Consider the following 61,510-nt stretch of genomic DNA (forward strand, 5'->3'; position numbering starts at 1 on the left):
TCGCCTGCCCAGGCGGGTCTCGAACCCGTGGGCTCAGGCAATCCGCTCACCTCAGCCTCCCAAAGGTGCGGGATTACAGGATTACTAGTGGAATTTCAAAAGCTGTTTTCAGCTCTTGGTGTATGTGGTTGTCTTTTCCAAAAATGTCAAACAATTGGGGACTTCATCATTACCATAGTAATAGTTAAGCATATGTGACTTTAGGGGAGAACTGGACAGTCAAGAGGAAAAGATGAAAAGATCAAGAACGTAGTAAAGAATTTTATAGCTTCTTTCTTCCACAAGAATTAATTATGAAGTGATTGGCCTTGATTTTTTTGCTAGTTCCTCATTGTAGTGCTCAACATATCATTTGGCTTTATCTTTAGAAGGCACAATTAAATTTTATTTTTTAACAATAAGTAAAACAATTGAAGGTGCTTCATTGGTTCTTCAAAACCTTAAGGTTGTATTCCTGGTTCTTGGCAGATACTCTCCATGTACTTCATGTTCCTCTGGGTGTACACCATATTTAATGAACTAAATGTATAAGAAACACTAAAAGCTGATTTTCTTTAATGTTAGACTACATTTAGCGTGATGGATTTTTCTTTGAATTGTTTCTCACTACCAATCTCTAAATTTACCATCAAAGGACCAAAAAATCCAAATTACAAAATTAGTTAAGTTTATCATTCATGAGAACATGTATTAAATGTGTCTTTTGTGAAGTAGTGGCTGCTTCTAATTAGAAACCAGTCCTACAGATAAGCTTCATGTAGTCAAAAACTCTTTAAATGTACTTTTTTCTTTACTGTTATTTTCATTTTTAAGATAGGATGATTCAGTCTCTAAACTAGTCCTATCTGTTTACTGGAGGAGCTGTGATGAATTTTAAGGTGGGCTTTTAGACTGTTGAACATAGAGCATATCTGTGACTTTAGTGATATAAGACATTTAAAAAAAATTCATCACTGACATTTATTCAACAAAAAGAAAATAACATTTTGCTAAAGCTTCTTGGTTGTGTCTCTTTTAGAAATGGCATGTCAGTTTATTTACATTTAGTTCAGTTCTTAAAGACCAGTCTTTTAAGCGTTAACCAAAATTTGTCTCCTAAAGCTGACTTTAAAATGGCTTCCAAAAAGGATTTGCTAAGTTTCAGAACTGAGTAGGCTGTTAATGATTCAGTAGGCCCCCTCATTTTCCTCCTACCCCTTAAATTGAAAGCTCCTTCATACCATCTAGGTGCCCTGAGTCATCATGGCTAAACTCTAAAGAAGAATTGTCATATGGAAAAACTCACCATGAAGTAAAAATGTCAGAAAACAATCTGAGTCAGAGATCATTCATTGATCACAATGATACAACCCAGAAGTTATGGGCTTCATTTAAATATTTGAATGCACTTACGTGTATGTCCTTATTATTGGATTTCAAATCCTCTAGTGTCTAATAAAACATTTTGTGGTGTTTATTCCTAGTTAATTTTTAAATTAGTTTGATTTTTATTATGTTACATGGAAAAGATTTTATTTTTCATTGAATATATATATCAGAGAAGAGAGGCAATATGATACAGGATAAAAACCACTATGCCAGAAGTTAGGGGATCTCGAGTTCTGGTTCATCTATTCAGTATGTGACCTCATATATTTCATTGAACTTCCCTAGGCTTTAGTTTCCTTATCTTCACAAGGTCAGCAGCTCTATAGCACTTATGTCCCTTTTGGAATCAATCCATGGCAAATAGAGCCCCCTTTTGATACAACACTATCTATCAGAAATTATGTATATAATTGGCAGTCTAGATGAAATCTATTTGTCATCTCAGTTATAACAAGTCTCTTTCAGCTCCAGGATTCCATGACTTTAAATAATTTGCCTATAGAAAGTCTCTCTCTTCATACTTTCTATACTATCCCTTCACATTGAATGGTCAGGGTTGAAACTGAATTTAAGAAGTCTTTATATCAGAGATAGCATGTTGATGTTTCATATAGTGATTAAAAACAAATGATTAAAGAAGATCGGAGCACTTTAAATTCCAGGTGGAATGGAAACAAATCAAAATGGTTAGGGCTAGTTTGATTTAAATTCCTTTCAAGTTCTAAATGTTCTATGGCACAGATCTCAGGTAAGGGAAGTTCAAAGTGGTATAGTTGTCTGGAGGGTACATAATGAAGCAGAATGAATGCTAGACTGAGAGAAGAGGACTGAGTTCTAGTTCTGCTGTTTTTTAACCTGATTAGTGTCTTCATCTATGTAATGGTATCAGACTAGTGCTTATCAAACATTAATGTATTATACAGATTACCTGAGAAGCATATTAAAATGCATATGCTAATTCAGTAAGTCTTGGTGGGGCTTGAGATTCTTCACTTTTAGCAAGCTTCTAGATGTGTTGCTGCTGTGGGCCACATTTATAAATGTAATTTCCAAGACTCCTTATGGCTTAGAGGATCTTTAAATCATAACTTCACTTTTTTCTCTTCAACTCTTTCACATCACCATAAAACGGGGCAGGTGCCTCAGTTTACTTACCCTCTCAAGGTTGTGAGTAAAAAACCCCACCAAGACTTAACTTAATCCCTTATCCAAAATGCTCGGAACCAGAAGTTTTCTGGATTTTTTTTTTTCCCGGATTTTGGGATATTTGTATTATACTCCAGTGAGCATTTCTTTCGAGTGTCAAGTTGGTGCTCAAAAACTTTCAAATATTGCAGCATTTAGATTTTGGATTTTGGGGTTGGGATGCTCAGCCTGTGCTTTCATAGTAAGGTTGTTGAAAAGAATAAAGATAATATGTAAAACCCTCAGTGCAATGTCAAGTATAAAGTAGGTACTCAAATATTGGAAGCTATTTTAATTATTATTACTGGCATCTTGACTTGGTTTGAAAGAAAGAGAAAAAGAAGAGGGAAAGATCTGTCCCCCAGCTCAGGACTTCCCTCCTGTTTGCACACTTAAATTTTCAACTGCAGGCCAGGCGTGGTGACTCACGCCTATAATCCCAGCACTTGGGGAGTCTGAGGTGAGAGGATTGCCAGAGCTCACGGTTTCGAAGCCAGCCCGGGTAGCTTGGCAATACCCCATCTCTACAATCATTCAAAAAATTAGACAGGTGTGATGGCTTGTACCTGTAGTTCCAGCTACTTGGAAAGCTGAGGCAGAGGGATCACCTGAGCCCAGCAGGTGGAGGCTGCAGTTGCCGTGAGCATGCCACTGCACTCCAACCTGAGCAACAGAGTAAGACTCCAGCTTAAAAAAAAATTTTTTTTCTACTGCTTATTAGACTTAACTCAAATTCTTCAAACTTACCATAGCCAAAAAGACCTCCATTTTTCTTTCTATATATGTTCTGCCTCCTTTAATCCTGATGGAGGTTAATATTTTACTCTCTATGTGCTGGTTAGGAACCTGTCATTTCTGCTTTAGTTTTTCAAGTATAGTTGGCCCTCCATATTCACAGGTTCCACCTCTGAGGATTCACCCAACAATGGGTCCAAAATATATATATTGTAAGCCCGCACAATAAAAAATAACAATTCAACAATAGAAATAATGCAAATTTTAAAATTCAGTATAACAGCTATTTACATCACATTTATATTATATAGGTATCATAAGTAATCTGGAGATAATTGAAAGCATATGGAGGATGTAAGTAGGTTATATGCAACTACTATGCCATTTTATCTAAGGGATTTGAGCATTTGCAGATTTTGGTATTATGGGGAGTCCTGGAGCCAATCGCCTGCAGGTATCAAGGAACAACTGTATATGTTTCTAACTCTCCCCATGGATGTCTCAAAAGTACCTCAAACTTCCATGCCTGGGATCAAACTCATAATAATCCCTTGAGGTAGGTAATATCATATTATTGAAAGGTAATAGGGTATATGAATTTGCAAGTAGAAGCTCTTAATCAAGACTTCTCAGGTTCCAATCCCAGATATTAGTCCTACCACTTATTAGTTTGTGACCTCAGGCAATTTACTGAACTGATTTGGGCCTCAGTTTTTTTCCTACATGAAATAGAGATGATAATATTACTTATCTCCTAAAAAAATATTATAAGTTAAATAATTAATATGTAAAACTCTTTGAAAACATGCCTGGCACTTACTATAAACACTGCATGTGTGTTGGTTATTATTGTTATTTATCATCTTAGATTTACAGGTTAGGAAATTGAGACTCAGTGAAGTCGGTCCAAGCCTCACAGCTATTAAATGATGGTGCCAGGAATCAGACATAGACAATGTGACTCCAAAAGTCCCTTAGCCACTTTATTTTATTTCATCTCAAGTAACAATAATTTATCTCATCCTCTTGCATACAGACTTCGTATTAATGATCTCACTGTGGTTATAAGAGTATAATTCATTCTAGCACTCACACCTGGTGCTTCAAATGTAGAAGATCTAAAAAATGCAGTTAAGAACTCATTTTAATATGATCCGAGAAGCACAAGAATATATATCTTAGTTCTGTTTTATACCATATGCATTATTTGTTTTTCTCCCTTGTTAGTAAAGTCACCAAAATTCCTAGAATGTAGAAGTACTAGTTTTTTATTACTCTTGTAGAGACTTTAGTTGTGTGATTTACTTACTCTGTTAAATCTTATTTTGCTAAACATTTTCAGAATGACTTGGGGGCTCAATAGCATGTCCTAATTATATCATGTGATTAAAATGGAGGTTTTATGAATATGATTATTCCTCTTTTGAAATTATGTGATGATTCACCTGTTAAAAGTCCAAGACATTGCCATTTCCAAAGGAGTCTTTCTGTGACTTTTAGTTTTTGTCAGCTGCTTTTTTAATAGAAACTTTGATTTTAGTATTTTGGTGTAATTGTATTAGATTCTGTATATAGATTAATCTGCTTAATTTTATAAGCTTTAGTCTCTGGCACTCAGGTCTTTAGTAAAAATTAAAAAGTACATTTTGTTACTGTTTAAAGCTTCTGTAGATGATTTGTGTCTCCCCTCCTTATCTCCCATTACTTGTTATTTTCTTTTGTTTCTGTTGTTAGTTTTGTATTCCTTTGTGGCAAAAAATTTCCTTTGTATTAGGATATTATAAAGGCAGAAGGTATAAAGTCTTGTATGTAGTCTTTGAAAGGAGGGCAGATTTGAAAAGCCAGAATCGTCTGTGAAGAAGAGTCTGTTAATAACCTTTGTTTTGGAAATGAATTCTGTAACCTAGTATATTTACCCTTAGGGGGAAAACACACCACTTGAAGTAGTTGTTATGTAAGTTAAGTCTCTTTCGACTATGACAGAAACTCAGTACAAATAGGCCTAAGACTAAAAAAGGAAATATATTGGTTTGTATACAGTTGTCCAGGATAGGTATGGCTTCAAGAATGGCTTCACCCAAGGCTCAAATAATGTCATCAAGACTCAGTTTCTGTACATTTCTTAGCACTTCTTTCTCAGTGTTGGCTTTATAATCCATCCTTGCATGAGCAAAAGATAGCTTCAATCTCCTCTTCCCCTAGATCCTCACAGTGTCATGTATAGCTGGAAAGTGACCGTCTTTCCTAGAAGTCCCAGCAGAAGTCTCACTGCATCTCATTGGCTCTGACTGGCCCACTTTCTTGAGGCCAGGGGAATGTGAAGTTCTGATTTTTGCGACTGAGCTGCTGTATGTTCAGCTATTAAGTTTGAGGGTATAGAGATGACTCCACCAGAGATACATAAACTGAGGGTAAAAGAGAGTTTTCCTCCAAAAAGAAAATGAAGATACCATTATACCAGAGAAAAGGTGAGTGTTGGGCACCAGAAAATAGATGGTCATAATGCTTGATAGTACCTTTTCCATTTTAAAAGTTAGCACGCAATTGAGGAAAACCAGTTAGAGTATTTTTTTTGTTTTTTTCTTATTTCGTGCTAATTTGAGATTTGTGGGAATTCATTTCTACATTACTGTTTTAAAGTGATATATAAATGGGAATTTCTAGGACTTTTCAACCTCTGAGAGATTTGAGAATGTATCGAAATTTAAAATTGGGTGCTTAACAAATACCATACTGCTAATTTCCTTTTTGCTTTATTAATCAAATTTGTTGATAGCTAATTCCTTAATGTCTTCAACAGACTTGGCTTTTGGACCAAGAAATTAATAAAGAACCATGAAAACTAAGGTTCTCTCCTAGACACTCAGAACCTTGGGGAGAGATCGAGTAGAAGTATAGGGTCAGGAAGGGCACTAACAGAGGCTTTACATGTTGATTTCTGTTAACTGACTTTAATCTAAAAATGAAAATTTGGTTTTTACTGAAAAGAAAAATAAGATACCCATCGTGTAGTTACTCTTCCTTTTTAACACAAAAATTATGAAGCGCAATGGAAAATAAAATACTACAGTCTCTAATATAATCATGTAGATAGCTCCTCCTGTTTCTTATGTAGTATTAATGTGCATATGAATATGTCTACTCCCAAAAGGCTTTAAACATTCTGTAGTCTTTAGGAAGTTTTATTTTTTTCTTTTACATTTCTTGATACCTTTGAAATATTTATACCTTTTAATTCATCAAATTAAAGTGAAGATTCCATAAGATCTAATTTAATAAACTTTTTGATGTCTTCTTTTCCTTTATTCCTTCAGTGTTAAGTGCTACAAGATAAGCAAGACAGTTTCTTCTTTGGAGGAGTGTTCCCCTGTAATAGGATATAGCATAAGGTCATATGTACCTGTAATGCAAAATGGGACACAAGGTCCATAAAAGAATTGCAGATTATCTATGGGAGCTCAAAGATTATACCCAGTTTAGGGGATAGGGAATGACTTTCTGATTTGAAGAGTAATATCAAATAGGTCTTGAAATAATTATTAGAATTTTTTACAGGTGAATAGTGATAATATTAACATTTGTTATTTGCTGAGCATTTATTACATACTTGGTTTCGTTTTTGTCAAAAATGTTTGATATATGAGGTGGTTGTTGTGCCTCATGCCTGTAATCCTAGCTACTCAGGTGACTAAGGCAGAAAGATCCCTTGAGCCCAGAAGTTTGAGGCTAGTGCGGGCAACATAGCCAGACCCCATCTCAAAAAAAACTCTGATATATGTGATATAAAAATGGACAGCCATGTCACTTGAAATTGGGGGGACACTTTAGGAAGCCAAAGCAGGAGGATTGCTTGAGGTCAGGAGTTCGAGACCAGCCAGTGTAACATAGCCAAACTCCATCTCTACAAAAATAAGTAAATTTTAAAAAATTAAATAAATCGGGAGGAAAGCTGGGAAGAATTTGAATTAAGGTGGGTCCAAAAAATACATGGCTTGAGCCGAGCTTAGTGGCTCAGCATGTAATCCCAGCGCTTTGGGAAGCCGAGGCAAGCGGATTGCCTGAACCCACGGGTTCGAGACCAGCCCGGGCAACTTGGCGAGACCTTGTCTCTACAATTAAAAAAAAAAAAAAAATTAACCGGGCGTGGTAGCGCGCGCCTCGAGTTCATGCTACTTGGAAGGCTGAGGCAGAAGGATCGCCAGAGCCCAGCAGGTCGACGCTAGGGTGGCCATGAGTGTGTGCCACTGCACTCCAGCCTGGGCAACAGAGTAAGATTCCAACTCAAAAAGTAATGAAATGTAGCAAATAAGGAGCTTTCTAGTTCAGCCCCCACAATAACTCTTTGTATATTAGAGTTGAGAATTATTTCTAACAAAAATTGCATTGTATCTCTGGGAGGTAATCAATGATATGCATGAAAACCTAATCATATATACATTGTCTTAAAAAGTGCTAGTTTATTTTTCTATTTAAGGAATTCTTGTGACTGGATTAGCAATACTAGCAATTGTGGACTGTGTTCTACATACTCTGGAGTCAGTGTATTTATTTGTTTGTTGTCCATATAAGTCTTAGTGTGTTTTACAAATATAGGATTGTTTGTTTAAAGTGAGCTTTTCAAGATACAGTGTGACTTTAAATAAATGGTCTTAGAAAATTTATAAATAGTCTAAATATTTACTGAAGAGCATTTTCATAATCACAGAAATATATTTTAGAAGCTATTCAGAATTTAAATCTTTAAATAAAGTCTTCTTTTTTTAAAGGTATTAAGAAAAGCAGTTAGACAAAGTGTATTTGCATATGGTTTTAGTTCCAGTTCATTGAGTTGTATGAAAAAGAGCTCAATTAATTTAAACAAATAAGATATCTGAGTTTATGGTATTCTGAGCCTAGTATTTTTTTATTGAATGCCGGGGTATAATAAAATGCCTCCATTTATGTTTCTCTACAAAAGATTGTTCTGACAGTAAGTTTAAGTGATTTTTCACAATTTATTGCTGTCTAAAAATTTCTCTTGCCTTCACATTTTGTTCTGAATATCTTGGTTTCTTTCCTCCACCCACACAAAAGCTGAAGGCAAAGGGAGCAAGAGTTGCAAAGTAATATAGTGAATTTGAGAACCCTGGTTTCTTTTTTTCAAAACAAAATGAACTGTATTATAAGATTGCTTTTTATTGACACAAAAAAGGAGGGAGGGCTGTTCAATAAATGTGTGACTAATCTAACTTATTTAGCGAGTGAATAGGAAGCTTTGCTAATTGTCCTTGTAGATAGTTGACTCAGTAAGCACAGTGGTGGTGATAGACCAAACACTCTGTGGTATAAGATTGAAAACAACAACAAAACAAATAAAATAACCCACACCAACTGTAGAGAGCCAGATATCAGCAATTTAATATCTATGTTGAGATCTTCAAAGAGAAAGCGATATATTAATTAGGATGTTGTTTGTATTTCTATTATGAAAAATGATAATGTTAACTTGCATAAAACCCAGTAGTTTCACAAATGTCAATATGTGAAAATATTAATAAAGAGGATCCTTGCAGAGAATTTTAAGCTGTATGAAATTCAAAGATATATGTGGAAATTTAAACAGGATATCATATAGTCTGTAGTAAAACTCCAATAAAGGGAGGAGCCATAAGTAGGACAAAATAATTAAAGATAACAATACAAGCAAAATAAGAAGTTTTTAAAAAAATTCATTATAGGTGTCACATTAGTCCAACTCAGTCTGTAACTCTGGTTAGAAATGTAAAACTTTAGGAAATTTTTGAGATCCTATAAGAAACAAAAATTTTCTTTGGGGGTGGGATGTGGAGAAAAAGAAGTGTTGGTGGCAGTGAAAATGTATCCAGTACATTTTAAAAGTATATTTGCAAATCTGCTCACAGAGAAATGTGTGTAACTTTGTTTACTTTTAATTATTATATGATTAAAAATAGGAAATCTCAAAAAATCCTACAGGGGGATGTTTTTTTGTCGTTGTTTTTGTTTTGTTTGTTTTTTTGTATTGGAGTCTTACTCTGTTGTATTGGAGTCTTACTCTGTTGCCCAGGCTGGAGTGTAGTGGCACGCTCACGGCCACACCGGCGTCAACCTGCTGGGCTCCAGTGATCCTTCAGCCTTCCAAGTATCCAGAACTACAGGTGCGCACTACCGCGCCCAGCTAATTTTTTTTTTTTTTTTAATTATAGACCTGAGGGCTCGCCAAGTTGCCTGGGCTGGTCTCGAACCCATTGACTCAGGCAATCCATTTACCTCAGCCTCCCAAAATGCTGGGCTTACAGGCTGAGCCACGGAACCCGGCCTTTTTTTTTTTCCTTTTAAATTGGAGTCTCTGTCACCCAGGCTGGAGTGCAGTGGCACTCTCACGGCTACCGCAGCCTCAACCTGCTGGGCTCAGGCGATCCTTCCGCCTCAGCCTTCCAAGTAGCTGGAACTACAGGTGCGCGCTACCTTTCCTGGTTTGTTTTTTGATTTCTCACTAAGTTGTCCACGCTATTCTCGAACCCCTGAGCTCTGGCAGTCCTCTCACCTCGGCCTCCCAAACTGCTGGAATTACAGGCTACCATCCAGCCTTTTTTTAAAAAAATTATTTATTATCCTCTTTAAGATGGGAACATTTCTCACTAGTCTCCTAGCACAGTACCTGACCCCATATAGGCACTCTATAAATGTTTACTGAACTAACCTGAATTTTAGAATATCAGGGTAAGGCAGGCTTATTTTTCTGGGCTTTAAAATTATACTACTCCCTTTGCCCCCTCCTTTACTCCCCCTCCCCCCATTCGTGCCTTGTATCTCAATTTTGATACAGATAGGTTCTCAGTTTGAGTGTGAAAAAAACTGGTTGATATTTTTTATCTACCAAATGTTGGCCTGGGCTAAAATTACTTGAAAGGGGACTTGGTTTAACAGAGTTCCTTCTTTTCATCTATCTAGAGTCTAGAATGTAGATTCTAAGTTATATTAATGGAAGGTGTCTGTTTTTATCTGAGATGATTGGGAATAAGGTAGATAAACTAAACTAAGGTGGAGAGTTGGTTTGAAAAAAGGTATAGGTATTCCTGTCTAGTGGTGAATCCTAACAATGTAGTGAAAGGGAAGCTAAATTTCAACTTTCAAGTGTTAGTTGAGGGAACAACCTAGTTTTTCAAGTTAATTCCAATTACAAGTACAGCAATCTTTGACAACAAGAAAAGAACTATAGTTAGCAAAATTGTAGTTGTCACAGTCAAGGTGTTGGAAATAGAGGGTTGGGGGAAAAGTTAAAACAACATTAAATTAATACATTTTTAACAATTTTCAGAAGACATTCACTTCCAATTCAAGCCATATTTATCAGTGTTTAAAACCTCACTTAACATTCATTAGAAAACATTATTGTGATGTTATGATGTACTAAAGCATAATTTCTCAACAGGTTTGATACTGAATAATAAAAACCTCTTTGAAATTTTCAAATAAACTCTTAATCACTTGGAACTTGATAAGTCTTACGCTTTCATTCTCCTCTGTTTTGTTATTGTTATTTAATAAATATCAGCAAAAATGTAGTTTAGCAACCTGGGCTTTCACAAATTAACATGTTTTAAGAGTTTCTTCTCATCTTGGTAGTCTATCCATTGTTGTAAGAGTATAAAGACATTTTCTCTATAGAAGGCAATCAATAATTAGTATGCTTTTTGTTTGCACTGAACTGAGTTGTCATACTTTTTGTTTGTACTGAACTGAAAACTTTCAGGTAAAGCTTTATATTTTGGTGTATAAATGTTAAAAATCATAATTGATGAGTAATTAATTTTGTTCCAGTCTACCCTGCCCCACTTACCATCCCTTGATCTCATACTTAATCTAATTTGTTCTTGTTTTCAACACCTAAAAAGAGGAAGGCCATAACTGACATCTACAGAGATTCCTTCTGATCAATCTTAAGCATCCTCCAGCATATTTACATTCCAGAACTGTCTGTGCAGCCCATCTTACCCAAGCAAAGAGCTACATTACTGATGTGTTCTTGATCCATGTGCCTGAGAAAAAAGAAGGGTGCAAACCCATCCCTTTCTGGTTACCACAAAGTTATCCTGCCTTTCTTAGGGAAAGAGCCTTCCTTCTGTCAGAAATTGAGCAATAACATATACAAATGCTAAAGGAGCTCGCACAAGCCTTCTGTGTTCATCAATATAGCTTTTCATAAATAAAAAATTACCAAGACATGTGAGAAGAATCAGTAACTAAGAGGGCCAGGCTATGTGTATCTTTTGGGGTTTCAATTTACGGCTTAACATCATCCATCTCATCCTGATGTATATAGCATGTCTTCTCCTCTTCATCTTTAGACTAACCTCTCATATATTAGCTTAATCTGTTCTGTCGGGTAACTGTTTGAAATCACATCACTAGAGTCCCAAAGGTGAATTTTATGTATGCTGCATAGTCTATATTTTAGGTCAGACTCTTTCAGTATTCCAACCAAATTTGGCACACACAAAAAAAGAAAAACACCCCAAAAAACAAAAAAACCCAAACCAAGTTACCGTAATGTAGATAAATTAAAAATTTAAATTTGATATAATACATTATTGTTAGCCAGACATTGCTGCCAGACATCTTCTAGCCCTGGTTTGTTGGTTGGCTTATTTATTTATTCATGAAGTATAGAATGGTAGAAAGCTTAAATTCAGAGCTCTCAACGTTTGTTTCTTAAGTGACTTGGAACAAATTATTTAGTCTGATTTCCTCATCTGCCGGAAGACAGTTGTAAAAATTTAGTTTAACATATGAAAGTTCTTAGTACCTGCTATGTACATGTTTGTTTTCTCCCCCTTTCTGGAACCTCAGTTTAAAGTGTTCTAATTAACTCTAGGGTGAAGTTCAGTCTCTTTACTCTGATTCTTAACCCCCACTATAACAGGTGCTTCTTTACCTTTTTAGCTGCATCTCATACAGCTGTGAAACATTGACTCAGCACTTGCTGATAGTCGCTGAGCTTATAAAGACATGGTCCATGATTTCCACAGACTTTCTCTTTATTGATCTCCTAACCAAACCCTTCACTCTAGGGAACCTACTGCACATAATATGGTTTTTCCCCCTTTGCCTTTTTTTTTTAATCTTTATGCAGTTGTTTCTTTTTCCTGAAATGTGTTTATCTACTTATTAAAATCTGGTCTGTCTCCCAAAGTCCAACTCAAATTCTTTATATGTGGAGCTTTCCCTGGATCTTCTTCCTTGTAAGTTGGTAACACTTTCCTTTAAAGTTTTAGAGTACTTATGGTCTTCAGCATTAATATGGTACCTGTCCTATACTAATTTGATTTACACCTTTTGTCATAAATATATGTAAGCAAATGTTGTTATAGGGAATCATACTAATTAAAAAGCATTAGTTTGAATAGTGAATGCTCAGTATTTGTTGAGTGATTAATTACATTATTCGTGATTCTAGATGCACAAAGTTAAAAGTAAGGAGACCACAGCCCTCTGTTTGAAAACTACTCCAATAGCTAAATTAAACTGAAAGAGAAATACACAATTGTTGTTAATATAAAAAATCATTAATAAGCACTTTATGGAAAGTATAGGTTGAATATTCCAAATGTTTGGGACCAGAAGTTTCAGAGTTTGGATTTGTTTGGATTTTGGAATATTTGCATATATATAATGAACTTTCTTGGGGATGGGACCCAAGTGTAAACATGAAATTTATTTATGTTTCATTTTATACCATATACAAATAACCTGAAGATAATTTTGTACAATATTTTCAATAATTTTGGCATGAAACAGAGTTTGTGTTAAGTTACTTATGTGTGGAATTTTTCACTTGTGGTGTCATGTCTGTGTTAAAAAAGTTTCCTATTTTGGAGCCTTTTGGATTTTCGGATTAGGGATGCTCAGCCTGTACTAATCTAGGTGGCTCTTTATACTCCTCTGATGGAGGTTATCTTTATCTAGACATCTGTAAATAATTATTAGAGGATTTTGATTTTTAGCTATTTAGCCAAATAGAACTATTAGCTAGGTAGATCGGCAGTCTAGGTAATTAGTTAAGAGATTAGGTATTTGGATTAAATACCAAATCTGCTGGTTTGGTAATATAGTTCTCCTCAAAGGAATCAAATGAAATTATATTGGCCATGAGTTTATTTTGAGCTATTTACTTGAATATTTAACTTGATTTGATACTGTTGCTGTGGCATAATACAAAAATCTCTTTGGTCTTTGTTTTGTGCCAGGTTCCTGGCGCAGAGCTCCTAGAAACCCTTGGAATTTTTTGAGTGATAGGAATGTCTTTTTTCATTTGTAATGAGCTTCTTTCCAATCATAACTGGTAAAGTAATGAGGCGACTTAGAGTAAGACCTCTACTCTAGATGGCCTCAGGATGGGACTGGCTGGTCACCAGAAGAACCAAGAAATGTGAGAGTTGGGACTTTTAACCTCACTCACTGACCTTTGGGAAAGGGGAAGAGTTCTGGAGATTGAGTTTTGGATTGGTGAACACATCAAGATGCTGAGAGGGTAGCATGCCAGTAAAAAGGGCTTGGACGCTCTATGGCCTTACCCACAAAATACCTAGTCCTATGCTTCTCTTCCATTTGGCAGTTTCTGAGTTGCATTCTTTGTAATAAACCAGTATATATTAATGAAGTGTTTTCTTGCATTCTTCTGTGGCTATGCTAGTAAATTGTGGAACCTGTGTTAGAATGATTTATACCTAGTTGATCAGAAGTACAAACTCAGGAATTTTAATTGACAGCATCTGAACTGGGGGCTAGAATCCTGTGGAACTGAGAGCCCTTTAAACTTGTTGAATCTGACACTATTAAGTTCAGATAGATAGATAGTGTTGGAATTGAATTGAATTACTGGACACTTATTTGGTTGATATCATAAAGAATTGAAGATGATGAAGAAGATTTCAGCAAAAACGTAAGCAAAAAACCCTTGTCTACAATTAAAACTAGTCTGATTATGAGATTTAAAATTCCAAGCCTAACTGTGAATTTAATAATTTCTGACAGAAAAAGCTGTTGGTTTGGGAAAGTCTTCAGCTGTGTTTGTGAAAATGCACCTATCTTGTAGAATATTCAAATGATTAGTTTCCTTCAGTTTCTCTAGCTCAAGAAGTAGGAGTTACAGTATCTAGAATTTTTAAAGTTTATGTAAATTCTAAAGTTGCATAAGATCAGTACTGTATTTGAATTCTACATGTATGCCAGCATCCAGTGATCCTTGAGTCTATAGGGTTTTTTTTTAATGTGCTAGTATTTTATTTATTTGCTTGCTTACTTATTGTAACAGCTTTATTGAGGTATAATTTACATACATACCATTTACTCACTTAGAGTACACATAAATGGTTTTTAGTAATTTCAGAGTTGGGCAACACAATCAAATTTAGAACATTTTCATCACCCAAAAAAAGAGACCCCATGCCCTTTAGCCATCATTCCACAATTCCCTATTCTCCCCCAACCTCACCCCACCAGGCAACCAGTAATCTACTTTCTGTCTCTAGATTTACCTGTTCCCAACATTTCATGTAAGTGGAATCATCCAATATGTGATCCTGTGTGACTGGCTTCTTTCACTTAGCAAAATGTTTTCAAGTTTCATCCATGTTGTAGTATGTGTCAGTAATTCCCTTTCATTGCAAAATAATATTCCATTGTATGGATAGGCCACATTTTATTTATCCATTCATCAGTTGATGGACATTGGGTTGTTTCCACTTTTTGGCTATTAAGAATAATGTTGCTGTGAGCATATGCACAGTGTTTGTGTAGACATAGGTTTTCATTTCTCTTGGGAATAGACCTAAGAATTGAATTCCAGGATCATATGATAACTTAATGTTTTATTTTGAGGAACTGCTAGACTGTTTTCTAAAGTGACTGCACCATTTTACTTTCCCACTAGCAGGATTCCAACTTTTCTACATCCTTACTAATATTTGTCATTTTTTGACTTTTTAGTTATCACCACCCTAGTGGTTTGAAGTGGTTTGGATTTGTTGGTTTGATTTGTATTTCCCTGGTGGCTAATGAGCACCTATTAATGTACTTAATGTACTTAATGTACTGGCTATTTGTATTTTTTCTTTAAAGAAATAAATGTTTGGGTTCTTGACCAATTTTTAATTTGGTTATTTATACTTTAGTGAGTTGTGAGAGTTCCTTGTATATTCTAGATACAAGTCCCTTATCAGGTACATGATTTGCAAATAACTTTTCCCACTCTATGGATTATCTATGGGAGTACTTAAGCCTAATGTATGTTTTCTCGAAAGGATTGGAGTTAGATGAATTTGACAAGTAAAAAACTGGCCACAGGTAGATATTCAGTAAAGACTTACTAATAGCATAGCAAATGCTATCTGTGTGAATTTGCATTATAGGATAGAGGACCATGACCTAAGAGTCCACAGTGAGGTGGAACTAAAGGAAGAAATAATTTACGCACCTGCTGAGGGTGTGGCTGGAGGTAAAGGGACTATGAGGCATGAATGAGTCCTTGATTGCCTCCTTGGAAGCATTCAGAGATCATTAAAGGAGAAGCCAGCTCTCAGAGGTCAGTGTATCCAAAGGTGAAACCAAAACCTAAACTACAAGACCAAAACTAAACTACTAATAAGAAGATAAATAGGACCTCAGAAAAGGAACATCTGAAAAGGCCTAGAAATTGTGAGGTAAGTACACTTTAGTTTAGTTTTTCCTGGCATATTTAACAGTTTCAGGGTACTGAAAGTTTATCATTGGCCCCTGAGCTCAATTGAGATAATTACCAGAGTTTTCAGATATCATAGGAGCAGATAAGGACGTTTAAAGCATCTGTAAGCTGAGCAGGATATAGAAGAGGAGGGGGAAATCGTTGAGATTGAGGTTCAAAATTAGCCGGGTGTGGTAGCGCGCACCTGTAGTTCCAGCTACTTGGAAGGCTGAGGCAGAAGGATCGCTGGAGCCCAGCAGATCGAGGCTGCGGTGGCCGGGAGCAGCCACTGCACTCCAGTCTGGGTGACAGAGTGAGACTCCAACTCAAAAAAAAAAAAAAAAAAGAGATTGAGGTTCATTTGCCAAAGTTTGGTAACTTTGATTCCTACCAACAAAGCTATTTAAAGTTTTTGGTTATATTTTGGTTTTGTATTTGACTGGCATGCATGGTATTATTAATCAAACATCCTGGTAAATAAAGCAATTGTGAGGAGGAAAAAGAAAGTTCTCTTTAAAAAGATAAATAAATAACTAGTCAAAATTCAGATTGGGAAATAAAAACTAAGAAACTTAATTTTAATCCTTTTCTCCCTTATTTACATGGGTTTTTGTCCCATTATAAAAAAAATAGCTTATCATGATCACTTAGAAAATGTGGAAATTTTGTCTTTAACGTCTTCTTAGAGTTGTAAGAAAAAAGATATATATTTCCTCAGGAGATTATTTGCTATAAGCACAGGGCTTGAAATACATAAGGAATTTGTATATTCTTAATATTCTTTATGTTTAATCATTAAGGTAGTATGGATATATATGAACTGTTGATGTCTCAGTATCCCTAGGGTGGAACAAGAAATACACTTCCAAAGTTTAGAGAGTTGATATGTCGGTCTAAAGAATGGCAGGTCCTCAGGTTTTGTTTTAGAATCAAGTTTAAGGCATTCAGAGGCAACCACAGCTACATTCTCTTTGGTATGAGTATTGAGCCTGTCATGTCCGGCTTCTTGGGCAATTTCATCACCCTAGAATCACATGACGAGGCAGGATTAACAAATAGTAAATCTTAGACTATGCCCAGATCGTCACTGCAGGTATGAATGTATATCTACATTGGACACAAGCAGAATATCTGAGCAGATGTATTTCACTGCAACCTAAATGGGCCTGCTGCCAGTACAAGGAGCAAAACAAACGTTATGCAGATTTACTGAAGAACAGCTTCAGGGGATGTGACACAGTTATGGGATGCTGGGAAGCAACAGAAGTAAACTTGCTGCTATAAGATAGAGGGTGTTTCATTTTGTGCCAAAGCATTAAGTGACAAGGTACTATTATAGTGATACTCTCTTAGAAATTATAGCCCTATTGTGAATCAGAGCTGTTGTCCTGTGGACACATTGTGAGAAGGCTTTGCAGATAAACTTAAGACAACCAACAATGTATTTATATGTGGGACTTTGAATGATTCCAGTTAAGGTCACCAAGGGCACTTACTGATTTTCCAGTCTGGTATTACTAGGAATGTACTGTTCAGTATAGTATAATTGAATTAAGTCTCAAATTCTAAGTAGCAATTTCTGTGGGTATTAGGGCCCTGGCATAGTGTTTATTAATTTTTACAACAGGGTCAAACATTTAAGGGCAACTAAAGAACTGCTTTTTTTTTTTTTGAGTCAGTGTCTCCCTCTGTTACCCAGGCTACAGTGCAGTGGCACGCTCATAGCCACCGCTGCCTCAATCTGCTAGGCTCAGGTGATCCTTCTGCCTCAGCCTTCTAAGTAGCTGGAACCACAGGGTTGCACTACTGCCAAGCTAATTTTTTTTTTTTTTGAGTTGGAGTCTCACCTTGTCGCCCAGGCTTGAGTGCAGTGGCACTCTGACAGCTACCCCAGCATCGATCTACTGAGCTCCTGCAATCCTTCTGCCTCAGCCTTCCAAGTAGCCAGAACTACAGGGCTGCGCTACCATGCCTGGCAAATTTTTTTAAATTTTATTTTGTTGTAGAGATGAGGTCTCACCATGTTGCCCAGGCTGGTCTCGAACCTGCAGGCTCAGGCAGTCCTCTTGCCTTGGCGTGCCAAAGTGCTGAGATTACAGACTTGAGCCATCACACCCAGCCTAATATTTTGATTTATTTTAGAGATGAGGTCTTGCCAAGTTGCCCAGGCTGGTCTCGAACCCCTGGACTCAGGCAATCCTCTCACCTCTCCTAAAGTGCTGGGATTACAAGCATGAGCCACTGTGCCCGGCCCTAAAGAACTTCAGTAGAAGAATATTAGGCATCTAGACTCAGGTTGAATTGAATAGGTGGAGAGTATAGATTTGCTTGTGCAGCTTATTGAACAAATATGAATAACATTTACGCTTATAATTTAATTTTAGCATTAAAAAATCTTAAATGTAATTAGGCACAAAGCAGGTTTTGCCTTTGGCTGTGTAGAGGAATAGACTAACTCCATACACAGTCACCATAAGAAAATATTTCTTTTCCTGAGAAAGCATATGGGAAATTTGGAGTAGCAGGTGGTACCTTCTGAATAGGAATTTGTAATTGGGATATCTGAGAGCAGTGAAAGTCAACAAGTAGGTGCCTTTAGTAGCTATTGGTGAAGGTTGTCTTACCCCAGTTTACCTCTGGGTACTGCTGTTGTTTCTCCATGTTCATGAGTATCAAGTGAATCTAATTTATTTTAAAGTGTAAAGTATAAAGCTGGAAATGAACGAGTGTGATCAATTTAAAATGTGATTTGAATATTCACCTGTTTTTATGCCTGGGATAATATAGTATTTTATAACCAGACCAAAAAAGTCCAATTCATTTAATAATGCTAAAAGGGCACTCGTCTTTACACATGAATTGTATTGATTCTTCTGGGGTTTCTTGGTTTGTTTGTTTTTTAAATAGAGTGTTATTTAACAGATTAGGATTTATCCTAAATCTGTTAAAATAAATTATTTTACTATCATGAAAAGGTAGTTCAGCATCTTAGTTGTACTTCTGACATTCATAGAGCATTTATATAGTTAATTCAGGCTGCCTTTTAAGAAATAAAATACTCTTTTGAAGTACCTTATCCCATAACTTGATATTATTAAACCTATGTTAAAAATGGCTCTGTGCTTCTTTTTACTTCCGTTTCTTCCCTTTTGGACCACAGACTTCTTAGGGAGGAAATGATGAAGAAGTGAATTCTTTCTTCAACCAATAGAATCTAGAATTATGTAGTGTTTACCCATTTTGTGTAACATAGGCCCGCCCACACACATGAAGTGCTTAAGTGAAAGAACAGTGAGCAGACAACTAGCTATTCAGTGTGTGATTCCAAGTGTAACTGGCAGATGCTTTAATACTATCTGCATTTTATCCTCCGGTGCGAACGTTGTCTATATAGCTTGCGGTGATAGCGATGGAGTAGAGAGGTAGGTGTTCTGTGGCTTCATTTTGTGTCACATTGTCAATGCTTCAAGTTAAAGTAAGTTCGCGAAAGGAATGATTTGAAGTATAATTCATCAGATCATTTATATTTAATGTTTTTTCATATTAAGCTTTAGGAAGTATGAAGTATGAATTAAATTTCATTCCATGTTAAGGAAGAAGTTGAATAAATCTCAAGCTCCAAGGCTTTTGTGTTCTTGGGGATTATTTATACTATTAATCTCATCTCCCATCAGTCTTAAAGAAAGCCTATAGGTGTTATTGCCTGTTGATTATTGGTCAACAGAAAACTGAAAGCTGTTCATTTTTCATATTTTTACAATCCAAGCTATAGGAATTAGGGTTTTTTTTAACATGTTTTAGGACTAAATGTTGTTCATTGTTTTCAATTATATATTTGAGAATTATGTTGCTCTCTGAAGGAAATTGTTTGGTGGTAGCCAGAATGATGGTGCTGTCATTGTGCTTTAGTTAACTGCTGACAGATTATTCACAATCTTAATTTTTTAGCCATAAATTTTTCCCCAAGATCCTCTCATGAAAGAGATTTGAACTTTTGAGATAACTACAATTTATTATTTAAACATTATCATAAGGTGGGGAAAAACTGTAAAGAATTTTTTAAAAAATTGACTGTCATGCTCTGTAGGTTTTGTTTTGTTTTGTTTTTTTGAGTCGGAGTCTCACTCTGTTGCCCAGGCTGGAGTGCAGTGCCACACTCATGGCTACCGCAGCCTCGACTTGGTGGGCTCAGGTGATCCTTCTGCCTCAGCCTTCCAGATAGCTGGAACTACAGTTGTGTGCCATTACACCTGCCTAATTCTTCTTGATTTATTGTAGAGATGCAGTCTCATGAAGTTGCTAAGGCTGGTCTCAAACCCCTAGACTCAGGCAGTCCTCTCACCTCCATCTCCCAAAGTGCTGGGATTATGGTCGTGAGCCACCATGCCCGAGCTGAAGAGGTTTTAAGTAATGTTTATACCTGAATATTTTGTTTGTTCTTCTGATATGGTTGGAAGACATTTAATAATTTTAGATATGATAATTGATTAGGAGGCCTCTTTCTGCTAAAAAATGAACAGTTGTAAGTTTCACAGCAGTGTTCTTCTAATGCATTTTATTTTCACCAAAAGAAAAAAGTATAATTGAAATTTTTTTCTTTCTAAAGGAAATTCATTAAAAGCTTAATCTGATTTCTAGAATGCTGACATGCTGCTCAGAAATGTATGGTTGTTTTTTATCCAATTTTCTAATCTATATGTGAGGAGGAAGTAGTCTTTCTTATGTATATACATAAAATGGTTAAGTTAGTGACAAAGGTTGCAAATTAGGGAGAAAGTTAATCATAATAATTTACTTCATTGGGCTATTTGTAATGTGATAATTTAACAATAATCAGAGTAGAGAAAGAAGAAATTCATAGAAGTATCCCATCTGTGTGTATTTATTGTTTCTAATTGAGAAGAGTTAAATAGGAATATAATACTGAGCGAGCGATTTAAAATATTCACTCTGCTTAAAAAAAATAGATGTTCTTAGCCTCCCACACACAATATCTCTAAATTACTGCTGTAAAAATTTATGGGGAAAACATTATGATTTGGTCAAAGAAAGATCATCTGCTACTTTTGAGAACTTTTCATGAACGAAAGAGAAAATTAAAAGTCTCATGAGATGAAATTTTTGTTCATTAGTGAAAGTAGTAATAATAATTGTCATCTTTTAATAATTTCTGGCTGGGCACGGTGGCTCAGCCTGTAATCCTAGCACTTTGGGAGACTGAGGCAAGAGGATTGTCTGATCCCAAGGGTTCAAGACTAGCCTAGGCAACTTGGTGAGACCTCATCTATACAATAAATCACAGAAAACTATCCTGGCTTGGTGGCATGCGTCTGTAGTTCCAACTACTTTGAAGGCTGAGGCGGAAGGATCGCCTAAACTCAGCAAGTACCATTTTCAATGTTGAGAATCAAGCATTTATACAGCATTTAACCTTGAAACTAATTGCATTGGTTTTTGAGGTCTTTGATTATATTTCAAGATCTGTTATGTATTAAGAGCAACAGAAAACTAGTACTTTCTACATAGTATCACAGTTATCTACAGAGAACAGATCATAAACATTTATTTCATTACTGAGAAATAAAGGTAAATCTCTGAGAAAATAATTAAATCTTAAATGATGGGGCAGCATCACCATAAATCAATCACGTATTTATTAAGACATACTTTGTATGCCTAATTAGATTCATAGTAGGTATTTAGCAAATGCTTGACTTTTTTTTTTTTAACATTACATTAGATCCTTAGAAATTACTGGTTTAACTCTCACAGTTTGAATAATAGTAAGTGACCCAAAGTCTATGACTTGTAGTCACTTTTAACTTTTCAGAGGTATACATTTGAGTCCTGTGCTATGAGGTTGGCTTATAAAAGAGTGTACTTGGTAAGTGAACCAAGCAGATGGCTCAACGTCTAAATGTCAGTGCTGCTTTGTTCTCATTCAGTCCTCACAACAAATCCTGTGAAGTATAGGAAGCATTGTCATCATTTTATAGAATGAGAAAATCATGTGAGATAGAGCTGGTTTGTAAATTTGAGAATTCATGAAGGACCCTCATGATTTATTAAGGGCCCAAGTTTTTCCCAAGTGTCTTTTCTAGTTTGAAGAAAACATTCTCATAATTAAATAATTAGTGATAATTCAAGAAATTATTGACTGTATCGCTTTTAATTTTTAAATTTTTGAATTTTTTTATTTTAAAGATGTGGGGCACAATTCAGGGTTAGGTATATAAATGTTCATTATGTAGGCACTCTTGTTGATGAAGTATGCCCCTCCCTCCCCTGGCAGTTTCCTGCTACTGCCAATCCCTTTCTTATAATATTGTGATAATTGTTCAAGGTCCACTTATGAGTGAGGACATATGGAACTCTGTTCTGTTTCTGTGATAGATCACTGAGTATGATAGATTCTAAATCCATCCAAGCTGCTGTGAAGTCCATGTGTTTGTCCTTCTTTATGGCTGCATAATATTTCATTGTATACATGTACCTTTTTTGTTTTTGTTTTTTTTTGAGTTGGAGTCTCACTCTGTCACCCAGACTGGAGTGCAGTGGCCACTCCCGGCCACCGCAGCCTCAACCTGCTGGGCTCCGGTGATCCTTCCGCCTCAGCCTTCCGAGTAGCCGGAATTACAGGCATGCGCTACCACGCCTGGCTGATTTTTTGATTTCTTGTAGAGATGAGGTCTCACTGCCCAGGCGGGTCTCGAACCCGCGGACTCAGGCAGTCCACTCACCTCAGCCTCCCAAAGGCGCGGGATTACAGGCTGAGCCACCGAGCCCGGCTGTACCATGTTTTTTAATCCAATCCAGCTTCAATAGGCAGCATGGTTGGTTCTGGCTTTTTATTTTTAAAAACTCTCAAAAAGAAATATGTCAAAATTACCCAGGGCTGCTGCTTGTTCTTTATTCTTTCTCCTCCCAGCTGTCCTTTCCTCCTTATTTTCCCTTTCATAAACTCTTAAGAGTAACGTAGATAGATGGCAAACTTAAATATTGGATTGATGCATACATTCCTAGCGTTTTTCACTTGCTTATGGAATGCAAATGTTGCACAATGGTTGACTGGTCACAGTTCACCAGATTTGCCAATTCTCAGGTTGACTGATGCTGATTATCGTGGATGAAAGCATTTACACAGTCTTCATCAAAGCCTGATGGAAGCCGGGCTCGGTGGCTCAGCCTGTAATCCCAGCGCTTTGGGAGGCTGAGGTGAGTGGATTGCCTGGGCCCGCGGGTTCGAGACCCGTCTGGGCAACTTGGCGAGCCCTCATCTCTACAATAAATCAAAAATTAGCCGGGCGTGGTAGTGCATGCCTGTAGTTCCAGCTACTTGGAAGGCTGAGGTGGAAGGATCTCTGGAGCCCAGCAGGTCGAGGCTGCGGTGGCCGGAGCGGCCACTGCACTCCAGTCTAAGTGACAATGAGACTCCAACTCAAAACAAACAAACAAACAAAAAATAGCCGGTGGACATCCTGAATGTGGAGAATCATTTAGGTCAAATGACCCTCTTTGAAATGACAAAACCGTTTTCTTGCTGTGCTTTCCCCAATGGCATTCTCCCCATACACAGCACAAATGTTTTGAGCTACCTCTATTGTCTTTACTCCTCTGTTAAACTCTAACAGAAGAATATGTCAGGAAGTGTTCATTTTTTACCACTTGACACTTTATCTTCTTTAGCCCATAAATAGCACTAACTTTCTTCAGATCTGTGAAATGCAAGGCATATTCACAAGCACAACATCGTCATGACAAATAACAAACAATAAACTCCCAATACCACAGTGTTGCAGGCCAAAAACAAATGCTACTAACAAATGCATCAACCTAATTCAAATACTCTTAAGATTTTGATGTACAGTATAAATTCATAAGCTATGATATAATTGCATATACAAAGTGTTTTTTACTAAAACACTAAGACCATTCAAAAATTGTCCATATATGTCATAACTTAAAAAAAAAAAGCGTATGATATGGTTCTGCCAGATTCTTGTTAGTGTGTGGATGGGTCACTTGGGTTAGTATCACTCGGTCCAGTGATGGCCACACTTGTGCAGTAACAATTGTCCCTGACCCAGGAGGCTATGCACAGGGCAGTTTGATATCAGAGAAAGGACACGAGACCTGGCAGGCACTGTGACATGACAGGATTGGTATAACATGGAATTCTGACACTTTTAAGTTGTGAGAAGTCTGAAAGGAGGCAAACTTTGACTCTTGAATTCATTTTTAATGCCTTTAAAGGATTTTTTTGTTTTCTATATTCATCTTTATTTAAACTTTTTATTTTGCAATAATGTTAGCCTTACTGAAAAATTAGAATGCTAATGCAGTAAGATGACATACATCCTTTACTCAGCTTCCTCTAATGTTAACAACTTAAATAACTAGAGCATATTTATCAAAATCAGGAAATTGACATTGATATTATACTACTAATTGTAGACTACATTCACATTTCATCAGTTTTTCCACCGATATCCATTTTCTGTTTCAGGATCTAATTCATGATCCCCATATCCCATGTAGTTGTTACATCTTCATAATATCCAATCTGTGACAGTATCTCAGTCTTTCCTTGTCATTCATGATCTTGACACTTTCAGTGAATACTTACAGTTATTTTGTAGAATGTCTGTCAGTTTGGCTTTGTCTCATGTTTTCTTGTGATTTGATTGAGGATATATGTATTTTTTTGGCAGCAAACCACAGAAGTGCGATGTCTTGAGTGCATCATATCAGGGATACATGATATCAAGGTGTATAATTACAATGTTAACCCAGATCAGTGAGTCAACAAGTTTCTCGCACTATTTTCCCTTGTATAATTAATGAATATCTTGGGGGAGGTACTTTGAGATTATTACTGCCTTTTTTAAAAAAATGCATGTAACTTGGTCAGTGTTTTAATAAAAATAAGATTGGCAGTGTAGGAAACTGCCAGGGGAAGAGGGCACACCTCATCAACAAGGGCACCTGCATAATGAACATTTGTATACCTAGCCATGAATTGTACCCCACATCTTTAAAATAAAAAAATTTTTTTTTTGAGTTGGAGTCTCACTCTGTTGCCCAGACTGGAGTGCAGTGGCCGCTCCCAGCCACCGCAGTCTCGCCCTTCCGCCTCAGCCTTCCAAGTATCTGGAACTACAGACGCGTGCTACCACGCCCGGCTAATTTTTTGATTTATTGTAGAGATGAGGTCTCGCCAAGTTGCCCAGGTGGGTCTCGAACCCGCGGGCTCAGGCAATCCACTCACCTCGGCCTCCCAAAGCACAGGATTACAGGCTGAGCCACCAAGCCCAGCAAAATAAAAATTTTTTTAAAGTAAAAATAAGAACTAGAGAGACTCCAGGTTATTATGTTTCTAGGTGTAACTTAACTGCCGATAATAAACATTAAACAATACTTTTTTTGTGAAGAATCCATAACCTATATAAGATTAATATCATTTACTCCTGAAAATAAAATAATGACTATTTTATTGATTGGTATTGATTTAAAGAAGTTGGGGAAAATCATTTTTTTCCCCCAAGTTTAAATTTTATCCAAGGGACTTTTAAACTCAGCTGTAAACAACTGATGGAACTACTGAGAAAATTAAAATGGTTTGTCATTATCATAGAATTCTGTTCTTAAAGGTCACCCCTATTAGGAAAATATCATCATTTATGTAAGCTCTCACTTTGTAATAGTTTACTATCTTAGAATAAGACAACAATGAAGTTTACTGCATCAATTTCTTCCTTTCATGAAAGATTCATCTGTATTATTTGATGCTGTTTCATAGCATTTTACCCACAATAGAACTTGTTTCAAAATTGGAGTCAACCCTCTCAAACCCAGCCTTCACTGTTGTTCCAACACTGTTCACAGCATCTTCATCCAGAGTAAATTTCATGTTAGGAAACTACTTTATTTGCTTGTCCATAGAAAGCAACTCGTCATCCATTCAAGTTTTATCATGAGATTGCAGCAATTCAGTCACATCTTTAGGCTCTGCTTTTAGTTTTCTCACTGTTTTGCCATGTCTGCAGTTACTTCATCTGCTGAAGTCTTAAACCCTTCAAAGTCATCTATGAGGGGTAGACTCGACTTCTCCCAAACTCCTTTTAAGTTTGATATTTTGACCTCTTTTCATGAATTAGGAATGTTCTTAATTGCATCTAGAATGGTGAATCCCTTCCAGAAGATTTTCAATTTACTTTGCCCAGATCCATCAAAATCACTATGTATGTCAGCTACAGCCTTACAAAATGTATTGCTTAAGTAATAAAATTTTAAAATTGAAATTACCCCTTGATCCATGGGCTACAGTATGGATGCTGTGTTAGCAGACATGAAAACAAATTAATCTCTTTGTATATCTCCATCAGAGCTCTTGGGTGACTAGATATATTGTTGAGCAGTAATATTTTGAAAGGTATCTTTTTTTCTGGCAGTAGATCTCAACAGTGGGCTTAAAATATTCAGTAAGTTATATAAACAGATGTACTGTCATGGAGCTTTATTGTTCAATTTATGGAGCACAGAGTAGATTTAACATAATTCTTAAGGGTCCTATGATTTTCAGAATGGCAAATAAGCACTGGCTTTAACTTAAAGTCACCAGCTACATTATCCCCTAATATAATAAAAGAGTCGGCTATCTACATGGAAAATCTGTTGTTTAGTGTAGCTACCTTCATCTGTGATCTTAGCTAGGTATTCTGGATAACTTGCTGTGGCTTCTTCATCAGCACTTGCTCCTTCACCTTGCACTTTTATGTTATGGAGTCAGCTTTGTTCCTTAAACCTCATGAACCAATCTCTGCTAGCTTCAAACTTTTCTTCCACAGCTTTCTCACCTCTGTCAGCCTTCATAGAGTTGAAGAGAGTGAAGGCCTTGTTCTGGACTAGGCTTTGGCTTAAGGAAATATTTGTGGCTGGTTTAATCATCTATATCAGTTGTTAGAATATTTTGCTTCTTATCATTCATGTGTTCACTGGAGTAGTACTTTTAATTTCCTTAAAAACTTTTCCTTTGCATTCACAGCTTGGCTAACTTTGGCACAAGAGGTCTGGCTTTTGGCCTGTCTAGGCTCTGCCTTCCTCACTAAGTTTAATAATTTCTATCTTTTGATTTAAAGAGAGAGACTTACAGCTGTTCCTTTCACTTGAACACTTAGAGGCCAAAGTAGGGTTATTAATTAACCAAACTTCAATATTATTATGTCTCAGAATAGGAAGGCCTGAGGAAAGTGAGAGAGATGCAAGAAACAGCCAGCTGGTAGAGCAGTTAGAACACACACATTTATTAAGAGCACCATTTTATATGGGCACAGTTCATGGTACCACAAAACAGTTATAATAGTAATTTATAACATAATTTGATACTTATAATAGTGTTAAAGATCACTGATCACAGATTACCATTACAGATATAATAATAATAATGAAAAATTTGAAATATTTTGAGAATTACCAAAATGTGACATAGAGACACAAAATGAGCACATACTATTGGAAAAATGGCACTAATAGACTTGCCAATGCAGGGTTGCCACAGATCTTCAATTTGTAAAATACACAGTATCTGGGAAGCACAATAAAGCAAAATACAATTAAATAAGATATGTCTGTACTTTGAAACTCAATCATTTCAGTTCCACAGTTCTAGAGTTTGAGTGGTAACCATAGTTTTATTATTTATAAAATGTTCAACTTCCTATCTCATAAGGATAAGGTTAAATCAGTTAATACATGTAAAGTGCTTAGAACAGTGCTTGGCACAGAGACTGAACCCATTGTTAGCTATTGTAAAAGAGACTACCAGTGTTGGATGCTGACTTTAGAAAAATGATAGAATTCCCTATTAATATGCTTTTGTCGTATGTTTTTGTTCCAAATAACTGTCTAATCCCACTGAGTTTACTGCTTTATGTAGAATTTTATTTGAGACCTTAGTGGTTAAACCTAGGAGAATTCCTAGTCTTACTTTCTGGGAAGTATATTATCATTTGAGGAACTTTGGTCATCTAAAATTGTTGAATACAGGCCAAGAATGAAAATAAAAATGTTTGAAGGCCTGGCGCAGTGGCTCAAGCCTTTAATCCCAGCACTTTGGGAGGCCGAAGCAAGTGCATTGCGTGAGTCTGCGGGTTTGAGACCAGCCTGGACAACATGGTGAGACCTCGTCTCTACAATAAATAAAAAAATTACCTGGGTGTGGTAGTGCACGCCTGTAGTTCCAGCTACTTGGAAGGCTGAGGCGGAAGGATCGCCTGAGCCCAGCTGGTCAAGACTGCGCTGGCCGGGAGCATGCCACTGTACTCCAGCCTGGGTGACAGAGTGAGACTCCAACTAAAAAAAAAAAAAAAAGTTTGAGTTCTTAATTATGTCTTTTAAAATATATTTTCTAGACCAGCGTGGTGCTCACACCTGTAATCCCATCACTTTGGGAGGCCAAGGAGGGAGAATTGCTTGAGACCAGCCTAGGCAACATAGTGAGACCTTGTCTCTATTTTTAAAATAAATTAGCCGAGCATGGTGGTACATGCCTGCAGAGCAATTTAGGAGACTGACAAGGGAGGATTGCTTGAGCACGGGAATTTGAGGCTGTGGTGATCTGTGATAGTGCCACTGCACTCCAGTGTGGGTGATAGAGTGAGGCCCTAATTCAAATTAATTAAATAATTTTCTAAGCATGGGGAATTGAGTGATTATTTGGGGGTAGGGTGGCAAGATTATATATAAACAACACCCCTCCCTAATCAGCAATACTGCCCAGTTTTTTTCTTGGCTGTCACATTCAGGGAGCACATGAAAGCCTTCTGTTCCTAAGCTGTCTGGACTCCCTTCTAATGTATATGTTTTTCTTCCTGTTGGTACCTGGAATTTACCCTCTTTTCCCCCAGGGGGTTCCTTTCTCCCTGCCTCATTTTTTAAACAAGCATACAAAGTCCATTTTTCTTATTCAGATTATTGTTGATCATTACCAGGAAGCAGGGTGGACAAAGTGAGCATTAAGGAAGTGGCAAATGTTCAAATAATCTCAAAAGGCACCACTCATATTGAGTTGCATAATTGTTACTAATCTATGCTGAAGTATAGCATATTTAGGATTTACTTTACATGTGTATACTTTCTAGTCTCTCAAATGGTCCCATAATAGAATCTTTTATTCTGTTATATTAGTCCCATTCAACCTTGCCTGGGGTATGGATTAGTGATATCAGAAAACCTGAACCGGCTGGGCTCGGTGACTCAACCTGTAATCCCGCACCTTTGGGAGGCTGAGGTGAGTGGATTGCCTGAGCCCGCAGGTTCAAGACCCGCCTGGGCAGGCGAGACCTCATCTCTACAATAAATAAATAAATAAATAAGCCGGGCGTGGTAGCGTGCGCCTGTAGTTCCAGCTACTTGGAAGGCTGAGGCGGAAGGATCGCCGGAGCCCAGCAGGTCGAGGCTGTGGTGGCTGGGAGTGGCCGTCCCGGTCACTGCACTCTAGTCTGGGTGACAGTGAGACTCCAACTCAAAAAATAAAGAAAACCTGAACCACTTCACTTCTGGTAGCTTCATTTTCCCCATTTATAAAATGAGGATAAATGATTATACTTGATATAGTTGTGATGGAAATCAAATGGGTTAATACATCTTGAGTTAATCTGTGAATTTCAGTTCTAGCTCTGCCAGAACTGTTTAGCCTTGAGCCAGTCACTTGATCTTTCTCACCCACTCAGTTCCCTTATCTGGAAAACAGAGTTAACACTTTCCTACCCAATTCAGAGAGCTATTGTGAGCGTCAAATAAAATATGTGAAAGCATTTTACTAATTAACATTCTATGCAAGTACAAGATAGACATTAACCAAAGGTTGACTCTGACACCCCTTTTGACCTAAAAGAATTCCCACATACCTTAAAACCTGCTTTTAATTTTTCTAGGTATGATCTCTTAAGTTCAATCAATACTTATCTGGCCTCCAAAGATTAGCTTTTCTGTAAACATTAGGCTACACAGCATTAGCTTTATAGCTACTTCTGTAGCCACCCCAGCTCTAGTCCCTTTCTTTCAACCATTTGAGAGGGGTAGCCACAATATTAAAATATCTTAAATGCACAGAAACACTAATCATTCATTGGCTTCCAGGCAAGATAATAGTTCTCCAACTGTCACTCTTTGCCACTCTTACTAATTCTAGTAAAATACTGAAACTACAGTTACCTTCAAAGTTATTACCTTTATTAACCCAAGGCTTAGTATAAATAACCTTTTCAGATATTATCAGTATGGTGTTGGCTGGTAAGCAAACATTTATGAAGTGCTTACTATCTGCTAAGCATTATGCCAAAAATAAGGGAGATTTTTTTTTCTCCTAAAAACAAATTTGTTATCCCCAATTCAAGATTCGAACAGTGGTCCCCCCCTGGGGGGGGCTGGAAAAGTGAAACATTTTTTATGATCACAGTGAGGGGGTGCTGCTGGCATTTAGGTGGTATAAAGGACAGAGTTGCTACTGAACCTCCTATAATGCACAGGCCAGCATCCCACAATGTCAAAATGTCAGTAACATCCTGGTTGAGAAACCCCAGTGTAGAGGAATAAATACAGTCCTTGGAAAAGATGTTAATTGCTTTTCCATCAGGGTGAAATAAGTTATCCCTTTAGGTGATAGACTAGCAACATGTTTGGCTTCTCTTAGAAGAGGTTGGGAGGTTGCACAGGTGGTGCCCTGTATCTTGGAGGAGGAACATAGACTTCACTTCCTCCACTGCTGTGTTTGGAGCTAAAAGAGATTGACAGAAAGTAGTAACCTCCAACTACTACCTTTGACACCATTGTTTCTCCTTTGATATAAAAATATAGCGTGTTACTCCTGCTGGTTGTGAAAGAAAAAAGGAGGTGATTAAAGTTTCACTTCTATCAAGACATTTCTATAAATTTAACTCATTCAGTCATCAGCTGAACTGGTTTCATTAAATGGTTCCACCACAGATATACCAAAGCAGTTCTTTCTGTTTGAGTCATCCTTTTGAAATCAACCACAGGAGAACTCTATTATAGATGGAAACCTGTTTTATCACAGATAATATATGCAATCTGCAGTATGTTTTTCATCCTAAAGGAGCATTATAATATTTTCATGTTTTAAAACGTTTCTCTTTTTTCTGAGCACCCCTTTATCCCTACCCACTTGTTCACCAAAATAGGAGTGCTCTAAAGATTGTCAACAACCTGCATAAGATTTATTTTGTCCCTTGCTTAGTATTTGTTTTGCTTATTATTTTTCAGGGCAGGAATTTGTACTTGTGTTTATTAGGTAGTAGACAAAAGACTGTATGCAATGCAGATAGTGAAAGAAAACATTTGTTATGTTGAGAGACCAAGGTTGATTTTTCAGTTTTCCTTCTTTGGGTGAAATTGACAGTTACATATTATAGAAAATCTTTCCTTTGGGAAGACTTGATATGAAACTAATTGTACTTAACTGACCTTTAAAGAACAAGTGGTTAGAATGTTTATCAGTCAAATTAATAATACTATTCCTAGAAGAAATATATATTTTATAACTAATTTTCATGTTCTTCCACCCCACACAGTAAGCAACTATTTTAGAATATCTTTATTTTTTAAAAAAATTTTAATTAAAGGAGGTTAGTTTCTGCCAGTGAGAGCAACATGCTTAATTTTTGAGAATCAAGCAAAGTTTCAAAGTAATAGATATTATAGAAAGCAGCCTTATTAGCAAGATTTTCTATAAAATTTCTATTAGTCTTGAATGGATTCATGGTACTATTTCATGTTCTTGGTGCTAGATTGCATTGAAATAGAGCTGAATGCATAGGGTTAAATTAATTTAATTGAAGACTAACAAGTGAAGCCAGTAATTGAGGCATTAGGAAATTTTTTGTGTCCATACCCACTTCAAGTTCTCAAGTGCATGACTTTAGGAATTCATTTTGAAGAATTCTCATACTCAGATTTTAAAATATAGAGAGAATGTATAAAGAGAGTGTGTATGAAAGCACTACTGGACTTTATGTTAAAGATTCTACTGGACTTTATGTTAAAGATTCTAAACCACTGTGTGGAGATTATGAGTCTTTCTTCAGAGCACATAAAGAGGTTCCAACAAATTCTTTACAACAATCACCCTATCAACATATATTAGAATTGCAGTGAAAAGTTCCAGGAGAAATAACTGTCGTGGCACATTTTCATTTGTGGTTTAATAATGCCGGTTACATATTGCTCAATTATGTGCCACTTTATTATTATTTTTTGAGTCAAGGTCTCACTCTGTTACCCAAACTAGAGTGCAGTGACACAATCCTGGCTTACCGCAGCCTCTACCTCCTGGAGTCAGGTGGTTCTTCCACCTCAGCCTCCCAAGTAGCTGGGACTACAGGCACGTGCCACTATGCTTGGCTAACTTTTGTATATTTTGTAGCGACTGGGTCTCTCTGTGCTGCCCAGGAAGTCTCCAACTCCTGGGCTCAAGCAGTTCTCCTGCCTTGGTCTCCCAAAGTGCTGGGATTACAGGTATGAGTCACCACGTCTGGCCTGCCGTTTTACATTTTTAAAAACTTGGGTCGTTGAAGTATATAAGTAACTGATACTACTGAAGTGTTTTGTTTCAGAATTTAGATTATTAGATTTAGAAGTAGAAACTGAAGTTGAGTTGATATTACTGTGATTGAAACTTTGGTGTCAGCTGATAAAATTGTTCCTTTTGCTGTAAAGGCAATAGAAATAAACCTATAGTGTTTTGCACGTTACTTGTAAATTCTATGTCAGGACCAGATGGTGGCTTATATTTTTTTCCGGCTCAAAAATTCTCTTTATTCTACTTTAGTACCTTCATTTTTAGAGATGAGGAAACAGATCACTTTGTTCAAAGAGAACCAGAACACAGGCTAATACTTGCTCACCATGCAGTATACTATCAGCCAAATATGGGCATTCACATAACACTTTCAGATTTTTGCCATATCTTTTCACTTACTAATACTATTTAATACTGCTTAAGTTGACTTTAAATAAACAAGCTTATTTTTTTAAGGAAAATTTTGCTGCTATATTTGGGAAACCATCACATCCTTTAATTAGAAAGTAGTTCTAAATCCAAATCAAAACAAAACAATTATTTAATTTAAAAGTAATTTAGGTTGAATTAATAAATATTATTAATTGTCTAATTATTTATATTCTAGGTCAGAAATGTGTCAAAGCAGTGTTTTCATGTTTGATGGTGGTGTCTTAATTGTCTAAACAGAAAAGCACAGCTAAAGCCTCTACTTTTAAGCTTCTCCATAACTTTTTTAAATGAAATGCTTGTTGGGGGAAAATAAGAGGACATGAATACATGTTCATATACTAAGTAAGGTATGATTTTGTGTATATCAAAAGGTCTTTTTATATGGAACCAAAATTGTTCTTTGATTATTTGAGTTAATTTCTCTTGTAACTCTTCATTTTTTACATTGAAGTTTTTAGTTAGCTTAACATAAGTTTCTTGTTCTAAATAGGGAATTTAATCAATATAGTTTATTTTTACTTACATAAAACATTTTCTCACAACTCTAATGTCACACAATTACTGTGAAATATGAACATATTAGTTTCTGTAACCTTTCTAAATACGCTAATGAATTAAAATGTCAGCAAAAGCAAATTTATCTGGGGAGGTGAGAGTTTTTTTAGTGTATTTGAATGAAGGAAATGTTTTTCTTAAAACATTTCTGAAGCATATTTCATTTCTTTAAAATAAATTAATTTAGTATTTTTGAAAAGTTAATGTATTTGTCTGAATGGCTAGACTAAATGTTTATGTCACTTCCAAGATACTAAAGGGGGTCAAAATGGCTAACCCAGTCTTCTTTGACTTGTTCTTGTTCATTGAGCTACACATATTCTGTGCTGCCATCTCTCCAAAAGTATCACTACACAGAGTTTATTTCCTGTAGTGTACAAAAGGACAAGAAGTCATTTATGATCATTCATTATTTTCCTGTGAAACCTATTGGTGGAGGTATAAAACCAGGGCACTTTTATAAGCTAACTAATAAGAGTTTTGCTGTGAAACCTTTGTAATAACAAATCTATGAGGGACCAGGAGATAGATAAGTATAGGACATACTTGGTCCCATTAAACTGCTGATGAAACAGACATGATAGTGTTTGGGGGATTATTTATTTGTAGTGATTTTTCTGACTTATCAGGCATGTTAGTCTTTTGTTTTTAATCAAATTTATATTGTTGAAACTATTTTGAGATAATTGTAGATTCACATGCAATTGTAAGAAATAATACAGAGATTCCACATATCCTTTACCATTTTCCCCCATGGTAACTTCTTGCAAAACTGTAGTATAACCAAGATACTGATATTGGTAAAGATGCAGAATATTTCATCACCACAGGACCACTTCTGTTGCCCTTTTGTAGCCACGGCTACTTTTCTTCTACTTCCACCCCTCTCCTCAACCACTGGCACCCACAAATTTGTTTTTCATGTCTATAATTTTGTCATGTTAACAATGTTACATAATTGGAATCATTCATGTAACTTTTGAGTTACATTCATGTAACTTAGTTTTCTTGTTTGTTTTTGTTTTTCTTTTTTTGTTTTTTTGAGTTGGAGTCTTACTCTGTCATCCAGGCTGGAGTGCAATGGCACACTCACAGCCACCACAGCCTTTACCTGCTGGGCTCAGGTGATCCTTCCACCTCAGCCTTCCAAGTAGATGGAACTACAGGCACGTGCCACCCTGCCCAACTAATTTTTTGATGTATTGTAGAGACGAGGTTTCGCCAAATTGCCCAGGCTGGTCTCGAACCCCTAAGCTCAGGCAGTCCTCTCGCCTCGGCCTCTCAAAGTGCTGGGATTACAGGCTTGAGCCACCATGCCCAACATCTTCTTATGCTTTATATATAATACCCAGTACTTAGCAGAAATAATAGGGAAAAGTACATCTACTCCATCTTCCTCTAAGTAGAAGTCCCCAAACTTACATTTTTGATCCATTTAAATAGTTTTGTCAACTGTATAATCATTATTAAGCAAAATGTCACATACATTGTCTATATCATGTGATACTTTGTATAATATTGTGTTCAAGAGGACTGCTGGAAAATAGCATCTTTATTTAAACTGAAATTCATTGTTCACATTATTAATGAAAACTTTTCCCCTCTAGGAAATAATGCAAAAGGTGTCCCAAGGCTCCTGACCAGTGAACAAAGATTTGAGAAAGACAGCCAAGCTCATGTTTTCTCCTGATCAAGAAAATCATCCATCTAAAGCACCAGTAAAATATGGTGAACTCATTGTCTTAGGGTAAGGTTTCTCAATCTGATGAGTCATAAAATTGAATAATATATACTGGTATCTAAGTTGAAAGTACTTTTTGAAGAATTTATCTCTTACCTGCTTCCCAAAAGAATTTAAAGCTACACAGTATAATGTTACCAAACCAAAGAACTTTTTATTTCTCATGTTTGTGCCATCTTTTTTAAGTGCTCAAATATTGCATAAACTTTGTCTTATCCTCACCCACAGAAAGGCAAAGTTCTTAAAGATGAAATGAAACAATGTATGTGTCTAATGTCACATAATCTTTCCATTTGTCTTACCTTACCATCTTTTAGAAAACTTTGCCTCAGCTGACTTTACCAAAAAATTATTTTGCCCTCGTCCTGCTTTAAGTCATTTTATGTAGGTTAGCATTTACTTATTCATTTGCACCTCTGAGGTAGTTATTGCTTTGTGCTGTACTTTTTAATTAAAGAAATTGTATAGGCATATGGTAACAGCATGATAACTCTGAAGCTCAGAACCTAGCTACTTGTTTGCTTCAAAATTAATTTCATTCATATAACTCCCAGAAACACAATCTGAAGATTGAAGAATAGATTATTCTATTATTCCAAATTATTTCAGTTTTTTTCCATCTAAACTTGCCATAACTGTCAAGATGGAGACATAGTGTTAGCCTCTGTTAACTAGAGATCTCTGAAACTAAAAATTTTAAGATTCACTTTATCCATTCCATTCTCTTCTTCTGCCTAAAAAGCACCTTTAGACATTGCATTGTTTGAGATTAAGGTTGGTGTAAGTTCTTATTTAAGTGAGAATGTGTTATTTCAGAGGAGAGAGCAGGAGAAACTGGGGAGATTGTAGGAAGTTATTGAGCTTGACTGGAAGTCAGGACTCTTAGAGCTTGGTGAGGAATAGCAAAATTAATGTATTAGGCAATGGGCTGTACTTTGGACTTATAGCAAGACTAGCAAGATTAGCAATGACTTTCTCCCATGCAACGTGTTTTATTTTTTATATAGGGTCAGTATAATGTTTATATATGGCAGTCATAGAGCAAACTTTCTTCCCAGCTTTAAGACTTGATTCTTCCTTATGAGCCACTGTTGCAGACCATTTTATAATCACTTACTCCTCCAAACTCAAAACTGTCCCTGTTACCTGCTTCATTTTCCCCCAGATTGATCAACTACATGTAGGGGATCATCAACCAAAGATTTGTTGGGGTGGGGGGTAGGCAATGAATGAGGAAAGATTATTATTGAACTACTGGTTATGCCTCAATTAAGCTGTAAAGAGTGACACAATAGCATGACGAACATACTTGGATTCAAATTCTGGCTTTGCCAGTGTCACATGTGTGACTTTCAGAAAACAATTCCTCTGAGCCTGTTTCCTAACTTGTAAAAATGGGAACAGTGATGCCAACCTTGCAGAGTTTTTGTGAGGACAGATCAAGTGAGATGATAAATGGGATAGAAGTCAATAATGCCTGGTATGTAGTAAACACCCAAACATTTTTGTTTCGTTTTTAACATTTTTCCTATTGGTTCAGTCTTTGCTTACTTTCAGGGCATATATATGTTATTATGGAGAAATGGTCATAAGATCAGAACAACAAAAGTATGCTTAACTCTTACTTAGCAGACATGTCAGTCGGACCAGTTCTGCTAATGTAATGTGAAAGTGAATGTGTACATTCAGGTAACTGAAACTTAACAAACAAGTCTAAAAATTCCTCACTTCGCCGGGCTCGGTGGCTCAGCCTGTAATCCCGCGCCTTTGGGAGGCTAAGGTGAGTGGATTGCCTCAGCCCGTGGGTTTGAGACCCACCTGGGCAGCGAAACCTCATCTCTACAATAAATCAAAAAAATCAGCCGAGCGTGGTAGCGCATGCCTGTAATTCCGGCTACTTGGAAGGCTGAGGCGGAAAGATCGCTGGGGCCCAGCAGGTCGAGGCTGCGGTGGCCAGAAGCGGCCACTACACTCTGGTCTGGGTGACAGAGTGAGACTCCAACTCAAAAAAAAAAAAAAATTCCTCACTTCAAAAGTTTAGCAATTTAAAGTGTTTGGTTCACAATTAAAGGAGATTCTGTTTTAACAATTCATAATGTACTTTTTGAATGGTGTATTAGCACATACAAACCTTAAAAAAAGAATAAGTCTAAGTCAGATATACTATGCATCAGTTCTTGATTATCTTCAATAGAAGAGGGAGGAAAAAATATAGATAACTCAAACCTATGTATAATCCAAAAGTTACTTCTCTGTGCCTTGTAGTGTAGCCAGAAAGAATCTCATTTTGTTTCATACCCAAGCTGCTGCTCTGGAGATCAGTAATTGCTAAAAGGAATTTGAGATCATTATAGTGGGCTAATAGATAATTAATTGGGAATTGATTCTTCAAGGTAAAGTAAAACATTTGTTTTATAATTGTGCAGTTCTTACAAGAGATCACCTACACTTTTTTCCCCTCATCAGGTATAATGGGTCTCTCCCAAATGGCGATAGAGGAAGAAGGAAAAGCAGGTTTGCTTTGTTTAAAAGACCTAAGGCAAATGGGGTGAAGCCCAGCACTGTACATATTGCTTGTACTCCTCAGGCTGCAAAGGTAAGAAAATAAAAATAAATAAAAAACTAAGTAAATTACTTGGAGAATATGAAAGGCTTTTATGTGTTGTTTATATTCTCTAGATTCCCCTCACATTTCTATTTCAGAAATTTCCTTTTGTTTAGATTGGAGAAGAGGCTTTGGAGACATGGTATTTGAAGAGCTGCCATATGGAAGGGGAATTGGATTTATTTTCATGACAAACCAGGATCAGTGGGTGGAAATTAGAAAGAAACATTCCCTTTCCTTATTAAAAGAGGTGGGGGTGGGGCCAGGGCCTATGTAGTATTTGGAATTGTGCAACTGTGTGCCTTGAGAAGTAGAGTTCCCACCCTGTTACTAGGGGGGCCTCGCCTGGATAAGGAATGTGGTGTATAATATGTGTATTCAGGTATCAGAAGCATTTTGAATGAGGTTATTTTTTAACTAAGGGTCTTTACCTAAGATTATGTGTATTTTCATGTTTTATTTATTTTTAGTTTATGATTTTCATGTTTTAGCATAAGCCTTGTACAAAGTAGACCTCAATCATTATTAAATTGAGTCAAAGCTATGAAAGCAGTACCCATCTGTGTCTACAATATAACTTCTCAAACCCATGACTTATTTAATGCTGCTGCTTTTTTCTTTTTCTTTTTTTTTTTTTTTTTTTTTTTAGTTGGAGTTTCACTCTGTCACCCAGGCTGGAGTGCCATGACACACTCATGGCCACCCCAGCGTCAACCTGCTGGACTCTGGCGATCCTTCCGCCTCAGCCTTCCAAGTAGCCAGAGCTATAGGCACGTGCTACCACACCTGGCTAATTTTTTTTATTTATTGTAGAGACAGGGTCTCGCCAAGTTGCCTGGGCTGTCTCAAACCCGTGCGCTCAAGCAATCCACCTGCCTCGACCTCCCAAAGTGCTGGGATTACAGGCTGAGACACCGAGCCTGGCCTGTTTAATGCTTTTTGCCCCTTTCTAACAAAATCTCCAGAAGCTAGACCACCGTTTCAGGACACTTGAACTTTTCCTAGAATGACAGACAAGTAGGGGAACTTCAGATCGTTACATTTTCTGTGAATTCCTCTATTCCAATTGTATAACACAGATTGAACTTGAGATTATGATGAGCAAATAAGAAAAATTACAGAGAGATCTGTGACTTATAGAAGTACTTGGATCTTTAGCTAAGTAGCCCTAGGATTTACACTAATATTATACCATCTGAGGTATATCTTTGTAAGTTAAATAAACGAGAGACAGTAAAAATTGGCACGAGATGCCCTATTGTAGGTTGCAATTTCAGTCTATGAAGTGAGTTGAATTTTCAGCTTTGCTTTATATCCAGTTTGGTGTGTAAAACAGAGTCCTTAAGCCTTGACTAGGACTCCTCAATTACTATTTGGGAGCCAGTGAGTGTAGAAAAGGAAGTTTCTTTTTAGGTGTTTCTTTTTGCTCCTTTGGAGAGAATGGATGTGAAAAGAAGGTGGTAGAATTGAACCACTTATTGATCCAATCTGAAGGGCTTCTTACAATTTTTCCCCACAGGAGTGCTCTTTACACTTTGGACATTGCCAGTTCTTCATTGTGCAGGACTGTCCTACATATTATAAGACATTTAATACTCAGGTTCCCTGGCCACTGGATGCCTCGCATCCTTGTAATAATCAGAAAATGCACTTAAATATTTTCAGATGCCCCTTAGACAGTTGGTTGAAAACCACTCTCAGGGAAAATATTTCTAATCCCTACATATAATATCATATTCTATACTTTTTTCCCTGTTTCTACCCTGCCATGCTCTCATGTTTTCGTTGCTATCTCCTTTTCAGCTTTACCACACAAGAATCTTAGGGATCAAAGACTGACTCCTCTTTAAATTTTGGAGAAATGTATTAGTGAGGTCATGAAGAAAATTGTTTAGTCTGGCAGTCATCTGGGATGAGTGGTTAAAACCTGGTCTTCTAGTCTAATGAGACTCAAATTTGACATAGTTTTTATTCCCAAACTGAGAGTAGGTTTACTAGCTAAAAAAACAAAGATTACAGTCTCAAAATGCACAAAAGCTAGTGTTGTCTAAATCTCTTTGGCCATTAAGAATTAATTTTCAAAATACCGAATAATTATTTTATTGAAGAGTCAGTTGAACTAAGCACAGTGGCACATGCCTGCCATTCCAGCTCCTCCAGAGACTGAGGCAGGAGAGTCACTTGAGCTCAGGAGTTTAAAACTATAGTGCGCTATTATCCTGCCTTAAACAGTCACTGTACTTCAGCCTGGGTAACATGGGGAGACCTAGTCCTCCCAAAAAAAGTTTTTGGTTTTTTTCCTTAAGAAAAGTCAGTTGTTTAATGCTAAGTTAAATTGTAGATTTTAGAACCTAGGCTGGGCACAGTGACTCATGTCAGTAATCCCAACACTTAGAGAGGATAAGGCAAGACCAGCCTAGGCAACACAGTGAGGCCTCGTCTCTACAAAAAATAAAAAATTAGCCAGGTGTGATGGCATACACCTATAGTCTCAGCTACTCAGGAGGCTGAGGCAGAAAGATCACCGGAGCCCAGGAGGTCAAGGATGCTATGATCCATGATCGTGCCACTGAACTCCAGCCTGGACAGCAGAGTGAGACTTGGACTCAAAAAAAAGAAATTATATGTTTATGAATATAAATATATGGTAAAAAAAATTAACAACATGTATATAAATGATCTATATCACATGCTTGAAATTAGATACTCTGTGGAGAAAGGAGAATAGGGAGGGACTTGAACAGCCTCAATTTTATCTGTAGTTTAATATCTTTTTTAAAAAACCAGAAGCAAGCGGCATCATTAAGCTGGGTAGTTAGTACCCAGGTGTTGGTGTATCCTCTTTGTATATTTGAAATTTGACAGTCTTAATTAATCTTAAAGCTGTTATTTTAAGGCTTTATCTATTGCAGATTAGCTGCAAATTACAACCAAGTAAAAGTTTATGATGCCAAACTTCTAATTAAGAAACATTTTTTAGACCTGGTGGCGTGGCTCAAGCCTGTAATCCCAGCACTTTGAGAGGCTGAGGCAAGAGGATTGCCTGAACCCAGGGATTTGAGACCAGCCTGGGCAACTTGGCAAGACCTCGTCTCTACTATTAAAAAAAAAAAAAAAAAAATAGCTGGGCGTGGTGGCGCATGCCTATGGTCCCAGCTACTTGGAAGGCTGAGACAAGAATCACCTGAGCCCAGCAGGTCGAGGCTGCAGTGGCCATCAGCGTGCCACTGCACTCCAGCCTGGGCAACAGAGTAAGACTCTGATCCAAAAAAAAAAAGGAGGGGGAAGGGAACCATTCTTTTAAAGGACTATACAGAAATTCATATGGAAACATAAAAGATCACAAATAGCCAAAACAATCCTTAGCAAAAGAAACAAGGCAGGAGATGTCACACTTCCAGACTTTATCATAAGACTACAATAATCAAAACAGCCTGGTATTGGTAGAGGATCAGGCATATAGACCAATGGAACAGGGTAGAGATTCTGGAAGCAAAATCTCAATTTCTCAACCAACTCATCTTCGACAAAGCCCCCACCAACAACCACTGGAGAGAGGAGAACCTATTCAGTAAATGGTGCTGGGAAAACTGACTGATCACATGCAGAAGACTGAAACAGAACCCTACCTATCACCATACACAAAAGTAAATTCTAAGTGGATCAAAGACCTAAACATAAAATCTGAAACTATAAAAATCTTAGACAACACAGGAGACACCCTTCCGGAAATGGGAATAGGCAACCAATTCCTGATCAAAATCCCAAATGCCCATGCCATAAGAGATAAGATAGACAAATGGAGCCTCATCAAACTGAAAAACTTCTGCAAAGCAAAAGCAACCATCAAGAGAGTGGGGAGAGGGACCATAGAATGGGAAAAAATAATTGCCAACTATATATCTGACAAAACCCTAACATTCAGGATCTACAAGGAACTCAAACATGCCAAAAGGGAAAAAAACAAAACAACCCTATTAAAAAATGGGCAAAAGATACGAATAGACACTTCTCAAAAGAAGATACACGAGCAGCCAATAGATACATGAAAAAATGCTCAGCCTCACTAATCATCAAAGAAATGCAAATTAAAACCACACTGAGATACAGTCAGGATGACTGTCATCAATAACTAAAAAGACAACAGATGCTGGAGAGCATGTGGGAAAAAGGGAATGTTTCTACACTTTTGGTGAGAGTGTAAACTAGTACAACCTCTATGGAAATCAGTGTAGCAGTTCCTAAAAGATCTAAAAATCGATCTTCCATACAACCCAGCAGGAAATCAAGTCATTCTATAAAAAAGATACCAGCACATGCATGTTTACTGTAGCACTATGCACAATAGCAAAAACATGGAACCAACCATGCTGATCATTGAAAGTGGACTGGATTTTTTAAATGTAGTACATATACACGATAGAATATTGTGCAGCCATAAAGAAGGGCAAACATTTGGACTTCACAGCAACTTGGATGGATTTAGAGTATATCATACTGAGTGATCTGTCACAGAAACAAACAACTGAGTATCACATGATCTCACTCTTTCTTAGGGTGGGGGTTGGAGTCTCACTCTGTCACCCTGACTGGAGTACAGTGGCATGCTCCCAGCCACCACAGCCTCGACCTGCTGGACTCCAGCGATCCTTCCGCCTCAGCCTTCCAAGCAGCCAGAATTACTACCATGCCTGGCTAATTTTTGATTTATTGTAGAGATGTGGTCTCACCAAGTTGCCCAGGCAGGTCTCGAACCCACAGTCTCAGGCAGTCCAATCACTTCGGCCTCCCAAAGCGCTGGAATTACAGGCTGAGCCACCGAGCCCAGCCATGATCTCACTCTTAAGTGGACCCTGAACCTTTATCATAATATTATTATTATTTTTTTTTTTTTTGAGTTGGAGTCTCACTCAGCTGCCCAGACTGGAGTGCAGTGGCCACTCCCAGCCACCGCAGCCTCACCTGCTGGGCTCCGGCAATCCTTCCACCTCAGCCTTCCGAGTAGCCGGAATTACAGGCGTGCGCTACCATGCCTGGTTGATTTTTTGATTTATTGTAGAGATGAGGTCTCGCTGCCCAGGCAGGTCTCGAACCCGCGGGCTCAGGCAATCCACTCACCTCAGCCTCCCAAAGGCGCGGGATTGCAGGCTGAGCCACTAGCCAGGCTTATCATAACATTATAAGAAAGGGATTGGCAGGGAAACTGCTGGGGAGGGGGAGGGCAAATAACATTAATAAGGTACCTGATCTCAAGCCAGGCGAAGTAGGGACCAAAAGAAGTCCCAAACTTTACCTATATGATGACCACTTAGCTACCTAATCCTGAATTGTACCTTACATCTTTAAAATAAAAATAAATTTAAAAAAAAGAAAAGAAACATTTTTTCACTTAGCTTCTTTGTTGTGTATAATCACTCTCTTGGGTCTTTGTATCTGTTTTCCTTTTACACTGCCTGTTTCTACTTCCTTTGTGGATGGGGCTAGATTTTTTCTCCCCTTTGATATTATCTTCAACTCATATACATAGAAAGCACCCAAAAACAAAACTGTGAAAAGTTCTTTTTAGCAATGTTTTCAGTTTGGATAAGTCAGAAGTACAGTCATTAGCATTATATCCTTTCCCTTTGGTAATGCTTAATTCTGTGAATTTTTCTGTATTTAGCCCAGCATATGGCCAACACTTGTCATCTGTAGAATCACAAAATGGTTAGAAAAATAGTTAACTCTGCTTATTGGTGAACTTTATAACTCTTTAAATGACTTTTTAAAAATAAGATTCCTCTTGCAACATTGTATATTTTCTTCTTATCAGAGCAGGACTGAATATTGTTTTCTGTTGCTACATGGGATTTGGTTTTCATTATTTTATAATTTAAAATAATAAGAGATACCTGGATTTTATACTGTTTTGATAAAATGAAATTATGCTTTTACTCTGCAACTGCTTCTAAATAGTCTTCTATACCTACACAACCTGTCACAGATGAGGTTATATAAGAGTTATCATTAGCCTCTTCTCTAAGTTTCAGGGGGAAAATACATAAATATGTCATATATTTTATAAATTTCTCTTTTTTTAGTGAAAAGATTATCTGACAACTTGATTAACCTGCCTACTAATTTTTGCTTTTAACCCTTCTATCCTTAGGCAATAAGCAACAAGGACCAGCATAGCATATCATATACTTTATCTCGGGCCCAGACAGTGGTGGTTGAATATACTCATGATAGCAACACTGATATGTTTCAGGTATTATAACTTCAGAAATTTTTTTTCTTAAAAAACAAAGTTAAAAATATGTTGTTGGTGACTTTTGCTGTGGTCATTATATTTTTATACTGTATTTTATTAAAATATATATTGATTTCTAAACCTCATATGCAGAAGTCATTGTGACATGGTTGAGATGGACCATGGATTCAGAATTCCTGGTAAACATTACCTAGCTACTCTATCCCTCAGTTTCCTCCTCTGTAAAGGGCAGGTAATAGAATTGCTCATGAATGTTAAGAGGCTTAAATGAGTTAGTGCATGTAAAGTACTCAGTACTATGTCAGATACCTAGTAGACACTTAGTGAATGTTAGCTATAAAAATCCAAAGAAACCAAGAAATATTCTGCTCATATTCATGACTTTTTTTTTGCCACTACCTCCCGCCTCTCTCCCTACGCAACAAAAAGTTCAGATAGTTTCTAACTATTCATGTCATACGTGTGTAGTCAAACTTTTTTCTCAGCACATATTTGGTCAAAGCAATAAAAAAAATTTCTCTCACTTTTTGTCCCAATTCACTGCTTATGTTCTTATAAACTGATAGACTGTAGGACAGTCGAACACAAAAATGCAAGCAAAATTATTGATATCTTCTCACTTAATATTGGGTTTGCTAAAGCCTTGAGCTTTTAAAAAACAAACTTAAGTAGGATACAGATTGCCTGATAATGTTGCTCTTACAATTATTGCCCCAATGACCTTTTCTTTTTTTAATTTTACAAGGCTAAATGTGAAAATGTCCAAAAATATACTAAATTTTAATCGATAGCAAAATATTTCTGTAGTTAATATTATAATATGGGTTTTTTTTTATGTCTTCCTCACTTCTGCCAAAAATAAATACATAAATAACATCTTTAATGAAGTTGAATGTTTAGATCCAAGGAAAACTTAACACAAAGCTTAGGATGATTTTCCACATTTTATTTTAGCAACAAACTGTTAAAATGAACAAGCTTAGCTGTTTTAAATCAAGGTGCTACTAAGCCTTTAGACCCAGCTACTCAGAGGCTAAGGCAGGAGGATTGCTTGAGCTCAGGAGTTTGAAACCTGCCTGGGCAACATAGCAAAACCTTATCACTTAAAAAAAAAAAAAAAATCCACCAAAATGTTTGATCACAGACCAGAATTTTAGCTTCAGAAAGTACCTTGTATTATTTACTTGTTTACCCCTTACCTTTTGTAGATGAAATTAACTGAACTCTTGTGGGTTAAAGATTATAGAATTACTTGGGGCAAAATTAGGATTAAACTAGGCATCCTGAATTCTAGAACAGTGTCTTTACCATCTAATAAAGGTCCTTAATAAATTACACTTTTCATTTTCTTGTTTTCATAGAGAATTTTGCCCAGTGTCGTAAATTGTACCCTTTGGAAAATCCAAATATTTCTGCATCAAAAAACCTAAGATATATCAGAAGCTATTCTGAGGAACTAGGCAGTCTTTGAGGAACTTGTATTATAGACATTCTAGGATTATCTACCCTCTAAACTGAACAATAACACTTGTTGTTCAATCCATCAGATATTCCAGTTCTAACTATGCATTGCTTGGCACTATGAAGTAAATAAGGGAGACATTACGAGTTGATTACATGCCTAGGTGCTCTACAGGTATTCTAAATGTGAAGTACAGGCTTTTGATTGGGTTGAAGAAGGATGGAGAAAAGACTTTCCCATAGTGACTTCTTTAAGTAGATCTTTACCAGATTGAGTAGGGTTTTTGCCAACTGTTAGAAAAGCATTCTGGAAGAAGAGATGGCACAGAAGTACACAGTGTGGTAAAAGACTGATGAATAAGCTACATGTAGCTACTTTGTCTACAGAAATAGCAAGAAATTAGGCTGGGTTGGTAGACGGGAAGCAAATCCTGAGTCAGTTTCTAACTATTATCAGAAATAAGAAACAGAAACTTGAGTAAGCTGTTCGGAACTATTAAGTCTCATGGGGATGGAGGAGAGTGACATGATAAGATCTGTATTTTTAAAGATAATGCTAACAGAAAGAGGAAGCATCACTAAAGTTTATCTTTTTTAAAAAATATTTTATTTTAAAGATGTGGGGTACGATTCAAGGTTAGGTATTCAAATATTCATTGTACAGGTACCCTTGTTGATGAGGTGTGCCCCTCCCCTCCTCTGGCAGTTTCCCACTACTGCCAATCCCTTTCTTAAAGTATTATGATAATTGTTCAAAGTCCACTTATGAGTGAGAACATGTGGTACTCAGTTCTTTGTTTCTGTGATAGATCTTTCAATATTACAGACTCTACATCCATCCAATTTGCTGTAAAGTTCATAATTTTGTCCTTCACTAACGTTTATCTTAATATACAATCATGTTTTGGCATTTGATTATATTCATGTAGGTTTTTTTCTCTTTAGGGAGTTTCTTCCTTCTCACTATCATTACCAATATTAATTTGATGTCTTAAATCTTTTTCTCCAAGACTCAGATCAAATATCATCTCTCTGGAACGGTCTTCTCTTCCAAATAAGTGCCGCTTCTCAGTTCAATCCTTGGCTTATATCTTTCGGCTCTTTTTTTTTTTTTCAGATTGGAAAATATAGCTTACTTAAAAAGTAAACTAGAGAGAGAGAGGAGATTCAAGGCAGGGAACAGGGCCAAAGCCAGGAAACATGGCAACAGCCATAGCTCAAAGAGCACATGGTCATACCATAGTCTAGTAAGGCAATGACCTCTTTTGGCTCTTAAAGAGCCTTTTTATTTTTAGAAATAGTTTTCATTTGAAAGATCTGAGACCATTTTCTTTGGATATCATTATCTTAAAAATAAAAGGAATATCCAATCTTATATTTGTTAGCCAACCAATTTCCCCCTAAAACTATCCAAATTAAATATAAAGACTTTATATGTCATGATTGGACAAAAACACTAGAGAGTTTTACCAAAAGTGTACTGATATGAGGAACTCTTAAGGCTCAACGGGGAAGAGTGATTTTTAAGAGTCATTATCTTTGTAAAGTTATCCACATTCTTCTCAGTACCCCCATTCTTCAATTTTATGATACTACTTTATAACAAATTACAAACGAGCTGATCATTTCTAAATTTTTAAAACTATGTGACACTTTTGCCATCTATTCCACCGATTTTCTTTTTTCTTTTCAACTTTCAAAATGAAATTAATTTATTTACTAACTAGTACCTCTGAAGATGTTTTTAATTTTCTGATACTTCACCCATCTAGGACTCTTGTCTAGAAACCTTGACTCTCTGAAATATAGGCCAAGAACTAGGAAGAAAATAAAAAGGACATATATAAAACAAAAACCACTGAGTTCATGCACTGCAACTTTTCTTTGCTCCCAAAAAGCTTTTGGAGTTGGTTATTTGATTCTCAACCCATAGCAAATAAGAATAACTAGAAGAGGGATTTATTGCTAGAAACAGGCATAACCAAAAGCAAGGAATGACTGCTGACAGCCTGATAGAAAAGAAACAGAAAAAAGTGTGAAGTATACAAAAGACCCCAAAGCAAGGCTATACAAGCCTTTAACATAAGAATAAGTAGTCTTATACACCTCTTACAGTGTCTGAAGACACTACTGCATTTTAGCTTAATATAATTGGTATTCACAGTGTAATAGCCTGGAGTCATCATAAAAGATTTACTTATATGTTCACTATATACTGTTAAAGAAGATAGAGTTTCTCTTTGAGTATCTGTAAAGAGGAAAAAACCTACATTCAAAAGGGTTAAATTAAAGTCTGCAGCCATCTAGAAATCTCAGCCATCCTGAACTCTTCATTCCCTAAGGGTTTCATATATTGTTGTAAGTTCCTACTTAATGCTGTGCTCTAAGTGATTACTGCACCAGAGAAAGTCTGACAGATTCATTTTCAAGGGTATAGATGCCCCCAAAGTTAAGTATGATAAGTTTAAACTTTAGAAATTTCAGAGGCTTAATGCTTTTCCTTATTGTGCCCTTCTTGAATGCATTTTCTACTATGTTCTTTGAATAGGTTTATAGATATTTCTTTTTTCCCTTAGATTGGTCGGTCGACTGAAAGTCCCATTGATTTTGTAGTAACTGACACAGTTCCTGGAAGTCAAAGTAATTCTGATACACAGTCAGTACAAAGCACTATATCAAGATTTGCCTGTAGAATCATATGTGAACGGAATCCTCCCTTTACAGCACGGATTTATGCTGCAGGATTTGATTCATCAAAAAACATCTTTCTTGGGGTAAAAAACTTTTTTTCTAAAAAGTGCTTTCTTTTATACCAGCTTCCATGTCTAAATTACAAATAATTGGAAGCTCACTACTATTATTTCTACTAGGAAAAGGCTGCCAAATGGAAGACATCAGATGGGCAGATGGATGGCTTGACCACCAATGGTGTTCTTGTGATGCATCCACGCAATGGTTTCACAGAAGACTCCAAACCTGGAATATGGAGAGAAATATCAGTGTGTGGAAATGTATTTAGCTTGCGTGAAACTAGATCAGCTCAGCAGAGAGGAAAGATGGTAAATACTGAATTATATCTTCTTAATTAGCTACAATAAACACATAAGATGTATTGGGCTGTATACATTACATATATTACCAAAAAAACTCATAAATCTATTGCCAACACAGAGTACTGTGTGACAGTCAGACAGTAACTACCAATTACTTTACTAGAGGATAGTATTGTAATGTTTCATTTAGTAAACTGGAAGTTTATTTTTCTGCCATATTATATATTAATATATTTTAACACACTTTTATAAATTAAATAGCACTCTGATCTTTTCTACTTGTGTTTGTGTATCTTTGACCATATTTACCTAATTAAAAATATGATGTCTTAATCATAAGTTGTCTTTACTGTAAAGCTAAAGAGATATGTTGCTTTTTGATATTTTATCCTTGATTCTTAAACTTAACGACTGCCATCAGTTTCTTAAATATTTAGTGACAACCCTAGGAAATCTCATTTCTTGAGTAAGGAGTACTTAAGACCAAAATTCTTATGTAAAAATACAAAACAGAGTGGTGAATGTGTATTTTGATTCTTGTCTCCTCTAGGTGGAAATTGAAACCAATCAGTTACAAGATGGCTCATTAATTGACCTCTGTGGTGCAACATTGCTGTGGCGTACTGCAGAAGGCCTTTCCCACACTCCTACAGTGAAACATTTAGAAGCTTTAAGACAGGAAATCAATGCAGCGCGACCTCAGTGCCCTGTAGGGTTCAACACACTAGCATTTCCTAGTATGAAGAGGAAAGATGTTGTAGATGAAAAACAACCGTGGGTGTATCTAAACTGCGGCCATGTGCATGGCTATCATAACTGGGGAAACAAAGAAGAACGTGACGGAAAAGATCGTGAATGTCCTATGTGTAGGTCTGTTGGTCCCTATGTTCCTCTGTGGCTTGGATGTGAAGCTGGATTTTATGTGGACGCCGGCCCTCCAACCCATGCATTTAGCCCATGTGGGCATGTGTGTTCAGAAAAGACAACTGCCTATTGGTCTCAGATCCCGCTTCCTCATGGTACTCATACTTTTCATGCAGCCTGTCCCTTTTGTGCACATCAGTTGGCTGGCGAACAAGGCTACATCAGACTTATTTTCCAAGGACCTCTAGACTAACAGACAGTTGTCCTCCAGGACTGCATTATAAATTTATAAGCTAAGTGAGTTGGGTTTCCGAACCTGTTGTCCATGTCAGTTTTTCTGCTCTGGCCATTTGCATTAAGATGAAGAATTTTTTAAAACATTTATAATAAATAGTAGCAATTTCTGTGCAAAAAATCTGGGAAACTCAAGCAAAGAAATTTCTGAAAGTACCAGTCTTCTGAATTCTCAGTTTTGAAAATATATTTTGAGGAGAAAAAGACATAGTCTAATTTGATGCCTTCCTTTTAGTGTTTTTGAATCACCCATCCTCAGTGTTGAAAATTGTTTTGTATAACTGAGGGTACTGTTGGTTCAAACTATGTTAGTTTACAGTTTGTTGCAAACATTGTAAAATACAGCAACATGTATATTAACTTTTTTCTATTTATCTTTATTATAGAAAATATCTTAGAATGTTCTTGATAGAGTAGCATGGTAATGACAGTGTCACACTCTTGGTGTGAATGGTAGCTTAGTGAGCACATAGCTCAAGGATTTGCAAAGTTAGAAAGGAAAACAAGAGAGCTTCTCTCCCCATCCCCATCTAAATATGGAATTTGGTAAATTAGAATACTTTGTAAAACCAAATTCATATTAATTACTATTGTGTAAAAAGTGTTTTTTTAACCACATTGAAGATAATCAGGAAAGATTTTTTTCCTTAATGTTTCTCTCGAGTGTAGTACTATAACAAAAACTTACTGCTAAGAAACATTTTATATGCTCCTTTGAATATGCAATTTAATCTAGATTATCTATTTTTCTCCCATGATAACTAATCTGTTTTTAGTATCAACAACATTTGGCAAGTTTATTTTTTGGATATCAACTGTGGTTCATCTGTTCACTGTTTCTAGAAAAAAAAGCATTCCCATAGGAAAAAACATAAATTAGCAGGAAAGGAGAGTGACTTGATTTACTTTAGAGAAAGAAATGCTTAATTAATCTGTATTTGGCCTTATCCAGGCATTAGGAAATCTAGAGATCTAAAGGGTTGAATGACAATAGTGCCCCATTTTTTAATCCAGCAGACTAGCCTTAACTGTGAGCTTGAATCCTGAGTTGCTGTGGTGTGACTCAAGTAAATATTTGGTTGGCAGGTGAGCACCAATGACAGCAGAGTGGAGGCACACACTGCATGGTCTGTTTATTCTCTAATTTCAATATATTTTTTGCTTTCGGAAGCAAGAACAAATTTCTTCTTCTCTCCCCTCCCCCACCCTTTTAAAGATACACCGCAAAAAAAAGGATAGACAGTTGCACTACATCAAACCCTTTTTGGCACTTGTAGAAACCAGTACACTTTTAGATTAGACAATATCTTTTTTTAAAAAATCTTTTGATTTGTTTTCCTTTTGTTTAAGAAGTTGTATAATACTTAATTGACTGTAGCAAATTTTTGTATGTGGTAGCATAGCTTTAATTTATCCTATTACAACACTGTTCTGAATTTTCTTTTGATTTTAAAAAAACAAAATTTGTTGCTTAAGAAGCCATGAACTATTTTATTTTACTTCAACTGTCAAAATGTCCTTGTTTTTAAAAATGATAATTTGGGTTCACTCAGGAAATGCATGTCAGGAAACCTGTATTATAAGTTTATTAGTTGTGATGTATCAGTAACTGCTGTTGCCCCTTTTTCAAAGAAATCTAATTGATTTTGAAGTTTTCTAGATTGTCACATGCTTTGTGACTAATGCAAGGAAATCGAATCCTGTGTTGTATTTGTTCTAGTCATTTCTTTCCAGGCTATATATTGTAGCTTAATTTTTATTTGCCATTAATTTATTCAAACTAAGTAAATACTTTTCAAACTAGATATTTGAGTTTGTCTCTGTGAGTTCGTTTTTGCATAAACAAAAATGGGAGACCAGATGTGAAAACTGGACAAATCTATTCCACATTCCAAAAATGTTCATTTAAAATAGATGAAGAGCTTGCATTTAATGTAGCACATTAAATGGTTCTCTATGGAAAGCATCACTTGGTTATTAATAAAGGAACTTTGTTAGTGGTTGAATAATTGAAGGCCTTTTCCAAGCTCTACCCTGCTAGGCTCTTTGCAAGTTACATACTAGACTATTAACACAGTGCCTTGGTGACCATAAAAGTTTCATGTTCTTCCCAAAATTTCCTCCTAGCAGCTGGGAAAAATTTGCCTCATTTTCTATCAAATTCAAGTTTTGAAAACTCAAGCTATTTAAGTCATTGGGTGTTTTCTTTTCAAGCATTTTGAGTATTGGTTCTGTCATTTTTCCAGGGCCTAATGGAACACTTTGACTTAGTTGTATTAAGGGAATGTCAGTATTCCAGCCAAGAAGGAGAAAAAGTTGTGTTTAGATCTCCTACATACACTCTCAAGAAAGATTATCTTTAGAGCTTAACTCTTTTGTCAAAGCAGTCTTTATATTTAAAATTCCTTAATTTGTACAGGATTTAAATTTCTCTTCATCTAAAACATTAGGGTCATGAAGCAAAAAATGAAGGGCAGACATCCAGACATGGGTGTTCTTTCAGTAGGTTATCCTCTTGCAGCTGTACTTGCTTACTTCCCTCATAGAAAAGTCTTCTAGTACATGGAAAGCAGAGTGGGAATAAATAATGGTAATAATGTAACTATATAATTACATCTAACATTTGAGTATTCCCACTCCACTCTTCCCTCTGGATACCTCAAGAATCAAAAACCACGAGTAATGCATGATGTGCTGACCCATACAGAAGGCACCTGTGAAAAATCTATTCATTATGTCTTTAAGTTTATAAGGTAAACACAATTCTAACACTTTGGCCCCTCACTGCAATGGATTATCTTGTGCTACCCGACTTTAGAGACCACTGGTTAATAGACCCACAATTTATTTTTCTCCTTATACTCTAGGCATTCACCTCTGTTGCAAACCAGATCAGCAAAACTCCGCATCACCAAACTCCAGTATTCCATCTCCCACCCTCGCTTTCAGAATTACTCTTACATAAATTTGCTTTAATGCCTTATCCTCAAATTGTACCTACTTATTCTTACAACAGAATTCTGTGTACCCTCTATGCACCAAGTCCTATCCTAAACTGGATGATGGAGCAGGAAAGAAGAAAGAAAAGATTCCTGCTTTCATGATGTTGTATTTTAATGGGAAAAATAGAAATGAGCAAGAAAAAGTTAAAAAATACAACATGAGAGTGTGCTGTGCTGAGGGACAAATAAAATAGAAAAGAGAGTTGCAGAATGTTGTATGCTGGGGTGGGAGGGGATCTGATGGAGCTGAAAGGTGAAAGGAGTAGCCACTAAGAGAAGATTTGCTTTTAAGCAGAACAGTCATTGCAAGCACCCCAAAGTAGAAGTGCGCCTGGAATATTTCTGTGATAGCAAAGAGGCCATTGTGGCCAGGTGGTGAGAAAAGGGGAAGAGTAGTAGGTAAGATCAAAGAAGCAAAATGACAGAGGTTAAGTGGGAGATGGGAATGAAACTAGATTATGGAGGGCCTCCTGGGACTCTTGGCTTTTTTCTGAGTCAGATGGGACCATTGGAGGGTTTTGAGCAGGGGAGTGACATGATCTGGTCTATCTTAATAGGATTTTAATAGAAGATTAGATTGGGGAAAACATTAGAGTAATCCTGGGGATAGAGGATGGTGACTGGGATCAAGGTGGTGGCAGTGAAGGTGGTTTGAAAAGTGATCCGATTCTGTATGTGTTTCAAAGGGAGAGCGGACAGCATTTGCTATGGGATGTGAAAGAAAATAAAGGAATTAAGAATTTCAATCAGCCTCAGCAACTGGAAGCATGGACTTGCCATTTAGTGGAGACATGGGAGCAACAATTTAGGGGGAGAGGTACACTGGTGGTGGAATCAGGAACTTAGTCTTGGACATCAGACTAAGGCTCCTATTAGACAAGGTATTTGCCAGAGTTAGATATCACCACTTTTTCGTTGAACTACTGTGCTATCAGCATTTTCAACCCTTATGGTCAGTGCTCTCTACCCCATGCTAGCTTAGACACAAACAAAAACTATTTCTTGTGATTACTGGTGGACTTCCTTTTTTTGAAATAGAGAGCTGGGACACCTCTCCTGTTTCTCTCTGCTTTGACTGCCCTCTGAGGAAATGAAGTTCTGTTTTCACCTGTGATAAGCTTTAACCAAAGAGTTCTGATAGAGTTTTTTCTTTCTCCTCATCCATTCACACTTTTATACTTGGCTGTTGACTTTTTTTTGTCTTTAGTTTTCCCGAATCTTAATATTTTGCTGTTTTAAATCCTTTTTGGCTATGGCAGAGCACAAGTTGTGTTTTGTCTTTAAAGTTTCTCTCTGCATATTCAAGTACTTAAAACGGAATTCTTGAACCTATTTTATAAATCCAGATTTTAATATCCAGTTTCCCTGAAGGAAATATGCCTACACCTGATAATGGTCAGCAGAAAACAGTAAATAAGATCTAGAGTTTTCCTGGTAATTATTGTGAAGTATCATGTCCATACGTTGTATTAGATGATGTGATGGGAATACTGAATTCTTTAGACTAGGAACCTAGCTATGCATGTTAAAGTTAAGCCACAGCATAAAATCATTCCTCAGCTAACATTTGAGCTGAGCTATATGTCAAGCACTGTTCTAAATGCATCATACTAAGAATATGGCAAGCTGGGCACAGTGGCTTAAGCCTGTAATCCCAGCACTTTGAGAAGCCGGGGAGAGGGGATTGCCTAAGCCCACGGGTTCGAGAACAGCCTGGGCACCTTGGTAAGAGCTCATCTCTGCAATAAAAATTTTTTAAAATTAGCCAGACATGATAGTGCGTGCCTATAGTTCTGGCTACTTGGAAGGTTGAGGTGGAAGGATCACCTGAGCCCAGCACGTCGACGCTGGGGTGGCTGTGAGCGTGCGTGCCACTGCACTCCAACCTGGGCGATTGATAGAGTGAAACGCCAACTCAAAAAAAAAAACAAAAAAACGACATATTATTTGAAACTCAAAACAACTCTATTATTTCCATTTACAATGGAAACCAGCCACAGCAATGTAGCTTGCCCAAGCTTGTAACTGGAGAACTCAGAATTTGAACTTTGGAATTCTCACCCAATTTGTGTGTCTACAGCCACCACATCTTGCTGCTTCCCCATTTTAATGATGGGACATATTGAAGGAATTCTTTTGCAAGTTGGTAAATGAGTATCATAGTTCCTGGCACCTGGTAGATGCTCAAAAACTATTTCTTGGATGATTGGAGAAAAACAAGAGAACTCTAACCTTGAAGCTACCGAACTTTTTATTTATTTTCTTAGTTATTTTGTTATGAGTAGAAGCATTAAAAAAATAGCCAAAAGAATGAAGGTTACAAGCGATTTACTTGATCCGACAATTTGTTTTCATTGGCTGAAAAGGAGACAAGGGAAAAGATGGAGATTCTTTAGAAAATGGCATTCACTGAAAGGTTGACAGGGCAACAAGAAGAAAACCCATGGATGGTACCAAAGAGAACAGAAAAATATATATTCTGAAGAAAAAAGAAGAAATATCAATTATGACAAAAAAGATGTCATCCAGATATTCACGGCAGCCAATATTAAGATTACCTCCTTAGATGTACTTAAAGTTGTGTTATATTACTCGTATAACATAATAAAGCTAACAAAATATAAACTAGAGGGAATCTTGGCAATCAAGCCACAAAGGAGGAAATGAAGACCTAGGTGAACGGGTCACTGACTGAAGACCTGATATTAGAACCTCAGTCCCCTGTGTCTGCCCTCATACTCTTGATTATCATAAGCCTGAGTCACCAAGACTCAGTTATATTCTCATGTTTTGTTTGTTGAAGCAGAGTTAAGTATATTGCACTTCACATTTTTATTTTTACATTATAAGTATCTAGAGTGACAATATCAACTTTTGTTGTCATGTGAACAATGGTTCCCAAATGTAGGGGACAGTCTGCTTCAGATTTTACATCACTAAAAGGCTGCCTACTTTAGAAATGACAGATAGAAACAAGAGTTATAAGATTGTTTCACTTACAGCCCGTTGGTCTTCTATATAAATCACTAAAATCACTAAGCAAACATATGAGTACTCCGAGACAAGACTTATTTTACTTTTCTATTGTACTATGAAGTTAAGATAGTTATTTTGTATGCCATAGCTCTGCAGGAATGCAGTACATTCAGATACCCCACTTTCAATTGACTTATTTGTCAAATGATCTTTGGAAAATAAGTTATTTGAAATGGAGATAGTAATGTTTCAGGGAAGATAACATGATCATGAAGGTGGTTTTCCCAGGGCGAGGCTTATCCATCACTCCGGATGTGCTGACCCCTGCAGTTTCCCCAAATGTGGGAAACTCGACTGCATAATCTGTGGTAGTGGGGGACTGCATTCACACTCTCCCCTGAAAAAAAAAAGTTAAAATTACTACATTGTCAAGCAACTAAACAAAATTTTCTCAACTCACAATATGGCTAAATAATGGTAACCTGTACCCCAAGTATCTATAAAGTTGTCCTAAGTCTGGAGTCATAGCTGGGCATGGTGGCTCATACCCGTAATCAACAATTTGAGAGACCAAGGTAGGAGGATTGCTTGAGCCCAGGAGTTCAAGACCAGCCTAGGCAACATAGCAAGACCTCATCTCATCTCCACACACTCACACACACACACACACCCAAGTCATGAGAAACAGATCCGTAATAGAGAGACAGGAGTTGAATTGGCTGGACAAGAGAAAGAGAGGTTCCCATAATACAGCCAGGAGCTCCCAGATCAAGGATGGGCTCAGGTGGCAGCTACCAAGGGGCAGTAGAAGGAATTTTTCCACTGTGGAGCTTGATAACCTGTTAGGATGCCTGAGTCTGCATGGGGGTTGGGAAGGGGAGAACAGGCAGTTTTTGGAGAAAGGCGACTCTCTCTGTCTCCACCTCCCTCCTTTCTTCCCTTCTACCTCCCTTCCTCCCTCCCTGTCCCCCCTTTCTCTTTCTCTCTCTCCCTCTCTCCCTTTCTCCCTCCTCCCCCCTCCTCCTCCAAATTTTGGGATAAGTATAGCTTCTCAAGACAACTAGTTTGAAAGAAAAAGGGCCACTTGCGTGTATAATTCTAATAAGTTTATTAGTGTCACTTCTACATTAGTCATATCACATGAATGCAAATGTTGGTTCTATTTTTCATTGATTTGATTCAAAGAACTCAACCATGGCAGGGACCCTGAATCAAGTATACGATGCGAATTTGGTATCTTGTTGCAGAGGTAATATTATATAACTGTGAACTGATACTTGTCCCATGATAAAAGTCAAAGATATCACTCTTGGGATGTGGCTTTTTGCAGAGAAACATTAAAAGAGTGTTTTACTGCTTTGGTATATGCTATAGGATTTTTAGAGTGAGAGTTAACAATCAAGAGTTTGTTGGAAGGCGCTTTTATGGTTTCAGTATTGCTACTGACTTTAAATATGGCCATATTTATTTACCAAAGCGTTTTAATTCCTCTTTAAGTACAGAAGGACCATTGAAAATGTTATCTGGGTGGAATTGCTCAAATACAAGGAATGTTTCAGACAAGGCATGAGTCCAAGCCTTAATTCAGTCTGGCCTCAGATACCAGTCCTTTCTTTCTTTTTTTTTTTTTAATCAGCTAGTTAACAATGGGCAGTTATTTATTTTAAATAAATTAAGGCCTTAGTGAAGGGAGTTAGAAAATACCAAGATAGGCCGTCTACCTTTGGGGGAGGATCCAGTTGTACTGAAGCAAGCATTTCCTATAATCTTATAACATACTTTTATTTTTAACTCCTTGGCTCTGTGGCCATTAATCTCATTATCTGTTATGTGATAGGGACAAAATAATTCAACCACTTGATATCAACGAATTAATACTTTTTCTGACTCATTTTAGTTCCTTGTATCATTGATGTTGGTCCCATGTGTGGAATTAGACTTGTAACAGTAGGTGGTCTCAGAGCCTCTCCCTATGGGGAGCTCTGTAGCCTCTTTGAGATACAACAAAAGCAGAGCATCTGAAATGAACTCATAAAGTTATCCTCAGTCTAAGGAACTTTTTAGACAATAGCTAATAGGATAATACAAGTTATTTGTAACTGAAACACTTCTGAAAGGGTATAGCCTATGAGGACAGAATACAGAGCAATGACACAACATCTCAAATTTCATAATTAAAAACTCCAAGAACCTGTGCCTATTAGCTTGTATTGGAATTTATGTATATGCTGACCTGTGACACCAGTTTAAGCATCTTTTTCATCTGCAAAAATGTTTTGTTATCATGGGAATTCAGATAGAAAGTTGATCGTAACCTTTTCACGCACTCTTTCATTATGATGAATTAAGTCTGCTTACCAGTGAAATGTACTACAAAATGGGTGGGACGTGAGCAAAATAATTGACATAACATGCAGGTATGTACATTTTACTTTAAGAATATGACATTAATTTGACCTTTGTCATTATTGTTGCTCATTGCGACCGATTTCCAAATACCCTTGCTTTGACTTGTAAGTACACCTGTAAACCACAGGTCTCAGAATTTACTAGAATTCACTTTGTTTCTTTAAATTTTCTATGTGGAAAGGTGGTGGGCAACTTTATTTAGAAAACTAGGTATCATCAAACAAAAGGGAACCATAAGCAGTGACATCATCTTCCTGGCTGAAAGGAGCACATTGACTTCTAAGGTTCTGCTTTATGTGCTTCTGTTCACATGGTTCATATCCAGCTAACACAGCACTTCTGAATTGCCAGCACTTGCTTTTTGTTTTCTGGTGTTGTGTCTAAGCAAGCAAATATTGGTGCTAACGAGATAATGCCATGTTTTCCATGGAATTCCAAATCATCAGTTCTCTTTCAAGTGGAGTTGGAGGTAGTTTTTAATAAATCCCAAATCTTATCCCCTTTCTTGACTAATTAATTTCTCCTGGAGGAAAATTATTATATGACCAGCAATCTCACAAACATCTATCAGAGGCTAATTTACACTGGAATGATTGGATAGTGCAATCAAGATCAATATGATTAGAAAAATAACTCAGATCAGCCGGGATAGCACAGCAAGCCTCGCTTCTACAAAAAAATATATATTTTTAAATCTTCATTAGCTGGGCAAGATGACATGTGCCTGTAGTCCCAGCTACTTGTGAGACTGAGGCAGAAGGATCACCCAGAGGTTCGAGGCTGCAGTGAGCTATGATTGTGCTTCTGCACTCCAACCTGGGCAACAGAACAAAACCCTATATCCAAAAAAAGAAAAGAAAAGAAAAGAAAAACTCAGAGCAAGATTCTCTGATAATCTAAGATACCAAAATCTTCTTTATAGTATCTTATAGTATAATTCTTTTTCTTTTTTTTTTTTTTTTTTGAGTCTCACCCTGTCACCCAGGCTGGAGTGCAGTGGCAGATTCACGGCCATCGCAGCCTCCACCTGCTGGGCTCAGGAAATCCTCTCACCTCGGCCTCCCAAAGTGCTGGGATTACAGGCTTGAGTCACCATGCCTGGCTTATTCCAATTCTTAAATGCTGGGGAGCCTTTGGCAATAGAGTAAAGGCCTCCTTCTCTTGACGGTAAGTCTGTATGAAAGAGTCAAATACAAGACACAAAGGTCTGACCCTTTATAAAACCTGATGAGATGATGAAAAATAAGATGATGTCTTGCATGTAGTCAGGTAAATATTCACTGAATATTTGAGCAGATTAGAACTGGGGCCCTTCATCCTTCATGTGCTGAAGACCTATTTTTAATTTTCTAGCAATCTTGAGATCAAAGGATAGGAGAGGGGAACTTGAGTAGAGTAGAAAAGTAGAGTTTTGGCTGACAGTTGTGATAAACCTTTTCTCTCTGCTTGTCCTACGGGGCTCCTGGGGAAAGCTTGAACAAGGAGGCCTGTTGACAACTTAAAGTGGAAAGCAAGAGCTGATTATAATTTAATCTTTTCCTCTATATAAGCATCACAATTTGTAGTGCTCTGTCAGAATTCGTGGATTAAAAAAACATGAAATAAAGATGTCTGGAGAGGGGAATTCTTTCTTTTCACTCACCATGAGAGTGGTTATTACACTGAATGTCCCTTAATTGCCTGACTAGTCAGACATGTTTATCCATTAGGAAAGTGAAGCATGTATAAAAAACTGAATGCCTGCTTTCATTTATTCAATAAAAATATTTTGAGCTAAATGAGAGGCACTGGAGTTATAAAGAATAAAATAGTATGGTCCCTATGCATACAATGCTGAAAATCCTCTACAAGACAAATAAGCAATGATAATGTGTTATAAGTGCAATGACAGAAGTAAAGATCATTGAGGACACATAGCAGGGGCACTGAACCAGACTTGGGAGGTTAGAGAAGGCACTCTAGATGGAAATGATAGGAATCAGGGACCTGAAGAAAAAGGGAGGAAGCTAAGGATGGGGACAGGGTAGCCGGTGAGGGCAGTAGATTCCCAGTATACAGAACAGCTTATGCAAAGACTCAGTACCAACAGAGAGTAGCATATGTTTAGCTGGGCATGGTAGCGCGCGCCTGTAGTTCCAGCTACTCGGAAGGCTGAGGTGGAAGGATCGCCGAAGCCCAGCTGGTCAAGGCTGCGGTGGCCGGGAGCGGCCACTGCACTCCAGTCTGGGCGACAGAGTGAGACTCCAACTCAAAAAAAAAAAAGAGAGTAGCACATGTTTGAGAAACTGAAACAATGTGACCACATAAAGAGTAAAAAGAGGGGAGCAGCAAAGAAAAGGCCAAAGACACAGGCAGGAGACATACCAGACAGGGCTTTTGTAAACCAAGTCAAGATGTTGAGATTATGATGTGATCAAATCTCCGCTTGTGAAAGATCACTCTGGTTGTCCTATGGAGAATGAATGTGCAAGACTGGAGGCAGGGAGACAGAAGGTTGTAGAACAGCCCAAGTGAGAGATGATAGGGAATTGCATGAGGAAACTACCAGTGGGAATGGAGAGAGATGGATCTGAAACATACTAAAAAGTAAACTTGGCAGGGATTTATGATTGAATCGGTGAAACAGACTTGGGCAGAGGTAGATGGCAGTTTATTCATTATTATAATAACTGAAGAGCAGGTGTTAGGGAAGGGGAGAAGGATGAATGTAGTTTGAGAGCACTATGAGATATCCATGATGCTGTCTTGCTGGCAATTGGATGTATGAGTCTGAAGTCCCAAAGAGAGATCTGCTTTAGAGATTTGGATTTGGGGATTATCAGGCTGAGGTCCTACAAGTGAGTGAGATCTCCTAGAAGGAAACCATGACCTACACAGACAGATTAAAATTTAAGGAATAGGGTGGAAGAAAAGAAACCCATAACAAAGACTGAGAGAAAGATGTTGGGGGGAAGACATAGAAAACCAGAAGAGAGATAAGAAAAATGGCACAGAAACCAAGAGAAGAGAATGCTTTAAGGAGAGGTGGTCTACAGTGCCACATTACTGAGGAGCAAAATAAGTTGAGGACTGAAAAATGTCCATTAGATTTAGCTACAAGGAAAGTGTTGGTGACCTTGACAACTATTTTCATGGAGTGGTAAAAACAGAAGTCATACTCCAGAGGTACTGACAAGATCCTTAGGGATTAAGAGGAGGACCCAGAGCCGGGCTCGGTGGCTCAGCCTGTAATCCCGCGCCTTTGGGAGGCTGAGGTGAG

At 37.1% G+C, this 61,510-nt stretch overlaps 1 protein-coding gene across 2 annotated transcripts; it reads left to right on the forward strand.

The window, feature by feature from the left end:
• The first annotated feature begins 33,361 nt into the window (after positions 1–33,361).
• Positions 33,362–51,676, forward strand: PELI1 (pellino E3 ubiquitin protein ligase 1). Of its 2 annotated transcripts, XM_008051880.2 has the most exons (7): positions 33,362–33,385; positions 35,201–35,340; positions 37,801–37,930; positions 44,088–44,189; positions 48,230–48,427; positions 48,524–48,712; positions 49,257–51,676. In XM_008051880.2, exons 2-7 carry the CDS (start codon positions 35,270–35,272, stop codon positions 49,821–49,823), a joined length of 1,257 nt encoding a protein of 418 aa, XP_008050071.1. In that variant the 5' UTR covers positions 33,362–33,385; positions 35,201–35,269; the 3' UTR covers positions 49,824–51,676. The 2 variants fall into 2 exon arrangements, with proteins under 2 accessions (XP_008050071.1, XP_008050072.1); XM_008051881.1 differs by lacking the exon at positions 44,088–44,189 and having other exon boundaries at positions 49,257–51,671.
• Positions 51,677–61,510: the final 9,834 nt, after the last annotated feature.

This window comes from Carlito syrichta, unplaced genomic scaffold (genome assembly GCF_000164805.1).
Source record: "Carlito syrichta isolate Samal-C Ts95f unplaced genomic scaffold, Tarsius_syrichta-2.0.1 Scaffold241276, whole genome shotgun sequence".
NCBI classification, from domain to species: Eukaryota; Metazoa; Chordata; class Mammalia; order Primates; family Tarsiidae; genus Carlito; species Carlito syrichta.

Coding starts and splice junctions, on each gene's coding strand:
- PELI1 (XM_008051880.2), top strand. CDS start 35,270: ATGTTTTCTCCTGATCAAGAAAATCATCCATCTAAAGCACCAGTAAAA. Junction 44,190..48,229: donor GCAACACTGATATGTTTCAG/GTATTATAACTT, acceptor TTTTTCCCTTAG/ATTGGTCGGTCGACTGAAAG. Junction 48,713..49,256: donor CTCAGCAGAGAGGAAAGATG/GTAAATACTGAA, acceptor TGTCTCCTCTAG/GTGGAAATTGAAACCAATCA.